The sequence below is a fragment of the Gastrolobium bilobum genome, unplaced genomic scaffold, assembly GCF_033153095.1.
Source record: "Gastrolobium bilobum isolate Gb01-03AN ecotype WA unplaced genomic scaffold, APGP_CSIRO_Gbil_v1 utg53787, whole genome shotgun sequence".
NCBI lineage: Eukaryota > Viridiplantae > Streptophyta > Magnoliopsida > Fabales > Fabaceae > Gastrolobium > Gastrolobium bilobum.
In genome coordinates this window covers 1-58,808 of record NW_026895466.1, presented here as the reverse complement: position 1 = coordinate 58,808, position 58,808 = coordinate 1, and the positions used below count along the sequence as shown (strand labels likewise).

Genomic DNA, 58,808 nt, shown 5'->3' with positions numbered 1-58,808 from the left:
TCAAAATTCTCGATCGTGGCAAGAAGCAGTTGAGGAGCAAGATCATTTTGATGGTCAAAATGCATTGAACGAGAAGATTTCCAGAAGGGTAATTCTGGGAGCGAGAGGACGAGCTTCTCCGGCAATATCCCGCGCTTCGAGACAAGTATGTTTTTTGATTTTGAGGACAAAATCCTAAAAAGGTGGGGTGAATGTAAAAACCTGCACCGTTAATTAAGGAAATTAATTAATTAAGTGTGAGAATTAGGAAATAATTCCATAATTGACCCTAATAATTATTATGAGGCTTTAATAATTATAGTAAGTGAGTAATAATGCTGAAAGTCGCTTTTCTGACGAAAAGTGCAAATACCGGTTCCGCTACTTGGTATAAATGCATACCGATGAAGTATCCCAAAAAATTATAATAAGTGTATGGATATTACTAGAATAATATGTAGGACTTGTAAAATGAGTTTCAAGTTAAAATAATGAGAACTGGTGCCTGAACTGATACTGGGTATGAAAAGCGCGTACCGGAAAAGTGCTCCAAAAAATAATATAAAAATATGACAAATCTTAGAAAAATGAGTAGGTTCAGAATCTAAAGTTTGAGATTAAAATAGTAAGCGTAGCTATAATTGCTAATACTGTGTGTTTAAAACTTAAGTGCCTATATATATGCATCTTGCACCAAACCCTAGGCCATGTGTGATGTGCCTACGTGAGTTTTCTGATTTCTCTTCAGCCTTGTGCCTCCCATTGCCACCTTCATCTCCCTTCCCTCTTGTGAGCCAAAGGTGTCACCTTTCTCCTTGTTCTTACCACTTAAACACTTGGGTGTGTGTGGGGTAAACTTGGTGGTGAGTTGTGAAGCATTTCGGAGGATATGCTTGCTGTTGGTTGGGAGTGTTAGGGGCTGCATAGTCTGAGTTTGTGTGAGTGAGGCTTGTTCTTGGCTTCTTGAGCTTCAAGAAGCCACCTTTTGGCATAAAGGGTCAAGCTTGAAGTGTATTTTCGTAGCCTTGTGAAGTCAGAACTTTGGTGCTGTGTTGGAGGCTTCCTTTCTGTTTCATTTTCGAAGTTTTGGTGCCTTGGAGGTATATATGATCACCTTTGTGTCATTTTGAGGTTTTAAGCTTAATTAATCGGTTAAAGATCGTAACTTGAACCATTTGTTTAATGTGATGTGTTTCTGGGTCCCTAACATGCTTTTGGTTATCTGTTTTGGGAGTTTTTGGACTCCCAATCTTGGTTGAACCCTTAAATTTGGGTTTATGCAGAAGGCAGTTCGTGTTTCTGCATTCTGGTGAAGAAGTATTCGAATACTTTCGGGTAGTATTCGAATACTTGTTCAAAGGTAGTCGAATACTCCTTGCTGAGTATTGAGATACTTTTCTGGGAAGAAAAGTATTCGATTACCCTGGGAGAAGTAGTCGAATACTGAGTAGTATTCGAATACTTGGGGTTTGGTATTCGGATACCTGGTGGTATTCGAATACTGGGGAAAAAGTATTCAGATACCTTGTGGTATTCGAATACTTGAGTGAAAGTATTCAGATACTTTCTGGAGAGCTGGAGTATTCGAATACTTATCGGGAAATATTCAAATACCTCATGCAGAAACAGCATGAAATGAGTCAAAATGAGAAGGAAAGCCTTAAATCACTTAGTACAACCTTGAGCAATGATTATTGATAATTAATTACTGTATAACAGATTGTGATTGAGCTGTTTGGACTTTGCGCTAGTGTGGATCTTGTATTGGATAGTTAGCTTGTGATGTAAGCTTTCGTGTCCTCGGTTTTGCCATTGTTGGTTCCACCATACCCCATGGGGGAATGGTTTATATGCATGCTGTGTTTTCATGCTTTGACGATTGAAATGTTGTTGAACTGTTAAGTGTAAGGGCCTTATAATATGCATGTGTTGTTCCACTTTGACGGTAAGCCTGAGTATGTAGCGTCATACAAGATGGTGAGACTGGGGTGGATGCAAGTAGCGTCTTGCACTATTTGTAGGAGATAGACGTATATCCTGCATTTCTCTGGCCAGTAGATTATATTAACACACATGACATGGTTATCTGTGCATTACACTGATTTTAGAACTTATATATATTGTTTAAACTGTTTTAGAACTTATATTGCACATGTAAGTGAGCTTGGGGTGGAAGATCCTTGAGGACCCCTTGTCTTATTGAGATTTCTTTTTAGAGATCTCAACCCACGTTTGGGGCACCATTTCAGGTTCAGGTTATGCGGGGGTTGAGACCTCCAGCGGCAGGAGGCCGGAGCTGAGTTAGATGATTGCTGTTATGATTATATGTTGGATGTTGGATTATGTCTGTTGCTATTTTGCTGTTAGCTTTATGATTATGTTGTAGCTGTTGAGACGTTATTGGCTTTGTTGCCTTATTTCGTGAGCATGGGATTGTCCATGCCGCATTGATTTAACTATGTCTTGTTTTAGATTCGAGTTGTAATAATGTATCAGGATTATGTCCGGACTACGTGTTGCAGCTCCGTGATTTTAGATACTCATTGTTATTTATATTAGGAGGTATTTCAGTTAGTGGTCTCTTGTAATATCATACAGGCGATGTTTTATGAAAAATTATTAAGTAATCAACTTGGCTAAGTATAATAACGTTATAATTGAATAAAAGAAAAAGATTTTTTGCATTTTAATTAAGCGTGGCTTAATACGATGAGATGTTAACAAACTGGATGCATACGGGGTGTTACAGTACCTTGGTTGGATGTTCTTGGAACACGCCTTGGATGAGACCCGTAAGCTTATATGTCGAGCCATTAGGCAGGGCATTGCGTGGTATTTGTAGCTACCATTCCAGCTTCATCGTATTTTGTATCGCTATATTCCCCAGTTTCTCTAAATCCCTTGCTATATCCCATTTTTCAAGTTGTTATTGTATATTATTTATATGCATCGAGTGAGCCATTGGGTGGAATTTTCTCCAGAACCTCTGGGTTACTGAGATATATTCGTATATCTCACCCCGTCTTGGGGGCTTTATTTCAGGAGGTAGCAGCGGCATAGGAGCGACGGGCAAGAGGCCCGTAAGATGAGTGTAGGAGGACATTTTTATATTTTGCATTTTGATGGCCATTGGGTCTAAGCTAGACTTAGGGCATGAACATTCCATATGTATGTAGGAGGAGATTCATAGTCATATTTGTTCATGTCATTTTGCCTAAGTCTAGTTGTATATGTCATTTTAAGTTTTATGTTTCAAATTGTAATTTAAAGTTATGAATTTGCAAGTTGTAATATGTAATTGAGATGTTGTAATTGTACATGGATACTTGATATAATATGATGGAAGGGCTTTAGGCCTATTTTAGGATTATGATTATATGTATGCTTATAAAATGCATGTAAATGGTCATTGGTGATTGAAACAAGTCAATGATTAATAAAGTGAGCAATATGATATGAATTGTGTAATAACTATAAACTGAGTTGGGTTGTAAGTGCCCCAAGGCATTGTTGGTCCTTGCGTGTGCCACCCATTGATTATTAGGTACATTGAGGTCCTAGATCACATTAGCAAATTAGGGGATTTTTGTAAAAACAAAAGAAACTCTGACGAAATTTTTAGAAATTGGCAGAATTTAGATGAATTTCGGGAGAGCATATATCCCACCACAGAGGTCCGATAGGGACGTTCCATATGCCATTTTGAAGGTTGGGATGTCCTCTATCTTGTGGTAAAATTTGAGAGAATTATGGGTTGAAAGCCGGTTTGGAGAAGGCAGAGAGTGAAGACTGCCCAATTGCTCACTGCACTTGTGGCAGTTCTGGACCATTTTTGGGAAAATAATTCCCGCTTCGTTTCTTGGTAAAATTAGGTGTATGATATATCAATTTGAAACTTGAGGTGTCTTGTTTGTTGTCTAAAAATTTGAGAGCAATTGGTTGAGTGTATTGTCTGAAGTAATTCGTGGAGTGAGGGATGTTTGGAGCTGTTTTGGGGTTGGCTGGCAGTTTTGCTTGTCCAACTTCAAACAGCGATATCCAGAGCAAACGAAATCGAAATAACTAGTGTAATGGCTCATTAGAAAGGTAATTATGTCCCATAAAAGATACTAAAAGATGAGACAAAAACGAAGAAAGTTAAGAGAATATAAATAAATATACCGAACCATGTTCGGATAGGTAGAAATCTTAAAATTGAGAAATTGGCTAAGTGGGTTTATGGGGACCCCTTAGTGACTTGTATTAAGTAAAATAAGATATAAAATTAGTTTAAACAAGTATTCCGCAAGAGTTTACAGTTATGGTCACAGATTTTAGTTATTACGCTTTTTACGATTTTAAATGCTCGCGTAATAAACGGAAAAAGTTTACTCGCATTTTAATAAAGGAATTGCTGTGATTGTAACTGCGTTTAATATCATAATTAATGTTAACAATACCGGTGTACAACAGGCTGTTACATTACAAGTGCCTAAATCCAACTGGTCAAATCATAATAGCTAGACATGTTCTATTTGATGAGTCTATTTTTCCCTACAAAGAGTCACCAAATTCTATATCCCCCACCTCAATTCCTCCACCTTCACCACCCCCTATTATTCATACTCACCAAACTCACATATTTCCTAATTTTCCTATATTAAGTGCTCTTGCTGCTGATTTTTCTGTTAGTACCACTAACTCTACTTGCAGGTCCTCTATTCCCACTAATATTGATTGCAGGTCTAGCTCCACTGCGACAAATAGTTCCCCTCCAAGTGCAGCTCCACTGATCAACACTCATAACATGACCACTAGAGCCAAAGCTAACATATTCAAACCTAAAGCTTTCACAGATTCTTTGGAACCTAATTCTGTATCTCAAGCCCTATCTTAGCCACACTGGCTTCAAGCCATGAAGGAAGAATATGAAGCTCTTCTTAGAAATAACACTTGGCAACTGGTCTCTCTTCCTCCTAACAGATTCAATGGGTATTTCGCACTAAAGTTCAAACCTAATGGCACTGTTTTGAAATATAAAGCTCGACTTGTTGTTCAGGGCTTCCACCAACAAGAAGGCTTTGATTACCAAGAGACTTTCAGTCCAGTTGTTAAACTAGTAACCATCTGAATTGTCTTCACTATTGCTCTATCTAAGGGATGGCCAATTCTCCAACTTGATGTAAATAATGCATTCCTGAATGGGGATCTTCAGGAAGAGGTGTTCATGCAACAGCCACCTATTTTTATTCACCATTACAAGACTCTTGTGTGCAAGCTCACTAAAGCTCTTTATGGTCTCAAACAGGCACCACATGTCTGGTTTGAGAAACTCAGCAATACCCTTCATTGTCTTGGGTTCACTACTGCCAAATGCGACTTCTCCTTGTTCATTTCCATAACTGAGAACACTACTCTATTTGTTCTTGTATATATGGATGATATACTCATCATTGGCTCTTCCTCTTCAGCTATCACATCTTTAATTCACTCTCTCAACAGTACTTTTGCTCTCAAGGATCTTGGGCAACTACACTACTTCTTAGGAATCAAAGCTCACAAAACAAAATCTGGTGGCTACCGTCTAAATCAATCTAAGTATATCTCAGACCTCTTGAAGAAAGCTAACATGGTTGACTGCAAGTCTATGCCTTCACCTATGACATCTAGTCCTAAACTATCATCTCATGAGGGATCCCCACACCCTGATCCAGCTCAATATCGCTCCATTGTTGGAGCTCTCCAGTATGCCACAATCACAAGACCAGACATAGCCTACAGTGTCTACAAAGTTTGTCAGTTTATGCATAACCCGTTGTACACACACTGGAAAGCAGTAAAACATATACTACGTTACCTCAGTGGTATTGTGACCCATGGAAATGATCGCCGCTGCATATTGTGGAACCCTCAAACAATTTCCACCTTGCTGCATATTGTGACTTCGATTAGGGTTCAGATCTGGATGATCGCCGCTCCCAATGTCGTTAAAACGCAGAGTCTACGTCGAAATGGTAGGGGTGAGCAAAAACGTAAAAATGTGAAACGTAAACGAAACGTAAGAGTTTACTACATACCCAAAAAAATAAAATATCCAACATATAACCAAAACACACCAATATATAAGTCCAAACACAGGACAATACTTGCATTTAAGTTTTTTTGTTCCTGGAACTTCAATTGAATGCTTCCATCCAAGATCTAACTTATTTCCAGGAGCATTTCTAGACAATTTCCTCCCTCCAATAGTAGTGTTACTTACACGAATAGAAGCCAGATTGCTACTACTACCAACAGCACTTGATGAAGCCATATGATTTCAAACTATATTTAATCAAAATTCAGAGAAATGATCTCAATTCTAAGCTTTCAAATTTCGATCAAAAAATAAAAGATAATAAAATGAACAAACAAAATCCATAGATAGAGCCTTATTATGTGCATAATAAACGCAGAACTACATATAAAATTTAGAGAAATATATAATTATTTTTTATATTTTTTCTATAAAATAAAAATGACCAGAAACAATCATATATTTTTTTTATGATTATTATATTTATCATATAAAATTAAAATGGGCTACCGTAAACTAGAAAAGATCTAAAAATAAAAAAAATAAAGAACAAGAGACTACCGTCAATCTGTAAATGAGGTAAAAACAAGATTAAAGACCGAATTTGATTAAAAATAAAAACTGGGAAAAACAAGCGGAAGAAACGATCCAAAAAAAAATATGAGATAAAAAGACTAGGAGAGAAACAGATCAGAATAAGAAAGAGAAGAATAGGAAAAAAAAAAAGATTACCGTCCGAAGACCGAAGTCCGAAGCCCCAAAAAAACGAGATCAGAAAATAAAGTAGGAGAGAGTAGAAGACCACCGTCCACCGTCCACCGCTTGATTTGTCCGAATCTGATTTACCGTCCACCGTCCACCGCTTGCGACTAGGAGAGAGTAGAAGTAGACAGAAGATCCAAAGACCAAACGAAGTAGACAGAAGATACAATCGGGTATTAAAACATGGTGTTTCCTTCAGAAAAAAGTCATTATTTTATTTTATAGACCATAACGCACTCAGTCCGGCCTAATTTTTTTTTTTTTGAAAACTGAGTCAACTCGGTAAACTCGCCGAGTTGACTAACCGTTTCAACCCATTTTACGTTTCAGCAACCGTTTAACACGTTTTTTAGGCAAAAAACGTAGAATCGTACGTTTCGACACTACGTTTTAACAACACTGGCCGCTCCACAAGTGGTTTTTGCATATTCTTCGGGTCTAATTTGGTCACCTAGTCCTCCAAGAATCAACATGTTGTAAGTCGCTTAAGTACCGAGGCAGAGTATAGATGTCTTGCAGCCACCGTTGCTGAAATCACTTGGATCCAATCTCTGCTTTTTGAGCTTCATGTCAAAGTACCAACTCCACCTGCCATCCACTGTGACAATCTCTCATCCATGCTCCTCACCGCAAATCCCATCTTCCACTCACGCACGAAACACTTTGAGCTGGATCTCCATTTCGTTAAGGAGAAGGTTGTCTCAAAAGGTGTCTCAGTTCACCATGTCTCAGCGTTGGAGCAAATTGCTGATGGGCTCACTAAAGCAGTGGCCACAGCCTAATTTCTAATTTTTAAATCCAAGCTTCGGGTCTTGGAATTTAAGCCCACTCAACTTGCGGGAGGATGATAGCTATATAGGCCCAATGGATTCAGTTACAGATCCAATTCTGTTATTTAGCTCTAACAAACTCTTAGGTATTCAGTTATAGATGTGTAGCTGATCTTATCCAATCTTAGAGTATATAAGACTATAGCTTTACTCTAAATGTACGATGGTTTATTATTCAATAAACATTTTTCTCTGAGCTCATTCATTTCACGTTTTCTCTTTCTCCTCTTTCATTTCTTTCATCATAGCTTTGATACCTTTTAACAGCCTTAAAGGAATTGACAAAATCTTCTACTTCTTCTATATCTCTGTTAATAGTAGCCCAACTCAATATGCTGGAAATGACATTAGCTTCTGGTTTCCAACGTTTATTATGTTTGGCTTGAATAGCCGCAGCTTCCTGCATGCACTGAAATGCCTTCTCCACATTCTCCTTGGCCACATATCCAGATGCAATGATACCCCAACTGTTGGAAGTAGGAGTCTTCCTTTTCTCTACCATGCTTCGGAGCATTGTTTCTGGCTTTTCAATCAATCCCCTCTGGGAATACCCAATCAAGAGGATGTTTGGCACTCTGAAATCATAAGTGTTACCCGGTAACTCCCACTCATCAAGTAATTTTTCAGCTTCATCAAGGTCCCCAAGCTTCACCAGAGAACCCAACATGGTTATATATTCCTTGTTAAATTGCTTCTTACAATTGGCTTTCTGGAGTTTCCAAGACTTGCATAGGGTGAAATCAGATAATTGTAGGAAATCGTATTGCGTTTGTCTACCTTATTCTCACACTTATTCAGGTAAATCAGAGCTTTCTCCTTCAGGCCTGCTTTTATATAGAAGTTAGCCACCATAGCATATGTCATCCAATCTCTGCCAATGTGGGTTTGACTTTCCATTTCTTTCAACATTTTCTCCATGTTCACCACGTCAGATCTCGCACCAAAAGAGTTTATACTGTAGTTGGAAATTTCAGGAGAAACACCATCCTCTTTCATTTGTGCCAAAACACCAGGGACTTTCTCAAGTTGACCCGTTCTTATATAGAGGCACATTATATTAATGTAATTGAGAGGAGAAACAAAACCCATGTCCTTCATCTTCTGCATCAAGGAGAGTGACTTATCAACTAATCCTTCTCTAACATAACAACTCAAAAGAGCACCATGAAGCTTTTCAGTTTTATCTTCATCACTCAAATTCTGAAAATACCTCTCCGCACTATCTAGTCCACGAACTTTACCAATAAGATCTAGTTGCACAGCTTGGTCACCTGGTGAAATTGGACGTAGCCCTTTGCTACTCATCCACTCGGAAACCTGAACACACCAAGATTGAAGATATCTCAGTAATTACCGTATAATCAGGAACAAGTGGAACGATTAAAAGAATGAAACATAATATAGCATTTCAGTTTTTTTTTCTTTTAAATTAAACACTTCTTGTTTGGTAAGAGAACTAGCCTCCAGCAGTGGTAAAATTGTTTCGTTATGATTGAAAGGTTATGAATTCGAATGGGTAAAGCTATGTACAAGAATTGTCTTCACCTCACTCTCCCTAGCAAGGGTTTAATGGGGAGCTGTTTGAACCACTTCTTGTTTGGTATTGTGATTTGGTCATATATCACTTATACTCTAACAAGGGTGTGGACATTATGTACTAAAGGAAAAACTGGTCCTAGAAATTGAACACAATGAGCAGGGTCCAAGTAAGAGGCATGAAAAGTGAGCACCTTCATAGTGTTTGCATGAAAATAGAACCATCAAGGAATCAAGAAAAAATGGACACCTTCTTCGAGCCATTTGTCGAGAACAAGGACAACTGTTGAGATATATAGTCACACATTGATTGGATGAGCAACTAATATGGTCTTTATAAGGCCTTGGGCACTCTCACCCTTTGAGCTAGTTTTTGGGGTGGTGTATCCCAAGGTTCTTTACATGGTATCAGAGCCTCACTGTTCCCCGCTTTAAAGTGGAATTAAAAATAAAATAAAAAAGCACAAAAGGTAAACCAAAAAATGGGCCTGTGCAATTTTCACGCTTCTAGCCTAGAGGGCTCTTGCGTGAGGGGGCGTGTTAAGATATGTAGTCCCACATTGATTGGATGGGCAACTAATATGACCTTTATAAGGCCTTGGGCACTCTCACTCTTTGAGCTAGCTTTTGGGGTGGTGTATCCCAAGGTTCTTTACATAGTATCAGAGCTTCACCATCCCCGCTTTAAAGTGGAATTAAAAATAAATAAAATAAAAAAGCACAAAAGGTAAACCAAAAATGGGCCTATGCAATTTTCACGCTTCTAGCCTAAAGGCTCTTGCGTGAGGGGGCGTGTTGAGATATATAGTCCCACATTGATTGGATGAGCAACTAGTATGGCCTTTATAAGGCCTTAGGCACTCTCACCCTCTGAGCTAGCTTTTAGATGGTGTATCCCAAGATTCTTTACAACAACGCTATTGGAATGGTTTCCAAGGGATTTATTCTGGAGAATAGGTTTATACTGTTCGCAGCTGTGGACCAGTATGATTTCGAAAGCAGAAAAGTTGCCGTGAAGTTCCGAGACCTATGCAGGATTGAGGAGAACAGTGCCCTCGCCATTGCCAAACGCCGACCAAGTCTTTGTGAAAATGTCCGTTTTAATGCTGTGATGACTCCGGAGCTACGATTAAGGAAGGAAGGAAGGATAATATTCTGGTCCAGCGGACGCTAAATGGGTTGCTTTGTTCAGCGTCGAGCACATGATTCTCTCTACACGTGTCCCTTTAAACTTCTCGTGCACACAATCAAACTTCATAATTAGTGGGAAATGAATCCAATTATTTTCAAAAAAACCAATAACACAGTTATATGAAAAAAAATTATAACTATACAAAGATAAATTAACGATTATAATATAAAATATGGAAATAGTTATGGTGCTTTGAAGAGAAAAAAGTTTTGGCCCACAAAGACTATCAATTTTTTTGAAAAATATGGGACATAAATAAAAGGGTTATGTTTATCTCATTTTACATGAGATAAACATCTCTCCTACACACACAAAAAGGGTTGGGTCCCACCACTTTTTTTTTTCTCTCTCCTCTTACATGTGGGTCTCACTTATACTTTTATTTCTACAACATGAGGTAATTCTTTTCCTCCAACATAAGAAAAATATATCCCTAAATAAAAATATAAAATTAAAGAAATGAGTAAACAAAATTTGTGAGAGTACATAGAGGAATCACTAAATTTTGGTCATCGTGATCCCCCAAAACTTTTCTCCCTCTCAAATAGTCTATATACAAGGATATTAGTCCCTCATTTTCCTAACTTTTCTATTTGGTTACTATTATTGTTACTTTACCTAGATTTCTCTTCAAAGAGTAACTGAATTACAGCTCCCCTTTCATCCTCGCTTGACCTAGGCAGTTACAGACTTACAGTGACTCTCCAGAAAACTTTGGGCTATTTAATTTTCTCTCTGTCTCAATTGTATCAACATACTTCACAAAGAGATCCATACTCTCATAGTGTGATCAAATCAATTAACATATGTGACTGGGTTTTCGAAAAGCCCTACGTTTCAAACCAGAATTATTGTCGGTGTTTCTGCCCTGACTGAACTGAAGTTCACAGCTTGAACTGAAATTCTAAAAACTGTCATTTGCTTTAAAATTTGAACTGCATTTCCAAACACTCCCGTGGAAAAATACTTAAATAGTTTAGAACGGGGAAGCTATCCTCGCATGCAACTTAAGAAAAAGCCACCAACCTCATTAAAAATTAAAGGGAAAAGTTATAAAAAATTTATGATTTTGTTTTTAATCACTTACACTCTTATACTTTTTTAATCACTTTTTTTTTTATAATTTTTTCCATTTAAGTCTATCTTTAACACCATTAAAAACTTAACCAATCTAGTTAGTTTATTACAAGTACATTATATATTATACAATGTTTTTCTTTGAGTATCTAATTTTATAATTTAATATATATTACATTTATCTTAGGAATTATGAGATATCGATACGGTATTAAATATTTTAAATTAAAAAATTTGACAAATATAATTTATATGTTTGACTAAAAAAAACACAGTAAGAGCCTTTGGTCCTAACTTTTTTTTTAGTATAAAAGTTAAAGGTAAAAAATACAAGTTTTAAAAATAAAGTCAAAGCTTTTTGCAGTTATATAACTTTTGGGAAATTATATTCTTATTTCACATAAGATAGTACTCTCATGCTTTCATCAAATCAAAAGATAAACCGTTTTTTTCTTTTTTCTTTTTTTAAAATGATGGCCCATTTTTTTTGTCTTAGCATAAGATAAGAATTCTCTCCTACAATATGAAAGAAATAATGCCCTTAACTTTTTAGTTTAAAAGTTAGGGAAAATGTTTGTCCTTCTAAATGACATAAGTTGTGTCATTTTCACTCTCATAAAGATGTGGGACCCACACATTTATTTCTTTTGTACATTCTCTCCCCCATGATCTGTTTTTTTTTCTCATTTAAAATGACATAAATTTACATACTTTAAAATGACACACACTTTTTCCTTAAAAGTTATTTTGAAACTTGAGTTATTACAACTGAAAATATGGAAGGGATTCATTTACCACCAATTAAGTTTACCACTTTGTACTATCAAATCTTAACCGTTGATTTCCGTCAATCTGACAGTTATAATTTATTAGATGACACTTATTAATTAATTATTAATTCTCAATAAATTATAACCATCATATTGGCGAAAATCAATAATTAAGATATGATAGTAAGAAGTGGTAAACCTAATTGGTGGTAAGTGGATCCCTTCCCTTGAAAATTTAGGCCCTGTTTAGTTTTTATTTCAGAAAAACATTTTTTTAACGAATACAAAAACAAAAAAAATTTGTTTGATAATCACTATTATGTAAAAGTAATTCTAAAAACAACATCTGATTTTTAGTTTTTAAATCCAAATTTATAGAACATATTTAGTATGTTTTTGTATTATGTTAAAACGATTTACTCCAAAAAAAAAAATTAAAAACTTGAAGAGCAAGAGTTTCATTAATGACATCATGGTAATTATTTGAAAATAAAAAGGCAAAAAAAAATCTTGTGCCTCCTCGTATCGATCTTAACCAAGAGCTCCAATAGCCACATGATTTATGATTTTTTGACCCATTTAGAATCTTCCAACATCTTATTATCACGTTTGGTATTGAGTTGAAATTTTTTTTATTGGAGGTGTTTGATTCCGCCCCTTGGACCCCACAATTTTTTCTATAACAATTCTGCGCACATCACCTCTCGGAATATAGTTCGACACGGGGTACCCCGCGAACATCCATATGGTGGCATATTAAGTCGATCCTAACACAAATTATATGATGTGGTATAGAGGAATAACAAGATGATGGATCACTAAAAAGGTATGTCACTCAGGTCTATTGGTGAGTTGATTGATTATACTTTGTGTTTCTAATTTATTTCAATTTTTTATTACAACCGTTAAAACATAATACCACTTTATATATGCAGACGAACCACCTTCAATGTGTTCATTACATGCTTCAGAAAAGTCACCCATATTATTGCCTTATTTCTCATAAACAAACACCGATATTTTAACTAGTCATACATAAAATGCACGAATAAATGAAGTTAGAATCTGTCTGTGGTCCTGCGAAAGATAAGGGTTCACACAAATGTGCTTACCTCCCCATCTAGTAATAATACATCTATCTTGCCACCTCGATAATAAAGCTCTAACCCTCCATGGAGAGCCATTAGCATGATTAATGCGACTTATTATTATTATTATTTTACTTTCCTCCATAAAAATTGTATGATATACCTTCATATAATAACATTTGATTGTCGTATGCACCGCTTTCTTACTTTCAAATTCTTGAGTAACATATAATCCATTTCCCGATTGCCAAGAACCATCACCCCCCCCCCCCACACAACAATGGGTTCTTGATCTGAGTGATCCCAAATAATATAAGTATAATGCATACTAGTATTCCAGAATGAAAAGAAAAGATAGTAAAACAATCACACAAGAGGGGGTAAATTGTGTGTTACTTCTTTTGCAAGAAACAATAAAAAACATAATCCTTCTGATACAACTTCAACCAAAAACAAATTTCAAAGAGTATAAACCTTTTCCCAATTCAAAAACAGAATATAAACATAACATATAACAACCAATTCAAAGATTAAACAACAGAATTAAAATTAGAAGGAAAAAGAGAAGAAATTCAATGTAATTCAATATGCTTCAATGCCCTTTTCAAGAAAATATCAAGAACAAAATCAAACAGAAATCTAATGATACTCATACCTTAAACAGATTCAATATAACATGTATAATTCAGAAAACAAGTTATAAGCATTAAAATCAAAGAGATAAAGTTTAGGAAGAACCACACCGGGATATATCCCAGTTCACTCTCTAACCACTTGAGAGCTATAGCCAGACCGAGATCAATCGTTCCACTATCATCAAGCTTCCAACAGGTGCTTGAAGAAACCTTTTTACAATGGGAATTTTACAAGTTTATGACCGCACCTTGATCACACTCAACCTAACCCCCTTAGGATCACTCCAATTGTCTCACCAACAATTACAACAACAGAAATCATTCAAAAAGAATTAGGGAACCTCCCCTTGTTCAGTTCCAACAGAAAGAACGTAAAAAGATTGAGAAACGAGAGAGTAATTGAGATTTTCGTCAAGCATATGCAAAACTAGCTCAAATGGGGCCAATTTCTAAATTATATGTATTTTTATGTTTTCCAATGTTAATTCTTATTCAGAAACCCTCAAAATATGTTTAAATAGGTGTCTTATCAAGTTACTAGCCGTTGGACATCTAAAAATTTGAATTACTTAAGTTTTAAGTCACTTAAGATAGGGAGTAATCGATTACTTTTCGTGGGGTAATCAATTACTTCTTCAAAGACTCCAGGTAATCGATTACTTCTTCAAAGTACCCAGGTAATCAATTACTTCCATAAAATATTCGATTACTTCATACCAGAAACTTAGTATTTGGCTAGTTTTTCGATTTTAACAAATCTAAGTGACTTCTAAATTATTCCAGGTGACACCTAGCATATGTATGATCATGTCTCACACTTAGATAACAACTCTTGATGTATGTGTGTTCTTGTATGCATGATCAAAATGTATATATCACTAATGCATGAGTTTATGACCTATTAATGAAATCCTCAAGGTAAAGCTCAATAAACTCATTTCTATAAGTTCTATGACTCTAAAAATAACTGTTACAAATAGTAATGACTAAGTCTTCTTTGGTCTTCACTTTGTTTTCAATCTTTGAGCCTTCTAGTACTTGTATAAGCTTCAAAACTTTGACTTCACATTTGACTTTGCACATTTGAGTATCTTTATCAATTTGTGCAAAGAAAATATAGCTAATGCAAAAGTACAAGAGGGGGGGTGAATTGTGCTGTAACTTTTTTCGCAAGAAATCAATGAAAAATAATCCATTTAACAAGAAATCAACCCAAAACGAAATTAAATAGAAATCAAACCTTCCCTTATCTAAAAACAGAATTAAAACATACCAGATGATGTCCAATAACAAAGATTATGCAGCGGTACTGAAAGAGATGAAGGGAAAGGAAGAATCACGCTAAGATTTATCCTGATTCACTCTCTAACCACTTAAAAGCTACATTCAGAATGAGGTCGTCGTTTCCACTATGTTCTAGCTTCCAACCGGTACTAGAAAAATTATTTTACAAAGATTTTTTACAAGATCTATAATCAAACCTTTGATCATTCTCAACCTATCTCTTGTATTGTTTCTCCAATCAATCAAGAATGAATTACAATAGTCCAAATCGTTTAAATAGTAGAGGAGCAATCTCTCCTTGTTCAACATAAAAAGAAAGATTTGAAAAAGATCGAAAGATAAAAGAGATATTGAGATTTTCCTCTAGGATGTCAAAATATAGCCAAATTGGTGTTATTTCTCTCAAATTCTGAGTTCTAATGTGTTTATGTGTTAATCCATTTTTTTGTGAACCCTCATTGGTCATTTATATAGATGTAGAAAAGATTAGATAGCCATTTGTAGTCGTTACACCTCTAATTTTAAAATAACTCACATGACCAGTGCAATATTCAAATATTTATCAAGCACATATCTCAATATTCTCGATTTCAATATACGGATATCCTATCACTTCTACCTCCACAATGACTTTGCACATTAGTGAACTTGGAAGCAATTATATTTACGCTTTCAATTTTAGTTCTTGAGCTGTCTTTTCTTTAATGACTCACGTGAATTGAAGAACTATTTTTTTTTGGAATAAAAAATATTATAACTATTAAATACAAGTAAATCAATTATTAAATTGAGTGTCTGATTTACTATTTTACATTGGTGTAAATTAATCCTTCTCATTCATAAATTAAAATTATTGCATTATAAAACTTAGCTCAAATCCCAATCGTACATTAGGAGTATTACTCAAAAAGTACTCTAGAATTTGTCAACTATACAAGTTGTAGATTATTTCTATTTTTTATGAAGGGAAATAATTTTGTTATGTTGTAGAAAAATAATTACCTCATGTTGTAGAAACAAATGTTCAGAAGCTTTCTCTACATTTAAAAATTTCAAAGCTCGTGTGGAGAATGAGACATGAAGGATGATTCAGACACTTCGCACAGATCGTGGTGGTGAATATTGCTCAAAAGAATTTGAAGCTTTTTGTGAAGAACATGGCATCTGAAAAGAGCTTACAACTGCGTATACACCACAACAAAATGGTGTATCAGAGAGGAAGAATAGAACCATCCTCAACATGGTTAGAAGCTTGTTGGTAAGAGGAAGAGTTCCAAAGACGTTTTGGCCAGAAGCAGTAAACTGGTGCATTCATGTCTTGAACAGAAGTCCAACCTTTGCAGTTCGAAATATGACGCCAGAAGAGGCTTGGAGTGGGAGAAAACCAAATGTGGATCACTTTAGAATTTTTGGATGCATTGCATATGCTCATGTCCCGGAACAGAAAAGAAAAAAACTTGATGACAAGGCTGAAAAATGTGTCTTTCTAGGTGTAAGTGATACATCTAAAGCATATAAATTATTTAATCCACTGACGAAAAAAATTGTGGTTAGCAGGGATGTTGTTTTTGACGAAGAAAACACTTGGGATTGGAATATGCAGCAGCCTACCGAAGTTCTTTGTGATATTGATTCTGAACAAGAGCAAATTTCAGCATCTAGTATGCCTGAAAATTCGTCCATTGCAACTTCTTCAGCTAGTCAATCCTCACCAACAGTAGTTGGAGTTAACGAAGAAGAAACTCAATCTCTTCGTCGTGTTAGAAGAAGGCCTACTTGGATGGAAGATTATGAGGTAACTGGAATTGAAGATCCAATTACTCACTTTGCTTTGTTTTCAGAATGTGATCCCGTGACTTTTGAGAGTGCTGTCAAAGAAGAAAAATGGCGAAAAGCAATGGATGCTGAAATTGATGCAATTGAGAGGAATGATACTTGGGAGTTAACTGATCTTCCAAATGGACACAAAATCATTGGTGTGAAGTGGGTGTTTAAAACAAAGTTAAAAGAAAATGGTGAAATTGACAAGCACAAAGCACGCTTGGTTGTCAAGGGGTACAAGCAACAATATGGGATTGATTATACAGAAGTTTTTTCTCCTGTTGCGAGACATGATACAATCAGGTTGGTGGTTGCATTGGCTGCACAAAATTCTTGGCCTATTTACCAGCTAGATGTCAAATCGGCATTCTTGCATGGGTACTTAGAGGAACAAATATTTATTGAACAACCCCCTGGTTATGAGAAAGTTGGAAATGAGCATAAAGTTTACAAATTGAAAAAGGCACTTTATGGACTAAAACAAGCCCCTCGAGCTTGGTATAGTCGCATTGAGTCTTATTTTCTTAAGGCTGGTTTTATAAAGTTTCCTTATGAACATACACTCTTTGTTAAGATTGGTGATGAAGGAAAAATGCTTATTGTTTGCTTATATGTAGATGATCTTATATTCACTGGAAATTGTGATGTTATGTTTGAAGAATTTAAAAAGTCTATGATGAATGAGTTTGAAATGACTGATCTTGGTATGATGCATTACTTTCTTGGCATAAGTGTAGCACAATCAAGTGATGGAATTTTTATTTCTCAAAATAAATATGTGGAAGATATTCTAGACAGGTTTCAGATGAAGGATTGTAATCCTGTGCACACTCCAGTTGAATGTGGCTTGAAGTTACATAAAGATCATGGAGGAAAGAAGGTTGACAGCACCTTCTACAAACAAATTGTGGGAAGTTTGATGTATCTCACTGCAACAAGACCAGACATAATGTATTCTGTGTGTTTAATTAGCAGGTATATGGAAAATCCTACAGAAATACATTTGTTGGCTGCCAAGAGAATCCTTCGCTACTTGCAAGGAACAAGAACTTTCGGGATATTTTACAAGAAGGGTGTAAAATCTGATTTAGTGGGATTTACTGACAGTGATTATGCAGGAGATCAAGATGACAGGAAGAGCACATCAGGTTATGTTTTTATGATTGGTACAGGTGCTATTTCTTGGGCATCGAAGAAGCAACCAATTGTCACTTTGTCAAGCACAGAAGCTGAATTTGTTGCTGCTACAGCTTGTGCATGCCAAGCCATTTGGCTAAGGAGAATTCTTGAAGAACTTCACTTTAAGCAAGAAGGAGCAACTTTAATTTATTGTGACAATAATTCTGCAATTAAATTGTCAAAGAATCCAATTTTACATGGGAGAAGCAAGCATATAGATGTGAAGTATCATTTCTTAAGGGATCTTACAAAGGCTGGTATAATTGATCTTATTTTTTGTAGAAGTGAGGATCAAGTTGCTGATTTGTTTACAAAGCCTCTCAAATATGTTGCGTTTCAAAAGCTCAGGGGATTACTTGGCATGTGTTCCATGGAGAAAGTCAAAGGATTTGGAGTAAACTGAATTTTTCAAGAACATCACTTTAAGGGAGGGAATGTTAGAGTCTCTTTGTTTTTTGTCCGTTAGAAAATTCAATGGTCTTTTAAGTTTGATGTAACGGCCATGTGCTGCACTAAAGTTGTTTGATGAGTCTTAACGGTATCATAATGAGTCAGTTTTGGGTAGTATAATGAGTCATTAAGTTAGAGTTTATTTGGGTGTAATGTGTCTCTTAATGTTATGTTTTTCAGTTTTAGTTTCTGGTTTATATTAAGTTTGAGTCAGTTTATGAAATTTGTAATCCCTCTTCAAACATTGTGAGTTATATTTCTGCATCTTAATTTTTCTCCAACAGTGGTATCAGAGCCAATGATCTGGGCTGGGCCAAGTGTGTTTGGAAGGCCTCTGCAGAAGGCTAGTGTGACCCTAATATTTGAAGAGAAAAAAAGACTTCCGCAGAAGTTGACCTTAGAGTAAGAATGATATTGGGTCTCACACTTGAGGGAGGATGTTGAAAATAATCAAGTATGAGTTGTAAAGAAGTACCACATAGACTAGACATAGACCAAGTGATGACCATATAAGTGTGAAAGACCCATAAACCTGCAGCCTTAAGGTTTTGGGTTGAGATGTGGTGTCGGCCCACTTATTGTGGTTTATCATTTGGCCCATTAGTGGATGCACCCTTTGCAAAGGGTTTTGGGCTCCCTCGTTCCATTCCCAACAACAAAATTATAAATGGGACCCACAGGTAAGAAGAGAAAAAAAAAAGAGGTGAGACCTATTCCTCTTTTGTGTGTGTTGAAAAGTTATTTCTCTCATGCGAAATGAGATAAGTATAACCCTTTTATAAAAGAACGAATATATTAAAAACTTTCAAAATTGTTACTCTCTTCAAACCGGTTAAATCTCTTAACATACCCTTCATTAAATAATGAGAATGTCATTCTTAACTTCGAATCTATTAAATTAATTATAAATATCTTTGTTATAATATTCGTATCTTTTTAAAATTTTACTATAAATTTTATGCATATTTCTTTTATGGGTCAGGATCATTTTACACCAGTGTAAGTTACACTCTCAATCTTGTCCATTGATCTCATTTATATCTAAGGGTTCAAATCTTTTAGTAATGTGAGCCATTGGATACAAGTGGATCAATGGTTAAGATTGAGTGTAAGACTTCTAACTCTTACACCAGTGTAAGAATATCCTACCCCTTCTTTTATAATTTTAAACATTTTCTTCAAATATTTTTTCTTTCAATTTACATTATTTATATTTTTAAAATACCAACATATGTGATACTCGTTAGTTTATTTATTTTCCTTTCCGGCCGCTTTTCATTTTTTTTTTAATTTTTTATTGGTTCATCTATTATTTGATTATTTTTTCCATTTTATTTCTAAATTCACTTTTTAAATGCATTAAAGTTGTGTTATTTTCTTTTTATTTTGCATTTTCATTCTAAATTTACATTTAAATACATTAAAAAGTTGTGTTCTTCCTAACGAATCATATCTTAATTATTGATTTCCGCCAATCAACGGTTATCATTTATTGCGAATTGATAATTAATTAATGAGTTTGATTTACAAAAATAATAACAGTTGATTGGTGGAAATTAATGGTTAAGATATTATTGAAAGAGATTGTAAACGAAAATAGGTTGTAAGTATATAAGCTTTCTCTTAATTACATTGTTTTATCTTTATTTATTTATTTTTTAATAATGTAAGAAGACATTGTCGCAACTCAAATGTATAATCTTCACCTCTTCTGAATCACTCGACCTATGTTTAAGTTACAATTTATTAAATTATTAATTTATACCTCAATCCAATTATATACATATCAAAAAGAAAATTGAATAATCACCAATTGTTTCAGTTTAACTATCCCAAATTTGAATCGATTACACAATTGTGTTAAAAATTTAATAGGAAGAATTTTACTATCCTTATGGTTGTGTTTGGTTCAAATCTGAATAAATTTGTCCCCATTAACGATTCGATAATATAATATACTATTAATTAATAAAAAGGAAAAAAAAAATTGGGTCTAATAAAGAGAAAGGGAAAAATGACTTAGCCTCTACTTAATGTCCTGTTTCACACACAAGAAAAGTGGGGCTAATACATTCGGTTAACTTTTCTTTGAATCATAATTTTCTTGTTCTTTGTAAATGAAATAACAAACATTTAATACTCCTTGCAATTGGAGCATATACAAACATATTTAATTCTGCAGATGCCGTATATATCCTTAATTACTGCATTATATAATTGTCTGAAACAATATAATTAAAGAAGAAGAAAAAAAAGGAAGATGATGAAACAGTATCATATCCTCCAATCCAGCATTTCAAAAATTGCATGGTTGTGGACGTGTTTGATGTCACTCTTTGCAGCTAAAAGAACTGATTATGTGATGAAAATGTCTGTCCAAACCTCCAAGTTGAAGGGACCACATTGAGAAACACCAATGTCTTCCCATCAACCAAAGTCAACTTGAATGAGATTCTCTGGTTTCTGAGATCTGCGCTGCTTTGCCAGTTGGCACCCCAATTCCTATGCATCGGCAACCATGCTCCACTTCTGGAACCTCTGATCCACACGGCCTTTACATCCCCACTGCCACCAATGTTTGATATCATCACCATGTTGAAATTTGATTGCCCCTTCAACGTGAACCTCACTCCCCCTCTTCTTTTGCATGCCACCCTTAATTCGTTCAAGTACATCACATAGATATGAGTCAGTCAATAATCAACATGTCTCATAAAAGGGCAAAATTAATAAGTATTAAAGTTATGAATGTTATTAAGACTAAAGGAAAAGGGGTTAACTATTACAACTATTTTTAGGGAGAGACTAATTATTAGGATTAGTAATCTATTATTATTATTATTACAAAAATATCATTTTATGTATATAATACATAAAAAAATAAAGTTTAGGGAAGGAAGACCGCTACCCACACCCTTTCTTTGGATCTGCCAATGTTCAAAAATAGTTTTTTTTTTTTTTACCCTTCCCCCGCACCAATAGTTAACTATAGCTAGATCAATTAACCTTTTCTTTTGATTATCAACTTACAACAGCGTAATCCCACTTGTATTAATTAATAAACTTTGATTTATTAATTATTTAAGATGTTAGATGCAAGTGGGATCAAGCTAAAATTGAGTATAAAATTTATTATTTTTGTACAAATGTTAGTTGATCCTCTTGATCCCACAAGCATAACAGATTAATGTTACCATTTTTAAACCTCAAAATGTTAGAATTGTAGGCGGATCAAGTAATTGAAGCCATATATAATAACATTTAAAAAAAAAATTAATTTGAGGTTCAAGTTCAACGTTCTTAAGATCCATCACTTGCTATTTCATATTATTAAATCTGAAAAATTAAAATTATACTTGTTCCTCCTGATGAGATGCAAAAGGGACATCAATTAGGCTTGTCCTTTTGCACTTTTTTAGTTGTGTTGATGTTGGTTTCATGATAAAAGATGGAAGAGATTTCTACTACCTTCTATAAAGGACAGGAACAATGCCTTCATTGCCTTGTCGTGCAATGCGAAAGAAAGCAGGCATGGACATGTCGAAGTGATGGTGAGGGGGGTCACACCACCCTCCACGGTTGTTTGGAGGGCAAAAGTTGGTGGCAGTTACTGTCACACTGCGGCTTCTGAGACACCATTTTGGGTCGACACGGTAATCACACATCACTTGGTAGCAAGCACCACAAACCTCACCACCTCTGAAAAGCATAGTGCTTACCGCCGCAGTGTTGACCCCAAACCCAGCATGAAAGGTATCATCATAGCCACAAGCTCCCCCTGAATATGTTACAAAATTCAATGTCAATTAGATCCAATATATATCCACAATGAACGACAAATATATGCTTCATGCTAAGATAGAAATAAATAAAGGATTTTTTTTTTTTTTAAGTAGAGAAATAAAGGATGAATTTATTTCTGATTGTATGACATTTCTTCCCTTACTAATTTGTGTGTGTGGGTGGGGGAAGGGGTAATTGACATTAGTATAAGTTACACTTTTAATTTCAATTACAGATCTCACTTTTATATGATGGTTAATGTTACTAACAAATTAAAATTATTGGATAAAAATAGATCAACTATAAAGATATATAAAGATTTTTATTATTTGCATCGGTATAAAATAATCCTACCTCAATTTTTATATTTGTGTTATTATTGTATTTCTTTTGTCATATAATGATGCATTCTTACGTAAAAAAAATGAGGGTGAACATAGACATTATTGCTATTGATGTCTCATGTGATCATGTTATGTACATATATCAAAATAATAATGTCTATGCAAGAGATTTAGATGTAACTTATGATTCTTACATATTAAAAGTGACTTACCAAGGCTGGTAGGATTTTGATTGGCCCCATAGAACGTTGCATGAGCGTTAAGCCAATCGTTAGCTTGGACGTGGTTTCTAACTGAAAAGAGAACCAAGAGAAGATACCGAAGAAAACTATAAGAAATCAAGATAGGCCCCATTTTCTTACCGAACAAACAACTTTTTACTTTCTTTTTATTTTCTTTCCTCGAATTACAAGCAGGTACTGGTGTACTACGTTATAATCCTTGGAGAAAGTGCCTGGTTTTATAGATTGAATACGCGGTTGTCGGTGATTATATAATAAGATTGGATCCGTTAATAAACTGCTTTGTTGGAATATTTTGATCTTTTTGAAAACGCGTTTCTCTACATGTCCTGTAAAGTACGGAAGAAATGTACGGTTGGACGACGGGAAGTTCAGACAAGAAGACAAATAGGCACATGCAATGGCCTGCCGCCACAGCAAAGTTTTCAAATCCTCTCTCTTTCTACTTCATCTGTTATGTGAAGTAATAAATAGTCACTCGAATTCGAATTAATGGTTATGTAAGTTGAAACAACGACTTTTTATCGGCTTTTTGTCCACTGTACTCTTTATTAATAATTATTTATCAAATTGTCCTCGATTAGAAATTATTACGAAAAATTAATCCTCCAAACAAACATAACATCAATCTGCCCCTGTTTGACCGTTGACCACGAAGCATACCCAGGTACCCCACTCCATACCCGGGTATATTTTAAAAAAATCAACCATACCCGGGTATGGAGTGGGGTACCCGGGTATTGTTCTTCAATCTGAAATTTTTTTGAATTATTTACCCGGGTAGATTTCGCCAATAGGGTACCCAATACCAAGGGTTTCGGCCATTGTTGCGAGGTAGAGTTTTTTCTTCCCAAATCAGTTTCCCTTCACGTCTCTATTCTGAAACATGACACATATATTTCATCTCATCATCTCAAAAAGCTTAATCTTGGTAGGACATTGGCATTACACCTCCACATTTCCATTTTGTGTTAAAAAATCCGAACCAAGATCCAAACCCAAAACCTAAACCCAAATTTTCGTGTGAAAGATGAGTTCAAGTCCTATCATGGTACCTATAGTTATTTACTACAATGGGAGGCATTTTGAAGGTCCGAATGGTGTCCGATTTGAAGGAAAAACAAAAACGATGAAAATCAAAGTGGGCACTACATGCAATGAACTCAAGGACATAATTCTCCAAAAAAATGGGGTCAGAAGGCATCCATTCCATCCACCGCATGATAGCCAGGTTAGAGACTGTTGTGGATATGGATACAATATACTACATTGGTAACGATATCAATGATGATGAAGATGTGGAGTTCGTCACAGATGCGTATGTTGGATGGAAAGTATTAAAAATGATTGAGATATATGTTGAATTTGATGCTGGTCAGTCTTCATCGTTACCGGTGCATACAACCACTGCGCACTGTATTGGTCAAGAAGATACAATTGTACGATCATATGCACCTGCTCAGGTAACAATGGATGAGGATGAAAACGATGAAGATGAGGAGTATGTGGACAGCGAAGATGAGGGAGAATCTGAAAGTGCTATTCCACAGGGTGATTCGTCAGACACTGACGTGGATGAAAATTTTGACGCTGACACGAGCGTTGTAAGGCTGGGTACCCCAGTCATGTCACCACTTAATGTTGATCCTGTCAGTTCACCACTTCATGTTGATCCTGTCAGTTCACCACTTCATGTTGACCCTGTTAGTAGCGGTAAGTTATTAAATTTTCACATTTGCTTTAATAAATTATATATATTCGGTGATATTGATTCAGACAATAATCAATGAAGCTTTAGATGCAGGGACTGCGGTAGAGCCATTTTGGATGAAAGCCAACATTATTCATTCATTAATTGGGCGCACCCTAATGACGAGTTGGAGATCCTGTATGGGGATGATGACTTGCACGGAGGTTGGAAGTTAGGAGATCCATTATTTGTGCAACAAGAATTTGGCTCCAAACCAGAAATGCAACGTGTTGTGAAGATACATTGTATGAAGGGGCGCAGGACAACCATAGTCGAAAAAAGTGACGAGTCCAGATTTGTTATGAAATGTAGAAACCATACTGACGGATGTCCATGGTTTATGAGGGCAATCAAGCCCAAGAAGGGAGGTAATTGGGTGGTCCGTAAATGGGGTGAAGATCACACATGCCTGAATCAAGGCCTTTCACAGGATCATAGACAGTTGGACTCAGATGTAATCTGTGCGGCTATTATAAGTATGTATTCTACCATGTACTTAACGAATCTTCTAATTGAGAATATGGTAAAGTTGTGTTAATTTTTTTTACAGACATGTTAAAGGAAGATCCAGCTACAAAACCAGTTCTGATACAAGAGAGGATACAAGGAATATATGGATACAACATCACGTACAGGAAGGCTTGGAAGGCAAAAATGAAAGCCATTGTTAAGTTGTATGGTGACTGGGAGAAATCCTATGGATTCTTGCCCAATTGGCTGATGTAACATCCCGCTAATTTAGGAAATTATGTAAATTGTAGATAGGAACATAAAGGCTTGTTTAGAACTCGATGTATATATATGCATATTTATTTAGGGTAGACTTATTTTAATCCACGAAATTTGTGTGAATTATAATCTTGAGCAAGTGAGTACTTTGGAAAATTTAAGTACTAGTGAAGAGGATAGGATAAGTTAAATTTTAAATACTTTTAATTACCTTGAATGTAAAAAAAACATTGATTATTACCTAGTGATCCCGTGGGAGGATAATTATTGAGACATTATTTAAATTGCAATCGGAGTGTGGGGTAATACCATGAAATTGAACTACATGTAGGTGTGGGATAGGTTTAATTTTAATTACATCTCCTAATAAAACACTAGAAGATACTTAGTAATTACATGAAAATTTAGGAGCCAAAGGAAGATAAATTAGACCACATTCATTAGCAATGGGCCACGGCCCTAACTTAGAGGGTGGACCCCATTCAGCCTTAAAATTCCCTACACTATCCATTGGTTATTTTAGAAAGGAAATCAACATGCATGAATTATTATTGGTCCATTCTTTAAGTTTGTAGTCTTATTGGCTGAAAGTTTCCACCCCATCCAAATCCATCCTCTAGAGCGCTGATGAGAGGTGCATAGGCTGTGACCTTGGTTAACAATTCAGAATGCCAATTAACAAAAATTGTTCCTTCTCTCTCGGCACATCCTATTGGCAACATCAATCCAGAAACCGTAAATACATAGATACAGCGATCAAAACATGTCCCAAACACCAACTGAATTCATCTCCCTCTCACCGTCGCTTGAGCTCCACACTGCCCAGTTGCATGTCCATTTTTATTCCCTCCACCAGTGCCACAGTGACCGTGAGTTCATTGAGAAAGGGAAGACCCCAAATCTCTTTACCTTTCTTCCCTGTTTGTCCGTGTTGCAGCAATGGTGGAAGTATTCTGTTCCCTAGCTCGTGATTCACTTTCACTCCTCACGATTTGATGGAGGCCCCTTCTTTCAAGCAGATTGCAACGTCTGCTTACTACCCTTCCTCCTTGTTGGTCGAGCAGCAACCTCTTAGAAGGTGAGTTAATTTCTAGGGGTGTATTGCTCCTCACAACTCTGAACTCACTTAAGTTCCTTCTCTTTGCATGTGTGTGTCTCTGCCCTGATTGAATCTTCTCTTCCCCTTTTCATGCAACTGGATTCGAACTATTGGAAATTAGGAGAACGTAAAGGGTTGTTCCTTGGTTCAATCTAGAACCCTGGATGTATAGGCGAGAACAGGTACCTTCAAGCGCCAACCTACCTCTTTATTCACTGAATCATGCGTCTGCTGTATTTAGGCTGGTGTAGTGTCGGTTTTGTACGCCATTAATTCTCACTTTATTTGGCCTGTGTAACAGTTTTAGGGAGTTAAATTCTGTCATTTAATGTACTTGCTGCAGCCGTATAACCATGTGTAATGTAGTACCTGCTTACAGAATTAATTAATTGTGGGGAACTTGAAAATAACTCACATAGGTGGTGGTATCTAGTTTTAATTGAATTCGAGTAATTGGAGAACTTGTCGTAGGTTTTTTTTTTCTAGCGCATTATAAGTAAGGTTAAAAAGGTGAATAAAAATCCTTGACCCATTAACAAAAGGAACCGATTCTATGAGGGGTTGGAAACCTAGGATGTTGTCATGGTTGACTAGATGATAATACCTATTGGAAGTTAGGAAAAATTAGAAGAATGTATATATAATATTAATAACTCTTGTAAATTGGGGGCTGTTTCATTAAGTTTAGTCATTGGTCTAGCTTTGCATCTGATGAAAATATTATATAGGGGGTATGCTGTGTGCACCATTGGCACCATCTAAACTTAGTATACATGGAAATGTAAAGGACAACATGCTTAGACCTCTTGAAGCACACTATACATAGGTTAGTTAAGTTTTAGAATGAATCATCCTTGATGTTTTGATTGAATAAAACCTATTCTGTCTTGGTAATATTTGATATGAACTAGGTTCTACTTAAATTAAAATTACAGGCTAATAAATAGGTTCTTCCTTGCGCACACCATGAGTAGGGAAGCAGGAAATGGATGAATAAAGTTCTGAATAATTTTGTGTCCAAAACCAATTCTGTTTTGAGTAAGATCTTGGGTTTTATTCATGGTTAATCATTGGTGAAAATTAAATTGAAGGCAGAATGCTATTAGGAAAGAAACCTTGATAGGAACCAATTGGATGTTTGTGCTATTTAAAGTTTATAAACTTAGGTGTAATCAGGAACTTTAAACCGAATTGGAACCTGAAATTTTGTATGAAAAGAACCATAAAAAACCGAATTGGTATATGTTGGGAACTTAGGATTTTATTATGATAATATGTTATTAAATAATGGGAAGGCAGAAATTGGTGATGCACAAGAAGCATGGTAAATCGAATGAAATACAAGAATAAAGAGGCATGCGAATTTCGTATAAATAGTATGTAATATGAATGAAGTTCTGATTTATTGTACCATTGATTAGGTGCGCATAATTATTAAAGTGTGGGCTGGTTTTGGTGTCGCTGATTAATATTTGGACACGCGAGGTATGTGTAGGCGGTATTACCTAATGTGACTATTGGCTAGTGTATGGAATTGTGATGTGTTGCTCACATTTGTCCTATGTATGTTATGATGATGATGAGCCAATGGTAAGAATATGAAAGGATGATATGATATATGCATGCATTTTACATCATAATACATTTTTCTGTTGGGTGCGATTGCATAACATGGCATGTATACTTGATTCATGACATCTTGAATATATATATATATATATATTTGTATTGAGGACATGTGACTGAGCATGCATCATATAGGCATGCCTGGTACCAGGAGAGGGGACACTTGGCTTCAGTCCGCATAGGTTCCACAGTGGGATTCACCTTCATGGGAGCCATTAGGAATACCCACTGTGATGCTACGCGCACGACGGTGCTATGAGCGTAAAGGAAAAAAGGGCGTTATATACGCGTTATGATATATGATGAAAATGATTAAATGTTTGAAGTGACTATTTATGATTTTGTGCCTAGTTGATATTGTTGCACTATGGTTTTGTTGCCACACTACTGGGATTTTCTCTCACCCCTTTGGGGCTGCTATTTTTACAAAATGGCAGGAGGACGTAAAAGCTTTTGAGGACTTGGATATTTGCTGTTGGCTTCTACTGTTTTGGGCATGCTGCTATTGATGTAATATTTTATGGATGACTGTATGAAATTGAGAAGCTTTTATTACTGTGATCTATGATTTTATTATTGCATTACGATTTTATGACCAGCAAGTATTTTGGAAACAGATGTTGAAATTTGCGAAAAGGATTTTGACATGTTATCTAAATACTGAGTTTTGAAAAGTCTTTGCGAGCACTTTGTAAGTTGTCGTACTGGGGCTATGGACCTCCGATTTTCTTATAATTTATATGCACGCGTAGCCCCAGGTGTCTAGTTTCATTATATATAAACCTTGCAAAGAAATTCTGAAAGATGGATTTATTATGAATTTTACCAGCCAGGACATTTGTGATATTTCCACTATTTTCTCTCTTATTTTGCGAGTTATGTTTCGAGGGGCAAACGAACTCCAAACCACTATTATTTTATATGAACGTGAAGCCCCAGATGTCTAGTTTCCAGATTACAAAGAATATATTTTTGAATTGTTGAACTGGATTTTATACGAATTTTTAAAGACAGCAAGGTCTATCAGGAAATTTATATTTTTAGTAAGTTGAAGAAATTTTGCGTATTCTGATTTTAGTAATTAACCAGATCCCCTCTTTAGTTTTAATTGGCAATGTAAAAGCGATTTTTTTTCAGTCTCTAAAATACTATTAAAAGAACTCTAATTCCGCTTAGCAAACAACTCTCTTGGAGGCCTACAAGAGAGGGTGTTACAGCTGACGTATATGACGCAGGTGAATGTGGGTTTTGTGTTCAAGCTTGATACAAATCCATGTTGTGACGAACGTCGGGTTTATACAGACAGATCTATATTTCATAGGGATTTTTGGACATTTCACCAGTGCATTGAAGCATTCAAATACTGCAAGCCTATAATTCAAATTGACGGCACTTATCTGTATGGGAAGTACAGAGGAACACTCTTGATTGCAACATCACAGGATGGAGATGGACATCTTCTCCCTATTGCCTTCGTTGTTGTTCCTCCAGGTGAGAAGTTGGAAGATTGGTCTTGGTTTCTGAGCCTTTTACGTTTTCATGTCACACATAGGCACGGTATTTGCCTAATATCTGATCGTCATCGAAGCATCATAAGGGCGGTCAAAGATCACGCAGGGTGGCAACCTCCATATGCTTATCATGTTTTTTGTCTACATCACATTGGAAGCAACTTCAATACCAGGTTTAGGAATGTGGAATTGAAGAAGACATTGATGAAATTAGGTACTGTATCCTATAATGGTTCACATATTTATTTTGTCATCTTAACTCAATAATTGCATATGTCATTAATGATTTTGCAGGGTACACATGTTCAAAGATTAATTTTGATCTCAGATACAAGGAATTCATCGACAACAATCCAGAAGTTGCTTCATGGTTGGAGGCGATACCGAAAGAGCAATGGTGCAGGTCGTATGATAAGGCAAGACGTAGGTTTGGCCATATCACAACTAACCTATCTGAGTGTGTGAATAAGGTGCTTCGGGGAGCACGTAATCTGCCTATCACTGCATTGGTTAAGATGACATTCAGTAGACTCGTTGAGTATTTCGTCAAGAGACGTGAAGAGATTGAAAAAAACGTCTCACAAGGCTGGATAATTTCAAAGAAGGTTGAGGCAGCTTTGCAAAAAAATGATGAATTGGCTGGCACTTATCGTGTGAGGATTTTTGATAGTCAGTTGTTATTGTTTGAGGTTGAGGATGCCTATAATCAATCTACACACGAGGTCGGTGACACCATGCGAGTGGACTTAATCAATCATAAATGTCAGTGTGGTAGGTTCACGGCAAAAAGGTATCCCTGCAGCCACGTATTAGCAGTTTGCAAGGCAGCTCGTTTGAACCATTATAATTATGTGGATCCTGTTTTCAAAATTCCAACCATTACTAAAGTATATGCTGCACACTGGTATCCTATTGGCAATGAAATGTTGATTCCATCGGTTGTTGGGCCTACTGTAATTCCGGATGTAAGGTTGGTACGCGCAAAAGGAAGACCAAAGTCTTCAAGGATTCAGAATGAGATGGATTGGGTTGAGTCTCAACCCTCGAGCAGTCAGAGCAGATGTAAGCATTGCAAGCAAGTTGGACATAACATTCGTACATGTCCATCGAGGCTAAGACAAGCATGACCTTTCGTTGTTACGTGTAATCATACATGACTTTGTTTTGTAATGACTATGCTTTTATGTATTGTTTTTCATAGTGAGAGGACATCCACTATATTGTAATATTTTCTAACGGTTATGGTAGACATTACCCTTTGCTTCAAAGATTAAGTCTTTTGTTGTATGAAATGTACGTTTGACAGGTCGTATGTGTACCATTTGGTTATGCTATTAAACGATCCCATGAACCTAAACCATGTTCCATTACAACCATTATGAGTCACATATGGGTGTCGTAGTAGACGAGACTCATTGAAATTGCCAAAAAAAGGGTTGATCAGCTGCTGAGTTAGCAAAACCAACTGGTCTACCCGGGTAACTCGTACTGGTTTACCCGGGTAGTATGTACCCGGGTAGATCAGTACGAGTTACCCGGGTAGACCAGTTGGTTTTGCTAACTCAGCAGCTGATCAACCCTTTTTTGGGAAATTTCAGTGATTGTTATTTGATAATAAGATACAGGATGACTTGTTGACCACAGAATTGGGCACATACTGTAATCGGATAGGTTGATGTGCGCGAATGAAATTACGAGGTATGCACGTTAATAACAGACATCGAATTGACTTCAAAATTCATTCAAAACTTGGAAAATATAGTACAAGTCAGATAACACCAAATTTCATAACTGGGTTCTTCATATATTTAAAAAACTACACGGGAACATCATCAGATAAAACCCTATACCACCAAAAAAAGGGCTGCATACATACATTAAGATCCAACATACAGCCTAACAAAATACATAAATGAAATCTACCCCAGCCATGTCACCCTAAACCCTACTACCTGGAATCCGAATGTGTATCCTGGTCATCATCGTCATCCTCATCATCGTCGTCGTCCTCAACAGCCTCATCACCTATGTCATGACCCCCTGCTGATCCACCCTCCAAGCGTGTCATCCTGTTTTCCATCGTTGTTCGCCACTTGTTTGTACTCTGTCTGTAGCCCCTAAACTCACTCATCATGGCGTCCTGTCCACATGTCAAGCGATACATGGAGGCCATCACATGATCAAATGTCCATCCTCCCTCAGGAGCTGTCCATCCCCCCTCAAGTGATGGTGGACCTGGTGGTCGCCGTGTGCGGCTGCGACGTGCAGGAGTGGGATCAACAACATGGACAACATCATCTGAGTCATCATCATCAAGTCTTGCATCAAAATCATAAAAAGTAGACATTAAAATGTGGATGGTGCAAAAATATTAACCCTATTGCTACCCTAAATCCAAAAAACATTTACCTGCACCTGCATCCTCCATCTGAGCATCGTGCTGAAGGGGGACCTCTGGTGGTTCAGGTGCCTTCTTCCAGTACCACACACCTGCTAGGCTCTGCATAATCCCGCATTGCTTCAAAAGGCGCTCCCCAAAGATGGCATTCCATCATGTGGCTGTCTTCATGGTCTCAGTTGCTATAGGAACACCAAATCTGTGCAAAATCTTCTGGACCAGGAATGCAAATGGCAATTCAGCCTTTTTTGACTTGGCCGCCTTCCACATCACGATGCATATGTAGTCCCTCCAGTTCACCTTAATATGGTGAAGGAGGGCCCACAATATCACAAAGTCACCTTCCAGCACCTTCGAATGATTATGAGGGCGCTGGAAAATAATGTGGGTCACCACATAATGGAGTATGCGGGCAGACACAGACAAATTGCTGACAGGATAATGAGAAAATTATCCGGCCTCTGCATCTGCCCTCCTGGTCTCAGCCACAACAGCCTCCCTATCATAACCACCAAATATATGATGGCTGTCTCCGTCATATAATGCTGACCCTGTCTCACCGTCGAAGTCAAATCCTAGCAACTTTGTCCACATAGGAGCAGTAAGGATGATATCAATCCCGCATACACGGGAAGTTAGCTCACCATGCACATAGCCCAGGTTCTGGTAGAATGCTCGCACCATGACCTCTGAGTACGGGCACCTCATCTCCGCAAGCACCAGCAAATGTGTTTGCTGAAGAAGTGGGACTATGTCGAACCGCTCCAAATTGAAGAACGCCGAATCCAGTGATTTCGGCTCACAAATTTTTTGGCTCATGAAAAACTTCACAAACCGCTCGTGTGCACCAGCGTCATCCTCAAATAAATATCCGAACGGCAGGTCCGGAGCCTGATGTACAGCCTGGGGCTGAGAGGAGGAAGATACATCATGTCGGTGCTTGCTCCTCCCTTCAGTATTCACCGCTCTCTTCTTCCCAGCGCGTCTGTCCTCCATGCAATAACACTGTAAAACAAAATTAAAAAAAAATTCAATTTCAGAGAATATGGATAAACAGGTTTAGGGTTAGGGTTAGGGTTAGGGTTTTTTATTAGCAACAAATCAGAATGCATTTTGAAAATGAAAATTAACAATACGCAAAGCAATAAATTAAAATGCATACATGATTACATCAAGGTCAGGCCGATTTTTATGATGAATCAGAAATTCAAACGGAAAAAATAACAAATCTTGAAATTTCAATCGGTAGAAGGAACCCATACCGTGCGCCAAGGATGATGACAAAGTCTTGAGATGGTCGATCAAACGTGCTCCCAGAATGGACGAAATCGCACTTCAGCAGCTCTCTACCCGGGTACCCTTTGTGGGTTTTCCAAATGGGGGCTGCTGGGGCTTTTAAAAAATCCTATTCGCGAAATCTACCCGGGTACCTCATTACCTACCCGGGTAAATAATTCAAAAAAATTCCAGATTGAAGAACAATACCCGGGTACCCCACTCCATACCCGGGTATGGTTGATTTTTTTAAAATATACCAGGGTATGGAGTGGGGTACCCGGGTATGCTTCGTGGTCAACGGTCAAACAGGGGCAGATTGGTGTTATGTTTGTTTGAAGGGTTAATTTTTCGTAATAGTTTCTAATCAAGGGCAATTTGGTAAATAATTATTAATAAAGGGCTACAGTGGTCAAAAAGCCACTTTTTATCAATTCATCCTTGTGTTTAGTGGTTATCATGAACTTATGATGAACAATTTAGAAAACTAATATGTAGATATATGTAGGTAGTAAGTGTTGTTCGTATGGAAAAGAAGTTATTAACAGACTCCACATGTTAGAATAAGGAAATGAAATTTATTAAAGATAGATTTATAATTTAAGGGAGGGGTTATACTTACTACCTCCTAAGTTTACTACCTTTACTACCAAATTATCCACCGTTAGATGAATTTTGAATCTAATGGCTCATGTTTAACAGTTATAATCCTTATTTTTTCCTCACTCATCCCCCCTTCTCTCTCTCTAGGTCTCTGGAAACTGCACACACGCTCACCTATCTCTCCAACTTCCTCTCTTCGCCGTTCTTTCTCTTCCGGTTCCAATCATCGTTGCTTTTCTTTCTTTCTTTTTAAATTTCTTTTGTCACCACCATCATCCCTTGCGGAACCATTCTGACCTTCCCCTTCTTCATGAACGTGAACCCTAACGTCATCGCTCTCCACGATTCGAAGTCTTTCTCGCACCTCTTCGATTCTTCTACCTTTCAGAACAAAATTACCTTGTCTAAATTATAGTTTAGAATCATGATAAATACAAAATTTTCATACGAGTGTTTTAGTTTCTGTTACCTGTTTTAGTTTCCCAACCAAAGCCAATGATGAATATTTCGTTTCTGTTGCCTATTTTTGTTGTAGATTTTGTTGTTTAACTTCTATTTATTTTTGGATATATGAGTGTGAGAAAGTTGTATTTGCCAAACCTGAACGTGCCTGCACACAGAACTGATGAATTCTGTGAAAGATCGTGTCTGTCAAACACAAATTTGGTCCTCAGCTGCATTGCTAACATATTCAGCAACTTCATATTTTACAATAGGGCAACCATACTGGACATCAAAGAAACAATTCAAGCTGGATGTGGTTATGACCCTGAAAAAGGTAACATGGCTTAAATTTAATTGCACGTAGTGATTGGAGATTAATGCATGTTTTATAGATTTTTATCTTCTATTGATAAATGGGGATAGCATTCATGCAGGGAATTTCAATGTTGCTGAGCACATCCAAGTTGAAGAAAGGAAAGCTTTGAAGGCTACAAGCCATGTTCTAATGAGGCTTGCTTTGATCATATTGGGGCGCGCTCTATTGTTCAGATTTTTACACAATATTACATTGATAAGAATAATTTGTGTTTATTAGTTTGATGTATACTAAAATTCATGATATGACGGCTCATATAAGTGAACAGATTTTAAGTTATGGAGTTGTAGTGTGTCTCTGGATCACATTTATGATATATCACTTTCTAGTATGCTAAGGCCTAATGGCATAATAAACTGAGAACTAAGTCATTTTTGTTAAATTACACCTAGTTATTTACATTTTGCAAGCTGCCCCATTTTGATCTCTTGGTTTCAATTGCTTCAATGTCACAGTTATAGTTTCTAAAGTATTATAATTTAAATCTATACATCAGGTCAAAATCGTGCATTTAGAAATATAGGAGACTAAAATTGTAAATAAACTATGAAATTTTTTGTTAGCAAATTGATCTTATTGTCTAATGATATAATGCTTTCTTAAATAAAAATATAGTTTAATTCCATTGAATCTTAGTGGTCATACATAGCACAACATTTTGTCGAGAGTAACTCATTTGACAAAAAATGAAATTTATTGTGGTTGAGGCCAGCGGGGTTATTCAAGTTCGACATTAAAACAAGAGCAGTATATCAGATCAATCAAAGGATAAAAGCAGAACAGATCCATGGCAGTGATTTTGCATACATTAAAGAAGTTGGATCTAAACCAGGATACAAAAAAAAAATGTACGAAACAAGAAATATAAGATGTTGCTTGCATTTTCAATGCAGATCCAAACACTATGTCTTATTTATAATATGCTATATCAAAAAGTATAGCATCTTCTTTTGCGGTTACAAGTTGCATAAGGTGTAGCAGGTTGAAATGTTAGAGGGTCATTAACATTTTCTTCATCCTGGGATCCAGATGAGGATTCCTCTTGGTGCGTGCTCAAGAGTTCTGGACAAGGAGTTCTAGATGCATGTTCACCCTCAAGTGTAGCTAAATATTCATGCTTGCTATTAGTTGCTGGCTCAGAAAATATTGTGCATGGCTCCTTAACCACCGCTTTTTATAGTCTCAGCATCAGGATGTTTCTGTAATTTCAAAAGAGTTAATCAAGTAATTTCAAAAATAGATTTTTCATATAAAGCATCCATGAATTTTTAAACTCATTTTTAAGGGAAGACCAAATTGACCATATGTTCAAAAGTTTCCTTCTTTACATGTCCTGTATGACCCATATTCTGGAGGAATTATTCACTCCATTCTTTTAAGTAATCAGTATGTTGTTGAGTGCCTTCCAATATTGATTCTTTCAGCTATTCAGAAGAGGGAGAAGACACAAACAAACAAGAATGGTAAATGAAAATTTATTAATTTCAAAGGGAGAGAGGGAAAGCAAAAAAAAAAAAAATTCCAAAAGAAAAAGACACTTCTATCATCTACTCTAAATGACGTTTACTAGTGCCAGAATTTTCAGATTTGATAATGGTATCTGATTCATATATAACCCAAAAAAAAGGATTTATCTCAATAAGCATAACAATAAAGTCCTCATCATCTTCCATATTGATCTTCGTTGAAATAACAAGTGACTATTATATAGTCAAAACCTATGGGATATAACCCAAAAAAGAAAGAAAAAAACACAGCATAAAGGGAATACTGCTTTCAAATCGTTTGGTACTAATGGGTCAACTAGGGGGCTAAGTAAACTAATGACCAGAACAAGCTAAGGATACAACCCACTCTTCAGTGCACAAAATATTTCATGATCTCAAACTATTTTGGGCCAACAACCACAGCATGATAGAAACACTATTTGGTTGATTATCAGCAATAAGCTTTAACCAGCCTTGATCTGGGCAGGTGCCTTATATTCATCAAGTTCATAGAGTCCTATCCATTTCTTCTCAGCGCTTTCTATTCTCTTCTGCTTTAGGGTATTTTTATGTATAATAATTTGATTATTTTATATAAAAAAAAGAAAAATTTAAAATATTAGCAAATTTTGTTTTTATAATGATTCTAAACTATAATTTAGACAAGGTAAATCCTATTGGGAAATTGGGAGGATAAACCCCATCAATCAGCAACAAATTCAATGAGCATAAGACCCTAGCCTTCAACTAAAGACTTTGACAAAATTTAAAAGGCAGAAACAGGACATAACAACATATCAGGAACAAAACTTACCTGGGGCGTGATGCTCGCCGTCATGGATTGCGGTGAAAAGTAGTTTTTTGCCAGTCTTTGCTGCTCCCAGCCGCCGTTCATGGTTCTGACGGAGCGTTGGAGAGTCAATGGCTGTGATGATAGCATCCTGAAAGGTAGAAGTATCAAAGAGGTGCGAGAAAGACTTCGAATCGTGGAGAGTAACGACGTTAGGGTTCACGTTCATGAAGAAGGGGAAGGTCAGAATGGTTCCGCAAGGGATGATGGTGGTGACAAAAGAAATTTAAAAAGAAAGAAAGAAAAGCAACGATGATTGGAACCGGAAGAGAAAGAACGACGAAGAGAGGGAGTTGGAGAGATAGGTGAGCGTGTGTGCAGTTTCCAGAGACCTAGAGAGAGAAGGGGGGATGGGTGAGGAAAAAATAAGGATTATACCTGTTAAACATGAGCCATTAGATTCAAAATTCATCTAACGGTGGATAATTCGGTAGCAAAGGTAGTAAACTTAGGAGGTAGTAAGTATAACCCCTCCCATAATTTAAACTAATGCAAAAATTTTCATAATATATATAGCAAGTGAATAATGTTATAACTTATTCATTACTTTAAGGGTAAAGTGCGTGTCATTTTAAAGAATGTAAAATTATATCATTTTAAGAGAGAGAAAGAGATAGATAAAGGAGGAGAGAGAGTTGACAAAAAAATTAAGTTGTGGGTCCCACTCCCACCTATTTGTGAGAGTAAAAGGATATAAGTTATATCATTTAAAAGGATAAACACTTTTCTGTTACTTTAATGTGCGAAAATCAATAAATTGACTATTTTGTTCAAAAAACTATTATTTCATCCCTTTCTCTCTTTTTATATATATATATATATATATATATATATATATATATATATATATGAGAGATCTTAGACTCTGATGTATAAAATATATATGGAAGAGATCTTTAGACTCTGATGTAAAATTTAAAAGTTTTACTTTTTATCTTAAACTGTTGATTTTCATCTATATAACAATTATAGTTTATTAATTTATTATATCAATTAATTAATTATTAATTATAAATAAATGGCAACCATTAAACGACTTCTCTCTCTCTCTCTCTATATATATATATATATATATATATATATATATATATATATATATATATATATATAAAGAGAGAGAGGTAGGATCATTTGATATTGGTGTCAAATTTAAAATTTGACACCTCATTTAATAGCCGTTAGATAAAAAAAAATCAAGGGTGTCACATGCTTACAAATCAGAGTCGTTGATTTTTTTTTATCTAACGACTCTCAGATGAGGTGTCAAACTTCAAATTTGACACTAGTGTCAAAGGATCCTATCTCATATATATATATATATATATATATATATATATATATATAGAGAGAGAGAGAGAGAGAGAGAGATCTTTAGACTCCCATGTAAGATATAGAAGTATTACTTTTTATCTTAATTGTTGATTTTCATCCATATAACAATTATAGTTCATTAAGTTATTATATCAATTAATTAATTATTAATTATAAACAAATGACAACCATTAAACGACCCCCCCTCTCTCTCTTTCTATATATATATATATGAGAGAGATCTTTAGACTCCGATGTAAGTTATAGAAGTCTTACTTTTTATCTTAAACAATTGATTTTCATCCATATAACAATTATAGTTTATTAAGTTATTATATCAATTAATTAATTATTAATTATAAAGTTGAGATGGGGAGTAAGATTTCTAAGTCTTATACCATAGTCAGTCTTACTCTCCATCTTAACTATTGATTCCGCCCATTTAACGGTTGTAGTTTAGGAAGTCATACTAATTAATTAATTATTAATTACACTACAAATGACAACTGTTTATTTCCGTCCATCAATAGCTGAGATGGGGAGTAAGTCTTAGAAGTCTTACCCTCGAGTCAATATGGAGAGGGTTATATTTAGAAATTTTTTGTTTACAAATTACACTATTACACTATATACTTCCGGGAGTATATAGTATAACTTGCAAAAAATTGTAAAAGGATCATTCCTATATATATATATATATATATATATATATATATATATATATATATATATATATATATATAAGCAAGAATCATATTGAAATTTAAACTTATAATTTCATATAAATTATCCAAGTTTTTCACTAGTCTATTCCTAATGGCATGATATAATATGCATTAAAATATGGAAAAACATTTTCTCATGTTGCATGAGATTTCAATTCTCATGTTGTGATCCTTCGATTTGCGTGCAAAGCTTTTCTTTTTCTCTTTTTAATAAATGTGGGGCCCACCATTAGTTGAGTCACAACATGAGAATTAAATTCTCATGCAACATGAGAAAATCAAATCCCTTAAAATATTATAATGATTCATCTTGTACTTAATTACATTTTGAAAATACTACAGTTAGAACCTTATATTAGAATTTTTGAAAAAAGTAACTATGTTGGTAAAAAAGAATCGGATAATGGTATTTTTAAAAAATTATTATAATATTGTAGGGAATCTAAATATTTACCCAATTATTGCAGCTAGTTGCGTATATAGCAGGGACGCAACTAGTAGTGACCAAGACAGATGCGTAACTACTATGTGGCAACTAGTTGCATAGTATAAAAGCTCAACCCAATCCCACCTTCTCTCATTTCATATTTTTCATCATCGCTAGGAGCTCTCTCCATCAAGTAAATCTTCTAACCCTCTATTTAAAATTTTCAATTATAGTAATAGGTATGTAGAATAGAAAAGTCATAAATGTATAAAATAGGATAATCATAGTGACTTAGAATACGATAATGATAATTATGTATAGGTAGGGTAGTGATGATTATTTTTTGGTAGAATAATGTCTACTATATTTTGAGTGTGCAATAATAATGAATAATGTTTAGTAATTAGTACATAGAGAATGATAATTAGGTAATCATTATATTATTTATTAGAGTTTAGTGAGTAAGATTTAGTGTATAATTTAATAATTAGTAAAATAAATATCATTTAGTAGATTAATATATGGCTTTAATGTTTCTAAAGTGAATGTAGATAAGTTATTTACATTTGCTCTCAAAACGACGTTGTTTTGAGTTGAAAAATTAAAAAATTATAATGAAAAAGACTATTATAACCTTGAAATAAATTATAATTACGTACAAAAATACTTTGATTTCCGTCTCAAAACGACGTCGTTTTAGGCTCAATGTAGATAAGTTATCTACATTGACTGTAGAAAAAGCGAACCCTTAATATATAGTGATTAGTAGGATTTGAATCATAACTTGTTGATTGATCATCACACATAATTTACTGTATTGTACTACATTGTAATTATTATGTAAATAATTAAATTATTTTTTATAGTTAAATAAATTAGTATATCTGAAATTAATTTTCTAATTTATTTATATTAATTTTTATTAGTACAATATATTTTTATTATTGGAATATTAGTTTTAAATCAGGGACATGGCTTTTTCATCTTCATATTCATCATCAGATCATTTATCAGAGCACTCTTTTCTCAATGGTTTCCCATCCTAGTTCGAGGGAGTAAACAATATTGAGGCAACACACAGAATAGTCATGTGTTGTAGGCCGTGTGAAATTGCGACATCTACATGGTTTTCTTGGGCTTAAATTTTTAATTGCTTAACATACAATTCATTTCCTATTTGCCATTTCCCATCCTAATTGCTTAACATTGGAGTGATCCTAATCGATATATCTGTAAAGTACCTGTACAAAATGGGGTAATAGTACTACTACCTACACATACACATTCATATTAATTACACAAATAAAGTACATATAAAAACATCTAGTTCATGAACTAACCTTCCACTTCATGTTCATGAACTTGATGAGAACTATGAACATGGGGTGTCATCTCTTATAGAATTTGATTACCACTATACCATGATGTCCATCACTACCTGAAGCACTAGCATCCTCAACCAATAGGGCATTTTTAATTTCTTGATTTTCATTGTCATCGTTGTCATCATCTTCCTCCATCATCGAGATAGGGTCATTTCATCTTCATCAGTTATGGTATGTGTATAAGTGGAGATGAAGATGCAATATATGGATCACTATTAAGAGTTAGTGACCAAATCGGTAATGAAAACTCCTCCTCTTCGGCAATTCACATGTACAACTCAACGAAATTTCTCTCAGATTGATCAATAAATTCATCATATCCAAATCCACTTCATCACAAACCTATAGGCCAATATATCGAACAGATTAAGAGGAAGCTCTTGCCATGAATTGAGAGACAATTTGGTTATCTTATAGTCCTCATTTCTAATAAAATTTCTGACGTTGTTCATCGATCATTGTGCCCTATGCTTTGGTCTTTTTTCACCTTTGAACATCATCCCACCGCAACCTTGTAAATTTCTACTATTATAATAGAGAATTGCACAAACTAATTGTGAATTTAAACTCATTTTAATAGGAAGACAAAAAAAAAAGATTATAACCTTTTAGAGAATTAATAAATGGGAAGAGAGAAAGAGAGAAGCTAAATTGTTTGTTTAGACTTGAGTATAGGGGGTTAGGAGTTTTCTAAGAGGGGAAGGGAAATAGGTAGTTCGGATGGGCAGTCAAGATTGCACCATGTGGCAACATCCAGTTAGTTGCACACATATCTAATACAGAAATACTTGGTAAGTGCAATTGACATTCACAAAGGTTCCACATGGCAAAATACAATTAGTTATGCACGTAATTGGTACATACTACATACACAACTCATTAAAGCTAGTCACATGGTAGTTGCATATGGATTGTGTGCAACTAGTTGTGCACATAATACATATGCAACTGATTGCATTAGTTGGGTAATATATTTGGATTCTGTATTAGTGTAGTATTTCCTTTTTATTAAAATAAAATATTTAGGTTTTTGTCCTAACTATTTAATAAATGAGTAATCCCTACCAATTCGACTTATCTAACAAGCGAGCAAACTTTTGGTGCAACGGTGGTACATACCACTTCCTTTCAAAATCTGCCACTTGTATATATTTTTTATTTTTTATTTTTTCATCTCACTTTCATCTTCTCTGTCTATTTTTGATTGGTGTTCCCTACTGAATACATGGTACGATCGTGGTACCTTAAAAATTTCCCTAACAAGCATCCTTAATATCTTAGTAATTTTATATAAATTCTGTCATTTTTTTTGTTACGTAACATTACTCTTATAATTTTTTCTCCTATGTATTATTCAAAGATTATGGTAATTTTGTTTTGTGTGTTTGCCTACTCTATGGTAATTTTATTTTCTAAATTTCACACACAAGAGTAAAGTTGACGCTTACATAAAATAATATATCGACACGCATTCAATTCGATTCTTTAGAAAGATGCCTTCAATTATGTACACATGCAGGAAATTAAGTGGTGGGATTAATTTAATTAAGCTGATATTAATGAGCAGAGGATTTAATATTCTATATGCTCACTGAACAGAATATCCTAATATATATATATATATATATATATATATATATATATATATATATATATATATATATATATATGTATATATCAACTCACAGCTAATATAGCCGTGGCAGGCCTTTAATGGCAAAAAAATCTAATATTAAAAGAAAGCTTTAATATGAATTTATAATTCTTATAAATTAATATTAAATTAACAAAAATCCAAAATGAAATAAAAATAATAGGCCAAAATGCTCAAAATCAACCGTTAAGGCTTAAAAAAAAAAAAAAACGTAAACAGACTCACTACAGAATTTTTTTATAGACAACAATCCAAACGGAATGTATATGGAGACAGGATTGATATTCTCCATTGATGGTGCCTCACTAAAAATTTTAGAGTTGAGGTTTAGAAAGTTACGAGACCATTTTTAAAGCATGATAGGGAGATAATGCAAGCTGTTGGCAATACAAAATTGTAACAAGTGGAACACGATAGTATAACATATATTATAATTATTCAGTTCATAAGTTCAACAAAATTCAATATATAAAGCATTAATTTATACTTTTTTTTAAATAATAATATCATTTAATTAGATCAATATACACAAATAGAACTCAACACGCGGCCCATCTCATAGGGTTTTCTCGTCCATGTAAATCTCATGCTCCCTGCTTATAAAATTAATAAAAATTATAGGTTCGTTTTTTCTGCAGTTACTGGATATAAGTTATCTGCAGCAAATCTAATACGACGTCGTTTTGAGGTGGAAATCATGGTGTTTTTGTAATTTTAATTTATTTCAGGGTTATTATAGTCTTTATAATTATGACTATTTAATATTTCAACCCCAAAACGACGTCGTTTTGGAAGTAAATGCAGATAACTTATCTGCCGTAACTGCAAAAATATTATTCTGAAAAATTATATAGCCTAGACAAACTTACCATCCTCAATAAGCTGTAGTGTATTAAGATTAACATCTAGTGATATTGGAGTCCTCGGGGTGTACATAGGTTATGTTAGGCTAGACTTTGACTTCAATAAATCTGACTTGTTAGCCTGTGTAGCTCAAACTACAAGTTTGACTTGACATATATTTAAAAAATATAAGTTTTGACCTAGGTCTATTAGCCTGTTTAAGCATATTAAAGATTCAATAATTAAAAAAAATAACTAAAATAATATTACTTTATTATTCAAAATTATTGAAATAATAATTTTATTTATTTTATTTAAAATAAATAATATTATATAAGCCGACCTGTAGGCTTATAAGATCGACATATACAAAAAAAGTCTATGACCTGCTTTCTAAATAGGTTTTCTTAATAACCTAGGCATGTTCTATTTGATTATTTGTAATAGGCCAAATCTGGCCTAATATAGGCTACGTTGTAGGCTGATCTAACCCATTTACACCCTTACTCACAATAAGTCATTCTCCAATAATTGATTCAAATATATAATTATAATATATAAAAATAATCTTCAATCAATATTTTCTATATATTTTAAAATTTCCAAATCTAAAAATTTTAAATGTCAAATTAAATCCGAGACTCATATTACCTTGTTCTTTAAATAAAATGAATAATATAAACAAATAAATAAGAAAGCAATTCAAAGCAGATTATCTAATCAAGCAATTTGTCATGACCAATTGCGGGATCACGACTGGCGCAGAGACTAAACTAAACCTTACTACTAGTTAGCCTGATATTAAGCCTTCATTAGAATCAACTGAAGCCCAGTCTTGATGATCGAAGTCAACTGAAGTCCAATGTTCAAAAGCAGTCCAAGCCCAAGTCCAAAGATTAGAGCAGGTCTGATAGCTTTAATAATGCAGCAGATGTAATTAACCCACGTGGTCAAAATCATGACAGAATAATAAGAGAGTCAATTAGTTAGTTTGTTAGTTCGTTAGTTAGTTAGATGAGTTAGTTTTATCTAGCTCTAATTGCTGATTTATGTTTTGTAAGAATGACAGTGTATATGTTTAAGTGTAATCTTCATTTCTTGAGTTAATGAGAATCAATTCAAAATATTCAATTACGAGTAGAATGCTCCCTTTCAAATTTTTTCTTTTTCTCAATATGGTACCAGAGCTCATTTAGCTCTACCTGCTTCAGATTTTTTTTAATTCTTAATCAGTAACTTTAATGGTGAATCAAACGAATCCATCTCACCCTCTCTTCTTGCATCCCAACGAAAGTCCTTCCCAAGTGTTGGTTTCTACACCATTGAATGGTAGAAATTATCATTCATAGGCTCGTGCCATGTCTATGACACTATTGATGAAGAATAAAATTAGTTTCATAAATGGAACCATAGCAGTTCTAGATTCTGATGCACGTGAATATCAAGCTTGGGAGCGTTTCAACACTATAGTGATTGGATGAACACAAAGATCAATCTCAGAGATGATAGCTCAATCGATCTTGTGGATTGAAAAAGCCTCAGATGTTTGGTGTGATCTGCGTGATAGGTTCTTTCAATCTGATGTTTTATGTGTTTCTTATTTGCATGAAGACATATAGAATATGCGTCTAGGTGGCAAAAGCATGACTGAGTACTTTATTCAATTGAAAACAATGTGGGATGAGTTGGAAAAAATTTCCAACTCATACGAGGAACTACCGAGATCAAGATCAAACTATACGATTCTTGAAAGGATTGAACAAGCAATTTGCCCTAATTCGGTCTCAAATCATGCACATGGAGCAACTGCCAAATATGGTCATGGCGTTCTCACTTGTCACTCAACAAAAGTGCCAATTTTATTCTGAAGATCAACATGTTAATTCCTCTAATTCTCAAGTTTTTGCAGCAGTAGCAAGTCAAGGTAATTACAAGCGAGGAAGTTTTAATGTTGGACGCAACTATAAAGGTCGTGGACATGGACCATATATGATAGGTTCACCAAGCAAGATATGCACACACTGTCATAGAACAAATCATACAATTGAAACATGTTATCTCCTTCATGAATTCCCACTAGGCTATAAACATAATTCATTTCAACATACTAATAATGTTGTTTTTCTTAACAATATGGTCCAAGGATCAAATCAAATAGAAAAGACTCCTTATGTAGACACAATTCATGATCAATATCAACAAATCATAAACAATGTCTGCTATAACTCTATAACTCCGATTAATCTTAGCTTACTTCCTTTCGTAAGATTAAGCTAGTCTCTATAACTCTACCTAATGGTTCTTGATGGGACAAAAATTTGTTCCCATCTGAAGTGTTTTGCTGTGAAACGCCAATCGTTCGGCTCCTGTTAGTACATTTATATTATAAATATTAAATTAATTGCAATAAGTATTGACTTATACTAAGGAACAACCTTAAATGTTAAAAAGCAAGAAAAGAAAGAGAAAAGAGTGACGAGGTATCCTTTACCTTTACTTTTTCTAATTCCACTAATGTCTGCTGCTTTTTACTTTTTGGCAAGGACCACCAAAATGCACCTGCAAAAGGACATCCAACGCGCAACAATGGCTAAATCATATTTTTCAGGATCATTGAATTCTTTGGGATAAATCCGCTTCAGTCTTTTGTGATAATCACTCAGCCATTTACTTGGCTTACAATCCGGCTTTCCCCAAACGCTCAGAACACATTAAAATAGACTACCATGTCACTCGTGAAAGTATTCACTCTGATTTTCTTCTAGTACCTTCCTCAGCTCAGTTGACTGATGTTTTTACTAAATCATTGTCCATTGTATTGTTTCAATCAGCTACTTCTAAGTTGCGTCTCATTAGTGCGCATGGCTCAACTTAGGGGGGGTGTATTAAGCCTTAATGATAAGAATCAACTAAGCCCAATCTTAATGATCAAAGTCAGCTGAAGCCCAAAGTTCAAAAGCAATATCCAAGCTTAAGTCCAAATCGAAGTTATCTAAAGCCAACGAAAAATAACTCCAAGACTATTTATTGAATCTTTCACAATGTGATATTATCGCGAGCAACATCAATGACTTCCTATTATCCGAGGATATTATTATTATTAGTATTAGTATTATTACTATTAAGCATAATTTCAAGTTTCGTTGAATACATTTCTTTCTTACTTGAGTTTTGGACCTGCATACAGTGAACACTGCTTATTACAGTATGAGGTATGACACTATCACTTGTACCTTATTGCAACCACAACTATATTTTCATCACTTTTCCTTTAAATATCATGGAACCAAGGTCATGGAATCCATGAAAATTGTAGAAAAACCAAAATTGAACCAAATATCGTGACAAGAATGTTGTAGTAAATTCGACCACAAGTGGGGAAGGGGAAAAGTTCTCTTAACAACCGTAATTTGCTTGCAACCCTTAACATTTTTTCTATACTTGCAATGATATGCATTAAGTCATTTTCTTCCAAAATAGTTGGATTTAATAGATGGACTTCTAGACATATATGGATAGTGCACATGTGAAGTCATTTTTACATTAGAATGATGTGCATTAGGCTTTTCATAATGTAATCATAAGTAACATGTGATGATCTTTGACTACCAAGCAAGCAATTTGGGTGTTGGATGAGTTGACTCTCCTTTTATCGTTCCTTGGACAACACTTTGCTTGACTTTTTGAACATTTTTCTTCTTGAAGAACTTGCCATACCTTTTGATGAAGAGTATCATTTTATCAAGATCAATATTCTCCTCATTAGATTCATCATCTTCTTGTTCCTTGGAGGTGGACTTGAGAGCAATCCTTTCACTTTCTTCTTGGATTAGTCTCTTAAAGCATGTCTCTTCATCTCAAATTCATATTCTTGTAGCTTTCCAAATAGAGTAACAATTTGCATAGTGTCAAGATCCTTTGATTCATATATTTGCGACACTTTAGCATCCCACTCCTTGGTCATGCACCTTAGAATCTTGTTGACAAGTTGTTCATCATTGTATTGGATAACTAAAGCATTCAACTTTGTAATGATGAAAGTAAAACATTTTTGCAAATCATATACATTTTCATCATCAAGCATTTCAAAAGTCTCAAATTCTCTAGTAAGTGCATTTTATTTAGACTTCTTAACATTATTAGTGCCTTTATATGTAATTTCTAGCATTTTCCATATTTCGCTAGCGATTTTACAAGAGAAAATTCAAAAGTACTCTTCTATCCCTAAAGCATTTGTTATGAGATATTTTGCTTTAGCATTCCATTGGGCTTCCTAAAGCTCTAAATCACTATAGTCTTTAATTTTCTTAGGAACCCTTTGATTTTTACCATCCAAAGTGGTAGGAAATTCATAACTTTCTTCAACAACAGTCCAAACCGTCAAATCTACCGATTCTAAGAAAATTTGCATCCTAGATTTCCAATAAGGATAGTCTGTTCCATCAAAATAAGGTTGCCTAATGGTTGAACTACCTTCTTGAGGCAAATCATTATTCAAGAAAGCCATTCCTAAGGATCTTTATCTCTAGGTGGTTAAACCTGCAATAGGGTACCTAAGCTCTGAGGCTAATTGTAAAGAAAGAATGGCTAAATAATAATACAAGAGAGGAGTGAATTGTGTTCTACTTTTTTTAAACCAAGAAAACCAACACCTTTTTTCAAGAATTCATGTAAGAATGTGTTCAAACATAAATCAAACAATTCCCAACCCTAAAACATATTCAAAACATTATAGATAGTGAATCAAAAACGAGTTATGTGCAGCGAAAAATAAAACGATAGAAAAAAGAAATAGAAACACCAAGATTTATCATGGTTGACTCCCCAACCACTTGAGAGCTACATCCAGACTAAGGTCAATCATTCCACTATCTTCAAGCTTCTAACCAGTGCTTGAAAAATTGATTTACAAGAGGAATTTTACAAGACCTATGACCAAATATTGATCACGCTCAACCTAAGCCCCTAAAGATCACTTCACTTGTATCAAAATCAAATACATCAATCAACAACGTCCAAACAGTAGTAGGGTAAACTCCACACGTTACAAATCAAAAGAAAGATCAAAAAAAGATGAAGAGAAGAAAAAGATATTGAGCTTTTCTCTTAAGATGTCAAAATATAGCCTAAATGGTGTTTAATCCTTGTTTTCCAATGATTTGAGGTATTTCTCTGTTAATTCAAGTTTAGGAACCCTCATTGCCTGTTTATATAGGAGTGTAATGAGTTACATGACAATTTATAGCCATTAGAATCTTATTTTTTTAAATCACGTGCTTTCATATCAATATCCAGATATTTGTGTCGCCAATATCCGAATATCAATATCTTGATATCATATCTGGATATCTATATCCTGATATCATATATGGATATCATATCCTGATATTTCAATGACAGCAAGCCTATTTTTGCCATTTTTTATCCAAATCAATTTCAAATGATTTTTAATGACTTCTAACACATGAATGAATGTTTCTAACATCAATTTAATAGTGTTCCATCTGTATGAGACTTGTATGCATGGATTAAGAAAATGGTTATCTTACTGCATGCGTTTATGGCTTCTGAATGCAACCTTGAGAGATATAACTCAATAAACTCAATTTCTATATTCCTAAGACTTAATATTGACATTATAAACAACATAGAAATATGTCTTCAATTTCCTTCATTGATCTTTAATTATTTAGTCAATTAGAGTCTTTCTTCACTTGGAAACTTTGACTTTGGTGTTTGCTAATTTGAGTAATCCCTTAACTTTTGCATGTAGCCTTAGTCTTCTAACTTTATTTTGGACTTATTGCACTGCGCTTCCATTTTGTTCATCCATGTTGAGCTTTGTTGGTGCTTTGTTATCATCAAAACTTCAAATGCATGGTCTTGGTGACCTATGGTTAAACATAGTGCTAAAAAAATTCATGATTATTAGCATGGATTTTAATGTTTCTTTGTGATTTAATGACGTAGAGTTGAGCAAGGAGACTCAATGATTGAGGAAATTCCATTGGAGAACTCATTGGCCCAAGACTAAGTTTTTGGAAAAATTTACAAAGAGGGTAAGTCGAGATTATGATTTAAGAGTATATTCTAGCTATGTAACTTAATATTTTTGTGAGAATTGAGTTGTTGAGCATATTTCCTACCTTAACCATAGGTTGTCTTGGTGTGGATTGGAGATTTATGTTTATTTTGAGGAAAGAAAAAGCTTGGAATGGAAGTTCTACAACATGTAAACTTCTGAGCCTTGGGATTAATCCCCTTGTGTGTTCTACCATATTCCCCTTTGGGAGTAGTGGTTTTAAGATAAATATGCATTTAGTATGATAATGTAGAGTCATGCATCATGAGTTGAGAAATATGAATTATGAACTTGAGATATGCATTTGAGTTATGATTATGAGTTGACTTATGTTTGAGATGTAGTACTGGCCAATAGATAAATCAGTTATGTAGTTTCTTTCCTTGGACCTGACGGGGAATCCTTGGGACCAAATATCAAAGAGGCTAAAGTTCATTCTTGAAAGTAACTGCATTTATGGACTTTACTTAGAGAGAGCCCTTGAGGAACTCTATGGGGCTATATGCCTATAAGACTGAAGTTCTCTCATGAAAGGACCATAGTGTAAGGAATTTCCTTGGAGCGAGCCCAACGGGGACCTCATTGTGACCAGATATCAAAGAGGCTCAAGTTCACCTCTTGAAAGTTCCCTTCGAGTTGTGATCAGTATAGTTGAGATAAGATGAAAATGTATGTTTTGCTAAGTTATTTTACTATGTTGCACATGAAGTGAACTATAGGGTGGAGTAACCCTCCAAGGACCCTTACTTTACTGATATTTTTATCTCACCCCGTATTTGGGGATATCATTTCTGGTACCAGCAGTGATGGTATAGGTGCATCACATGGCAAGAAGCCAGATACATCATGGGAGCATGGCATTTATACTGATTATTGTTTTGTTGTTATGTAATCAGTATTGAGTAGATGGTGATATGATAGTTTTTGTCTTACACATTTTGTATAATCCTTCATTACATTCGATAAATGATCATATGTAGGATTATATTTTGAATATGTAAAATGTGTAATGCGATATTGAGACAAGTTATGTAATGATGTACATTTACTTATAATTTGTGATATATAAATGTGAGGTAGTAATAAAGTACTACTTATGATATATGATACATCCTGAAATCCTATACCAATGAGGCTAGGTGTTTGATGAGTTGAGATATAATGCAAGTTGAGATATAAATGTAAAGACATGTATGTTGATGTAGAGATAAGTTGCCACATTGAGTGTTGGTAATGAGTAGAGACCAATTGAGACACTAATGAGAGAGTGCTCTCTTTTGGCTCATTGAGATGAGAATGCATGGTTTATAATGTGTGCGAGTTTTAAGAATGTATGAGAATGAGATAAAAAGAGTTAATTTATTATGCAATAAATGCATACAACCTTATCTTGAGGCTTAAGTAACTTAAAAGACATAAGGTGACTTAAGAATCATGGATGAGATTAAAGGACCAATGCTTGATATGTTATAGTAAATATATCTTGTTCATTAGGTACTCAAAAGTGGGATATAAATCCCCAAGTTTAGGGCAAGACCTGAAATGGACCATTTAAGGTCCCGGGGAACGCCCTAAAGTGCTCTACCATTTCAGAGACAACCTTTAAAGCGCGCGCTAAAGCTCATTGGAGGAATCAGCAGCCCTGACCTTCATGAGGAGAATGCTCAAGCCCGCTCTAAGCGCGCAGCTTAAATGAAGAAAATACCTAATCAGGGCACATAAGCACGCTAAAGCACGATAAGTGCTCTAGAAATGGCTATCTTGTCGGTGGGTTAACGCTAGCATGCGCTAAAGCATGCCCATCAAAGAGAAAATTGCGTGCAGCAGTACGCTAAAGCGCGCCATAGAGCGCTAAAGTGTGTTGCCTAGTTTTAGAAAAAATGAGTTTTATGCCATGGGTGTTTATGGGAACCCCATGGTGATTAATAACTAGTAATATGTGAAATATTTAAATGATGTATAATTTTTTCGCACGATTTTGGAGTTGTAATCATAGTTCCAAGTTGTATTAAATGTGAAATGAGTTTTAAATGGAAAAGTAAATAATAATAAAAAAGCAAAAAATTTATTCGTATTTTAATTCAATTGTTGTGATTGTGTTAGCACTTAATACGAGAAGTGATGATAACGAACAGAAATCATTTTAAGTTCACTTACAAGTATTTTTCTACTCTTATACTGTTAGATTACACTATTAGATTACATTCTCATCCAACGGTAAATATTTGCAGAATAAAATAAACCCTTTCCCCTTTCTTTCTCATCACTATCTCCCACGCTCTTTCTCTCTCCTCCCCTTTTTCTCTATCGATTTGCGTAATTTACAACTTGAATTTATATTTGAATCGAAATCCATGCAATGATTAATGGCATGATAGTTCTGCTGGATGAGTATAATTTTCAAAATTTCTTGAATATAATATAATTGAACATGATAGAAACCACAAAATTACAAAAAAAATGAAAACCACAAATAACCCTTTATTTGAATTAACGTTTATACTTTGCTGTTGAAATTTGAAATGAATCAACTTATCTCCTTCTTCTTTTTTTACCTTGAAGTGGGAAAATGATCTCTGATCTCTCTATGTTACGCCTAACAACAGGCCTATCTGGTTCCATAACATAGGGCATCTGGATTTATTTCTTCTTGACTCCCTATTTCAATTTTTTATGTAAATGCTCATAACAATGGCTGGGTTGCATGAATTGAGAAAAAAACATACACATTTTTTTATGCTAAAGCGCCATTGAAGAAAGAGAAATGGAAGGAGAGAGAAAGAGTGAGAGGCAGTGTGGGAGAGAAAGGAGTAAAAAGTTTATTTTATTCTGCAAATCTCCATCGATGGATGAGATTGTTATCTAACGGTATTGAAAGGGGCATGCAAAAGTAGGCAAAATAAGAGTAGGCAGAATAACCTATCCCTATATATATGTGTGTGGTAAAATCATTTCTGCAACCGCTTTACGTACAACAATGATAGGTGTATGGTTATGATTCCCCATATTTAATGCTTTCAAGTATATATATGGCAAGTATTTGATTGTTGCACGTACATCACCCCTATATATATATATATATATATATATATATATATATATATATATATATATATATATATATATATATATATAGGAGGGATCATTTGACTCAAGAGTAAGACTTAAAAATCTTACTCTTCATCGCAGCCGTTGATTTCCGTTCATCTAACGCTTATAATTAATTGTTATAATTTATTAAATGATAACCATTAGATGAAAGTAAATCAACGGCTGCGATGAGGAGTAAGACTTTTAAGTCTTACTCTGGAGTCAAAAGAACCCTCCCCTATATATATATATATATATATATATATATAAATATATATATATATATATATATATATATATATATATACGAACATGATATTCTTACACCGGTATAAAAGTTAGAAGTCTTACACTCAATCTTAACCATTGATCTACTTGTATCTAATGGCTCACATTACTAAAAAATTAGAGCCCGTAGATATAAATAGGATCGACGGACAAGATTAAGAGTGTAACTTACACTGGTGTAAAATGATCCTGACATATATATATATATATAATAAGTTTTGATTCTCAATAAATGGTAATCGTTGATTGACGAAAATCAATGGTTAGAATTTGATGTCTTCAAAGTTTTGCCAATTAACATTTATTATTTTCGCAAATCAAACTCACTAATTATTAATTTGCAATAAATGATAACCATTGATTAGCGAAAATCAATGGTTAAGATATGGTCGTAAGATATTGTAAACAAAAATAGATTATAAGTATAATCTTCTTATATATATATATATATATATATATATATATATATATATAAAACTTATATTTTTTCAATTTTAAGTTTTTAACTAAGCAGTTATATTTTGAACTTATCAGATACATCAAACTAGGGTATTATATTATATCTAGAGTATATATCCTTTCAAGTCCCTAACAAAAAATACGGTCCCCACTTTAGTCCTTTACAAAAAAAAAATTAGTCTCGAGGTCCCTAAGAAATTTAAAGTGGACCCATTTATTTGAAATCGTGGTCCTTCACAAATTCAAAAAAGACCATATTAGTCCCTCGAAAGGACTAAAATGGGTCCACTTTGAATTTCATAGAGACCAGGCGACTAATTTTTTTTATAAGAGACTAAAGTGAGGATCAGATTTTTTGTTAGGGACCAAAAATGATATTTACTCTTATATATAATTAGAGGTGGCAATTTGGGTTAAACCCGACGGGTCAATCCGCCAAAACGGGACAGGTTGGGTTATACTTTTCAACCCGTCAACCCACCTCAACCCGCCCCGCTTAGTTGTGGGACAAAACGGGTTGGCGGTGGGTCGGGGCGGGTTGGCTCGCGGGTCATTTTTTTTTTTTTTTTACTAATAGGTAATATTTTAATTGTCACTAAGCTTTTGTGATATTAATGTTTTTTTATCTTAGTACTCCCCTAGAAAAAATAAAGAAGAAAAACTTTATTTATTACAAAGGTTTATATATATTGAGGTAAAAATAAGTTCCTAAAAATTATTTGACTGAATATTAATGGCTTTTTGACCCTTTTGCCCCTCATTAATTAATTAATAACCAATTTTCCCCTCCCCTAGAACTATCCACCATCCTGCCCCTATTTAGTCGATCAACTTGCACTTTTAATCGACTAAATGGTCAAAATTCAGAAAACATGAATCACGAGATTTAGTCGACTACATCCTCACCTTGATCGACTACATTTCGAGCACTTTTAATCGACTAAGGACATTATTTAGTTGATTAAAAGTCGCAGAAAACTCTATATCCAGCCCTCTCTCGGTCTCATTTGCAATATTTTCGTTTTGTACCCCCTCTATCTCTTATTTGTCAACTGTGATCCTTCCAATAACGATTCCATCCACCATCTCTAAATCATAGTAATTGTGAAATCATTGTCATTCCCCTTATTTTCTCATTTGTTTCCCCTAAATCCGAACCTAAAACCCTAAAATCTGATTCCTACCCCCAAATTCGTGTGAAAGATGAGCTCAAACCCAAACATGTATGTTACAATGATCTACTATGATGGAAAGCATTATGAAGGCCCCAACGGTGTTCAATTTGAAGGAAAAACGAAAATGTTGAAAATCAAACGGGGCACTACGTACAATGAGCTGAAAGGGAGGATTCACCAAAAATTGGGACTACAAGGCAGCCAGTGCGTTCAACGGATGATCGCCAGGGTAGAGTCTACAGTAGGTAAGGATGTTATATTCTACATTAATAATGATATATTTGACGATGAAGATGCAATTGTGGACCGATGACGATGAAGATGAAGATGTGGAATGTGTCATAGATGCAATTGTTGACCGAAAATTTCAAAACTTTATTGAGATATATGTTGAAATAGACTGTGGTCAATCTTCATCTGCACCTATGCATGAAAGAAGTCAAAGTTAAGAAGACAGAGTGGTCGGTTTATCTGCACTGCACCTGTCTTAAGTCAGATAACACTGAGGAAAATAGACGAGGATGAGGATGAGCATGAGGAGGATATGGACAATGAAGACGACGGTGAACCCAAGAGTGTTATTTCGCTGGGTGACACATCAGATACGGACGTAGAGGGGAATTTTGACGCTGACACAAGTTCAGGAAACCTGAGTTCCCAGGTTATGCCACCACTCCGTGTGGACCTTGTTAGCAGTGGTAAGATAGTAAATTAAAGTTTTTAAATGAATATTTCATATTTGTGTTATCATTCGTACTGACGGATAACTCCTGTAATTTGGACGTAGGTTCCGAGATTGAGCCGTTTTGGAATGAAAGCCCACATTATTCCTTCATTAATTGGGCTCACCCTAATGATGAGACGGAGATATTGTATGGCGACAATGACTTCAACGGTGGCTGGCAACTAGGGGATCCATTATATTTGTACCAAGAGTTTCGAAGTAAATCTGAAATGCAACATGCAGTCAAATTATATTGTATGAAGGCTCATCGTACTGTTGTGGTGGCAAAAAGTGATGACCATAGATTTGTGATGACGTGTTGACACCATAATGATGGTTGTCCCTGGTACGTGCAGGCTATGTTGCCCAAGAATGGAAATACTTGGGTTGTTAGTAAGTGGGGTAAAGAACACACCTGCCTAAACCAAGGCCTTACCCGGGACCATAGACAGCTGGATTCTGATGTAATCTGTGCAGCCATTATAAGTATGTATTACGCGATGTTTGGTTACAGTAGTTATGTTAATGTTATTTTTACGGTATATTTATTGACTGTGTTGACTTCGATTTTTTTATAGGTATGTTAAAAGAAGATCCATCTCTGAAACCAGTTCTTATTCAGGAGATGGTACATAGTTTGTATGGATATAACATATCTTATAGGAAGGCTTGGAAGGCTAAAATGAAGGCCATTGTGAAGTTGTTTGGCGACTGGGATAAATCACATGCCTTCTTACCTGGTTGGCTGACATACATGACACAGATTAATCCTGGTTTTGTGTTCAAGATTGATACGGACCAGTGTTGTGACGAACGACGTGTGTACACCGATAAGGCTGTCTTTCGCAGGGTATTTTGGACTTTCACCAGTGCATTGAGGCTTTCAAACATTGTAAACCCATAATCCAAATTGATGGCACGCACCTGTACGGGAAATACAAAGGTACCCTCTTGATTGCTACGTCACAGGATGGTGATGGATACATTATGCCTATTGTGTTTGCCATTGTTCCACCGGGTGAGAGATTGGATGATCGGTTGTGGTTTCTTAGCCTCATGCGTTTCCATGTCACACATAGGCATGGTCTATGTCTAATATCTGATCGTCACCCCAGCATCATCAGGGCTGTGAAGGATCATGCCGGTTGGCAGCCTCCATTTGCGTATCATGTGTTTTGTCTTCGTCACATTGGAAGCAACTTTAACACTAAGTTTAGGGACGTGGAACTGAAGAAAACGCTGATGAAACTAGGTATACAATTTTCGTGAATGTGTACATGTTGTATGTAATGCTGTTTATGTATAACTCATTCAATGTGCAGGTCTTATGATGAGGAGGGCCGAAGGTTTGGTCATATGACAACTAACCTATCTGAGTGTATCAATAAGGTCCTAAGGGGTGCACGTAATTTGCCAGTAATGGCATTGGTCAAGATACGCAAAGTAGACTTGTTGAGTATTTTGTCAAGAGGCGTGAAAAGATCCAAAAAGCAAAGGAAAAAGGCTGGAGAATTGCAAAAAAGGTTGAGGACTTCTTACAAAAGAATGATCAGTTTACTGTCAGTCTCCGAGTTCATGTTTTTGATAGAGACTTGCAGTTGTTTGAAGTTGAGGGTGCCTACAATCAATCTACGCATGATGCCGGCGACATTATGAGGGTTGACTTGCTAAATCGTAAATGTCAATGTGGACGATTCACAGCTAGACGATTTCCTTGCAATCATGTGCTAGCGGTGTGCAAGGTTGAAAAATTGAACCACTATGACTATGTCGATCCTCTGTTCTCAATTACACAAATTGAGAAGGTCTATGCTGCACATTGGTATCCAATGGGTAATGAGTTGTTGATTCCAGAAATATATGGTCCAACAATTTCCCAAATGCATCTTTGGTTCGTGCACAAGGAAGACCGAAGTCTACAAGGATACAGAATGAGATGGATTGGGTTGAGTCCCAACCCACAAGCAGTCAAAGTAGATGCAGCACCTGCAAGCAAATTGGTCACAATAAACGTACATGCCCTATGAGGATTAGACAGAGTTGAACCAATGTTATGCATGTATTTATGAAGTTGATGTTAGTGAGCACCAAGGGAGGGAGCTAATGTGTTTATGGTTTAGTTCATGTAATTATGTTATGAAACTTTATGTTACAATGTGTACTGTATGTTACTTTATGTTGTTTGTATGTTGATTTGTATTCAAATTAGTAATATTGGCCCATATTGATAGATTGAAACTCATAACAATTACTAATATGACCCCAAAATGAATTCACCAAGTTTCGGGGAGCGTAAACTCATAACATTGTAGTCGACTAAACCAGTACATGTTGATCGACTACATATCAGGTTTTGGCACCCCATTCTGTTTTCCTCGAATTTTTTTGGCATGGAACCGATTGGACACTAATGTACACGCATATTATGACTTGGGGAACATAATTTGGGGTACAAAAAAGTATCGTGGCGGTTATAAACCATATATGTACATGTATTGGCTAAATGTTGGTTTCGGGTACCCAAAACTTGGTAAAGTCATTTAACTCTCTTATGAGTGACTGTTCTGAGTTGCATTAGACATTTTAGACCTGTTGGGTTGTGATTAGACCCAAATTGAAAAATTTCATGGAAAAATACCATGATCCTTCATGTGGTAAACAATGAAAATGACATAAATAAGTAATAAGTAACAACAAAGTTGATAACATTAAATAGTTCAGCCCCTAAACATTATACCACATAAACTACAAATGTCAAATAGGAAGAGCGAAGTCAATTACATAACAACATACACTACAAACGTAAAATAAAAACATAAACCCTAAATCTAATCCTCCTCCTCCTTGGACGCTGTCTCCTCGTCATCCTCATCTGACACATCAGCCCCCTGCCCTGCAACATCCTCAACCTGCTGTCCTCGTCCAAGCTCTAGACTAGCAAGCCTATCTTCAACACCCTTGAACTTTCCCTGTACGTGTCTAAACCTTTCAGTCCCTTTCTGGATGTGACTCTTCCTCCATTTTTTGTGTTTCAGCGCCATTTTTCTTATTTTCTTCATCGTGGCGTTTATGCCCTTCATGACATCACGCAATGAAAACCCACCCTCAGGCTCAGCTATATCCTGCAAGTCAGTCTCATCATCATCGTCATCATCATCCTCCACCTCGGGCTCAACCATGTCTGCAAGTGGAGCAACATCAGTAACCTCAACATCAGCCGCACCTGTGAACTGCCACACACTCGTTTGTATGTTCTTTGTCATCTTGCACTACTCCAGTAGACACTTTCCAAACTTGCAATTATACCTTGTGGTCTTCTTCAAGGTCACATTGCCTATGGGAACACCAAAGTGACCCAATATCCTCTGAACAAGACAAGCAAATGGAAGTGCACCCTTGTGTTTGGCCTTAAACATCGTCCAACAGATGTAGTGCCTCCAGTTCACTGAAGTACCATGTCGGATAGCCCA

General features: G+C 35.2%; 1 protein-coding gene and 1 pseudogene across 1 annotated transcript; both read right to left on the bottom strand.

Annotated features, from left to right (window-relative positions):
* Positions 1-7,828: 7,828 nt before the first annotated feature.
* On the bottom strand, positions 7,829-9,426 carry LOC133313243 (pentatricopeptide repeat-containing protein At4g21705, mitochondrial-like; annotated as a pseudogene).
* Positions 9,427-21,000: 11,574 nt separating this feature from the next.
* LOC133313229 (expansin-A12) lies at positions 21,001-23,139 on the bottom strand. The gene is made up of 3 exons (XM_061514570.1): positions 22,998-23,139; positions 22,127-22,436; positions 21,001-21,313 (listed from the first exon to the last, which is right to left on the bottom strand). Exons 1-3 carry the CDS (start codon positions 23,137-23,139, stop codon positions 21,001-21,003), a joined length of 765 nt encoding a protein of 254 aa, XP_061370554.1.
* Positions 23,140-58,808: the final 35,669 nt, after the last annotated feature.

Bases quoted from the DNA above. Each gene is read 5' to 3' on its own strand.
- LOC133313229 (XM_061514570.1), bottom strand. From the start codon at position 23,139: ATGGGGCCTATCTTGATTTCTTATAGTTTTCTTCGGTATCTTCTCTTG. The intron at 22,437-22,997 runs GTAAGTCACTTT...TAACATATTCAG, and splicing joins TCAAAATCCTACCAGCCTTG to GGGGAGCTTGTGGCTATGAT. The intron at 21,314-22,126 runs GTAGTAGAAATC...GAACGAATTAAG, and splicing joins GTTCCTGTCCTTTATAGAAG to GGTGGCATGCAAAAGAAGAG.